Source organism: Sparus aurata, unplaced genomic scaffold (genome assembly GCF_900880675.1).
Source record: "Sparus aurata unplaced genomic scaffold, fSpaAur1.1, whole genome shotgun sequence".
In the NCBI taxonomy this organism is placed as follows: Eukaryota; Metazoa; Chordata; class Actinopteri; order Spariformes; family Sparidae; genus Sparus; species Sparus aurata.
The window spans coordinates 1-66,278 of NW_022045166.1; the positions used below are offsets into that span (position 1 = coordinate 1).

Here is a 66,278-nt window from a genome sequence, read left to right on the forward strand (position 1 = left end):
GCGCGTGTAGATTTGTTTTGGAAACGTCGGAAAGTTTTTAGCAGCTATCTGCAGCGTGCATATGGACGAGGTAATGTGTCTATTTGTATTTCTACTTAATATAATATGCCGCCGGTGAAAAGTAATGCTGCTGTTGCACTGCAATTTCCCAGCTATATATATTACCCACGGTGCTACAGAGCTAGCGTTACAGCAAAGTCAAAGTGATTGTGATGGATGTTTTGTTCTAAGTAAGAAACTGAATCATTTATAATGACAGAGGATATTACCGATGCATCGTTGCAGGTCGGCTGGGCTGATACACACAGCTGAAATGGATGCGTGATCTAAGACGTTTGTCATCGTTTTCACGAGTGTAGTATCTAGAGCTAATCTAGTGGTAACGTTAGCCAGCTTTGTTGTAACAACATAAATTCATGTATTGCTGTAAACTACGTCCTGCATTATATTTCATAAATGAAATAAAATTTACAAACCTGTCTAGGAGGAATCGGGCGAATTCTGGATCCGACTTGAATCCCTTCAAGCCCCGCAACTCTCTCCATCTCTGGAAGGAATCGCCAATGTTTATCCGTGTTTTAGCCCTAGCTCGATCGGATTCCCTCTCGGCCTTTCGTTGGTCTTCGGTTCGAATTCTTTTTCTTTTCTTTGTCTCATTATCAGCCATGACAAAAGTTTTAGCTCGGTTAGCACTGGCTAGCGTAGCAACAAAACAGCTATGCCGTATCCTGAATGTCGTCAGTTCCGGTCTGACTGCCGTAAATCGTTTCGTCAGTGGTCCGACCCGACCAAGGCCCCCCCAACTGTATCCGTCTGCAGCCTGCAAGAGAGGGGCGTAACCTGTAGTGGGCGTAACCTGTAGTTACGTCACAGCTACAGGTTACGCCCACTATGCACGCTTCTTAAAGGGACATGAGGCTAAATAGGTACTACTACAGTTTGACCACGGTCCAGCGGCACAAACGTCAATGTCTACGCAATCTTTGCCCTATAATAGATGTAGTCTTTCTATTGTTTATTTGTTTTAGTGGTAAACGAGTAAAAAGGCACTTAAGACACTGTCAGAGACCAGAATTCATGAGTAAATGGATTAATTGAATAAATATATCAATGTCATTGCTTGTGTGGGTGTGAGGAAGATAGCGAAACATTTATGTGTTAAAAACAACGTGTGAATTAAAATCGTATGTGTTAAGCATGTGTGTACATTTATTTGAACAGTTCCTTATTGCAGAGGGCGACAGCTGATGGTATGACTGACTTTTTAGCCATTCTTCTTGGCCATTTGTATGGCCAGTCTGCAGCAGCTGTAATGCTGAGTGGAGGGGATGAGTGGAATCCTGATAAATCAGGAAAGCCCTTTTTTTATTGGCACCTGTATGAGTCCTGGAGTTTAAGTTGTTTTTGTCCAGTGATCTTGTTGGCCAGGGGACTTATTTAGAAGGCATACGCCACTCTCTTCGCACACCGTGGGATTTATAAAAAGAGAAGTTGACGGGAAAATGTGCGGTCCTCCACGCAAACTCTGACCCATGCGTAGGCACATAACTGGGGTAAGGAGAAACTGCGCCACTGATGGCAGAAGAAAGAAACGGGAGAAACTGTGTGAAACTGATACTGATCGTGTCAAATAAATAGTAATATTACCTCTCATATATGAACAGTTTATTTGCAAGAAATGGTTAAAAAAACCCAAAATCTCCTCACATTCTGCCATTTCGTTTCATCTCCGTTTTCAATGCATAACACATAAAGCACTTTGTATCTGTGTTTTCTTGCTATGTAAATATAAAGACTATAATTATCTTATATTATTAGTCTGAAGGACTGTTAGTCAATCAGGTTAATTCTCACACGTGCCGTGCGCCAGCGTTTGGATGTGATGCGTCGCTTGTGAAAATACAGATATGGAAACAAATACGAAACAATCATTTAATAAATTCCTTCATGGTGGTGTTTAACTCGGAAAAGACATTTTTTATCTCCCGCAGTTCCCTGGAAACATCATTTATTGCAGTGATGGTGTTTCTCTGCATTTGCAGGACTGCATCTGTAAGGACACAGCCGCTGGAGGGCACGAGGGGCATTGGTGTCCCCCTCCACCTCCGTCACCACGTCACTCAGGAGGGATTCCCCAATGATCCCCACCAGTTTTTCATCCAGCGGGGTGAGCTCCGGTGGCCGTTCCCCCGCCCGTGACACAGACGCTCTGCCTGTGTGATGACAGGCGCTTTTTTGCTTCCACTTTTATGTCTGACCACTTTCTTTCACTTCGGCCACACTCCGACTTTCTGATGCAACATTATTTAGATTGTCTGCCACAGTAGCTTAACATCATGGTGATAGGCCCCGGTGCAAATACTTTTTTTGTGCCCCCCATCCTAGACACAAGCCACGCTCGTGATTGCAGGCACGCACACACAGGCTTGGACACACACACAATGCACAAGTGATTTAAATGTTTATAAATCAGCTTTTTATTAGTTCTTTGACTGCCATGACAGAGAGAACATGGTCTGCTGACAAACATCTGCTTGCGAGCATGGTAGTGCCTAGACTTGTGTAAATATAAATGCTTCTCCTGTTAGGAAATACTTGTTAAGTGTTGTGTGATTTGACTTTAACAAAGTGCATCAACAGTTAAATGTCATGTACCTGTACCTGATGAACGGTTGCTTGTACTGGACACTTATAAAGCAGTTAATAACATGGCTGTTCAAATGCAAGGATTAGCTCTTTTTTTCTTTACATCCAAATCAGGCAGTGATGCACACTGTAATGCCTTTCAGCATTTTGTCTCAAGTTTTATGGAGCCAAATGATGCTGATGGAACTATGAAATGAAACAGACCAATTGCATATACATTACAAAACGATTACAATATCCTGTATAAAATTTAAGTTTATACATATGTATGCACACATACTCACATTTGATACATACTCTACAGTTTGTAAGTGTGCACTGCTCTAGTCTAACACACACTGTGTATTACTCCACCGCAGAAAACAGTCCCCAACAAATGCACCATTTACTACAGTTTTGAGTTAAACAGAAGAGAATGGTTAGAGGCCCCCGTAGGGCTGTGACACATTTCCTTGGAGGGGTCAAAAGAAAAAAAACAGTCAATCTGTGAAGATATTACACCTTATAGCTGGCTAAGAAATGCCTCAGAGGGCTCTTCACATTCTATCTTTATAGGCTTGTAGCTTCTCTGTTGCCTCCTCTGATAAATGTTTCATCAAGTCAGCTTGCATCATTTCCAATTCACTGTCAAAAAAAGAACAAACATTAAATGAAAGGTTTCAAGTAGATGTTGCAATATTCTTTATGAGAATGGGTATATTTCATTACACATTGAAATATGTCTATCATCAATTCTTTATATATTAATCTTACCATGGTTCATATTGTGGGCCCCTTCTGAACCTGGCCACAGCCTCTGGCACTGTCAATGTGTACTTTTCAACCAGGGTGTAGACTGTCACCTGGACAGGATTATTGACATTTGTTAAATTAGAAAACAGACAACTGAATGTAGCCTTTAACTATGTTATGTCTAGTTTGATATCACATCCTTATGACGCTCTTAGAGTGCAATAGGCTATGTAAGATTTGACAAAAGTAAAAAAAAGGAATATTCTACAACACAGGTCTGAATGCTCTGAACAATTTTGAGTTTGTCAAGCACCCCACAAGCATTAAAAAATGAGGAAGGTTTTAATATTACACATCTGTATTGTTCCATTTCAAGGTTCTTTCATCTATCATTTATCTATCTATCAAGTGTGAGGTGTGATATGAAAAACCAGTATGTACAATATGAAGCACAGTGCCAATATTAATAAATGTATGTAAACAAAACAATCATGTCATATGTCATAATTAAAGCAACCCAATCTGTCAGCTGTCTCGCCCTTGGCGTTTCCCTTATGACCTAGAACAGGAAGGAGACAACTTGGTCAAGTTGTTCATCCTCAAAATAAAGGGTGGGCCTCTCCTTCCCGTGCTCCCATGCTGACAGAAGATCCCCGGTTATGATAGCTTGAAACCGTGTAGGTTTGTGTTTTACTGTAAATTTGAACAACAACCTCAAACAAACTAATCACGGCACAACACAAATGCTTGTGGTCAAGCTCTCCATAATGCTAATATTGCACATGAATGTCACAGTCGAGCTGGTGATCCTTATCAAAGTTACCGGTTTAATGTCATTACTAATTTTAAATTGCTGCACTAGACCACGCTAAAAGTAATGTTTTTGAATTAGCGGGTTAATATTACAGCGGAGTCACAATTTTCAAGTTATTTCTGGTTATATTACAACAGCCACAATTTCTAGCTTAGATTTATCTACTTGGGTCAACCTTTTAGGATCGTGCAGGATAGAAATACATACATTTACGTTGCATGTCATTTACCAAACGGGCAGGTAAATAAGTTCTCAGCCTGGTATCAATGAAGTAATTCTACTTAAGTAACCCCCTCTGAACCCCCTCCATCTTGCTAACGTTACCTTGTTTGGTTCAGTTTCCACAGCAACGGGCTAGCCTCGTTCTGTCTGCCCAATAATATTTAATACTGTGGATAAAATATATAGCTTACTTGCTTAGTTCATCGCCCCGGGTAATAATATAACTATGTGCAGCAATTGTATACGTGTGTTACATTAACTAAATAAAATATAAGGACACTTACAGTCTGGATACGATCGCCATTTTTCGTTTTTGAGACATCTCTTGTGTATTTCCTTGTTCTGTTCTTGCTTTTGGCGGGTCTCATTCTACATCTCGCGTGGTTCAACGTGATTTACACAACTACACGTTACGCCCACACTACACGTTACGCCCACTACAGGTTACGCCCCTCTCTTGCAGGCTGCAGACAGACCCCTCTCCAACAAGGCCTTTCAGAGGTATAGAATTAGACTACTTAGAAAAAGCGTATCTTCACGCTGATGGGCTCATATGCTGTTGTAGGTAACAGAGACACATCAGCAGAAACCAGAGACTTTTCTATATCCAGTTAAAAACTCCGTACAGGGGCTTTAAGAAACTTCTGCGGCATTTGGTGGAACTATTCTGCCGAGTGAACTTCTGTTCTTTTTCTGTTTGTTTGCCGTAAACCACAACGTAAGGCGTCAAGATGACGCAATGAACTGTCGCAAAAACTGTCGTAAAGTCATGCCGCGAATACGACAGGAGATATCTTTAGTTACATTTGTTTACTCTGAAGGCCTATTTTGATGGGAAGTGAATGAATGCTGAACATAGGTTATGTGTGTAGATGTACACATATATACAGCATATGACCGTGTGGACGTGTGTATGCATAGGCATACATATGATAATGTGTGCGTGTGTGTATGCATGTGTAGTCATTTGTGTGTGTATCTGTGTGGGCTTATATATGCACATTTATTTACTTATTTATTGTTATTATTATTATTATTATTATTAGTATTATCATTATTATTATTATTATTCATTATTTATTTATTTTTTATTAATGTTTTATTTATTTCATGTTGATGGTGAAAATAATAATTATTACTGTTGTTATTATTATTTATTTTGTTATTATTATTTATTTATATTTAATCTATTTTCTTTCGTCATCTCTCCCCTATGAAACACGACCTCTGAATGTTAAACATTAGATAGATACAATATATTATTTCCAATTATTCAGGGGAATTTAAATCTAAATTTAAATTAAACTATGCAATCACACTTTCCCTTGGTACTTGCAGACTGAGCTCCGCCTTGTCTTTATGTTTTTTGTTAAGTTAGTTGTTATGATTTCCATGTGTAACTTTGTGTGTATGTGTGCGTGTGTGCGTATGCGCGTGCATGCGTGTGAGTGTGTATGCTCTGCTCTCCTGCCCCCTATCCCTTACCCCCTGCCCCTCCTTTCTCATATACCCATAACATGATTTGTTGATGCACCTCTGTGAATATTTGGTTTCTCTATTTGTATCTCATGTATAATTAATTCAACTAAAGGTTTACAGGTTATTCATTTAAATATTAGGAGCTTATCTTCGAAAATTGATCACTTAAGAGCCTGGCTTGCTTATAATAAACCTAATATAATTACACTCTCGGAAACATGGTTGAATAGTAATATTTCTGATAATGAAATTAAACTTGAAAACTATGTTCTGTACAGAGCTGATAGGGGTACTAGAGGAGGAGGAGTGGCCACATATGTCTCTTCAAACTTGTCCTCAGAGCTTGTTATACCAAAAGAGAACCCAGTGTATTTTGAATCCCTCTTTGTCAAAATTATTTTCCATGAAAACAAACAATTGACAATTGGTAATATATATAGACCCCCAAATGTTCCTTCAGAATCCACAAAGCATATTTTGTCCACTCTTAATTCCCTAGATCGTCCAAATGAAATGATTATATTGGGCGACTTTAACAGTAACTGGCTAGATCGCTCATCTCTTAAGGATCGAAATTTACTCGGCAGTATAAATCTAACCCAGCTCATAAGTGAGCCTACCAGAGTTGACCACAGGTCTAAGTCTCTGTTGGACTGGATTCTTGTCACCCATCCAGACAGAATTTTAAAATCTGGTGTATTATCTGATTGTCTCAGTGACCATTCCATTATTTTCTGTGTCTGGAAGATTAAAATACCCCGTCTTCCACCAAGATGCATCACGGTAAGACGATGCAAAAACATCAACACAGAACATTTCATACAAGACATAGCCGCCATTAATTGGGACAGGTTTCAGTTAATACCTTCTGTTGAAGATGCATGGCATTTTTTTCTACACTGAGTTTATTACTGTTATAGATAAACATGCGCCTTGGACATCAATTAAGGTTAAGGGTAGACACTTACCATGGATCAATGGTGATCTTATAAGTCTCTTTAAACAGAGAGACAAGGCTTGGGAAAAATACCGGCGTACAAAGGATTCTTTTGATTGGAATGCATATAAACATTTAAGGAACGTATGTACAACCAAAACAAGAAATGCTAAATCTTATTATTATAAAGACTGTTTAGTCAACGATTTTAATAATCCTAAACAATTTTGGAACAGAATCAACAGCATAATCAATAAACCTACTAAAAGTACTACTACTCATATTAGAATTAATGATGAAGTTGTTAGTGAACCTTCTATAATTGCTAATGCCTTCAACCAGCATTTTTCCTCTGTCGGCAGTTTACAAGTGTCTGATTTCTCCTACCTTGATGCTCCACTGAATAACTCTATATGTGGTAGCTCCTTCTCTTTTAGAAGAATTCGCCCAACTGACGTTCTGAAGGTTATTTGTGATTTAAGCTCATGCAGCGGTGCTGGCCCTGATGGCTTGGAGATTAGGTTTATCAAACTTGCTTCTCATGTTCTGGCATATCCTCTGTCTGATTTATTTAATTTGTCCTTTTCTACTTGTGAAATTCCATCAATTTGGAAATGTGCCAGAGTCACCCCTTTGCACAAAGGTGGTGACCCCCTTGATTTAAATAACTTTAGACCTATTTCCATTATTAATAGTATAACTAAGGTGTTCGAAAAATTAATTTTTAATCAATTATCTCAATATATCAATGACTTTGATATTTTATCTCCATACCAATCTGGGTTCAGACCAAATTTTTCCACAACCACTGCTCTCTTAAAACTCACCAATGATGTATCCTCTTCAATGGACAACAATATGCATACAGGTGCAATATTTATAGATCTCACTAAGGCCTTTGACATGGTTGATCACTATTTGCTCCTCGACAAACTCTATGCTATTGGTCTCTCACAACAGTCTTTATTCTGGTTCAACGCATACCTTCACAACAGACGTCAGTGTGTCTCTTATCGGGGCATTCAGCCAGACTTTATGATTATGGAGAAAGGGGTACCTCAAGGTTCATCCTTGGGGCCGTTGCTTTTCTCCATCTTCATCAATGATCTTCCCCAAGTCTGTGCAGATTGCCATATTCAATTATATGCAGACGATACTGTGATTTACTGTTCCAAGCCTGACATTTCACAGACTCAGAACAGTTTACAGGCTGATTTTGATGCTACCCAAAAATGGCTCTCCACTAACAAACTTCTACTGAACAAGAAGAAGTCCTATAGGATGCTGTTTTCTACTAGAGCTAACTTCCTGCATTTGAATAATTGGTCGATTAATTTTCTAGATGGGACACCTCTTGAGAAAGTGGAGGAATTTAAATATTTGGGTATTTGGCTCGACTCTCACCTCTCTTTTAAGACTCATATTGAATCAGTGGTAAAGAAAATGAATTGCAGCCTGAGAATATTATATCGTTCGGTCAACTGTTTTACCCTACAGGTCAGGAAAAGAGTTGCCTCCCAGTTGATATTACCATTATTAGATTATGCTGATGTTGTGTATCAACATACCTCTGAGACAAATCTTCGCCCTCTCACTGTAGCCTACAATAGTCTCTGTAGATTTGTTTTAAGATGTCCTTATAGAACTCATCACTGCTTATTGTATGAGTCACTTAACTGGTTATCACCTAAATCTAGAAGACAGTTTCACTGGTTGCAATTTATCTATAAATGTATTTTCTTTAATTATCCTTCCTACTTAAAACAACTGCTAGTTCCATATAGGTCATCTCATAATCTAAGGCATACCGATCATCCATATTTCCTTGTTCCTAGGATTTTTAAGGAAACTGGGCGACGTGCCTTTAGATTTAAAGCTCCTTCTGATTGGAACAACTTGCCCGGCTCACTTAGATCCATTACCTCATTTCATTTCTTTAAAATATCAGTTTTCACTTATCTTCAAACAACATGTTCTTGCTCCTAATTATAAAGAGTGCAAATGTGTAGATGCATGTTTATATGGGTATATGTAAAATTTATGTAAAATTTTTGTACATTTATATACTTTTGTATATTTACTGTATGTAACTTTGACATTATGGAGGATCAGTAGGTGTTGGATTGGCTAGGCTTAGGAGAGCTGTTGTCTGCGTCTGTGTGAGTGTATTGTGTTATTTGGTTTTATGTACTGTACTTTCTGTATATTTGTGTTAAGGACCCCCTTGAAAACGAGATGATTCATCTCAAGGGGTTTATCCTTCTAATAAACTTCTATGAATTACAACTTGTAAACACTGAACAGTAGTTAGGTAATTTGAATTATAGTTGTATTTGTACCTTTAAAGTTTCAATGCTAACACTACTGGTAGAAAAATGTCATCCGTACATCCAACTATGTGTGAAATTTTAAAATGAATAGTGACTGATGATTTGATGTTGTGATGAACGTGTTTTTATTTATAACAAAAATAATAATGAAGGTGTGCCAAATGCTTTATTGTCTTACAGGAGGGTGCAGACATGGGAATGCAGTCTGATGGTGGAGGGAGGAAGCACTGAGGGGAGTGTTCCTGCTGATGACATCAGTGATGAGGACAAATCACGCCCCCCCCCCCCCCCCCAGAAAAAGGAGATCTGCACTTGCTAACCTCCTTGGACAAACATTCCAGCATGCCAGATCTTCCCCGACCCCATCGTCACCTATCTCCAAGGCTGAAAAGGAGGTCCAGCAATATAAAGATTCTCCACCTCTACGTCTGCGTGATGAACCGTTGGGTTGGTGGAAATCTGAGGCGTGCAAGTACCCACACCTTGCCAAGTTGGCCCAAAGGTACCTGTGTGTCCCTGGGACTAGTGTGCCATCAGAAAGAATCTTTTCTACTGCTGGTGACATCATCTCTGCTCAGAGGTGTGCTCTTACGTCTGAGCATGCTGATCAGTTAGTGTTCCTCAAGAAGAATATGTCTTGATGTGTCCAGGTTAACATAAAGCACTTTAATGTTCCCAGATACTGGTGCACATAATTGGTTGCATATTGTCTGAAATGTGCTCAGGATTTAATTTAAGTTTTAATTTTCTTATTTTGTTTAGAAATGGGCACAAGTTTACATAAAAAGTTACTACTCACGGTTCAGAATCAGAAAGCATTGTCCTGATTTACATATGATATGTTATTAATGTTCATGCACTTTAATGTGTCCAGCTGTACAGTGTTTATTCATTTGTACATTGTACGAAGTTTTGGAATAAATGCATAAGACGTTTTCCTTTTTATGGGTATTTTTTCTTTTTTAGTCACATATCGTGATATATCGTTGATGAAATTTCTTGCAATATATCGAATATTGCAGATATTGTGTATCGTGATATTATCATTATCGTGGGCCAAATATCGTCACATTATCGAATTGTGAGTTACCCGTATCGTCCCACCCCTACTTTCAACATCAAACTTAAGTCAATTGTTCCTGAAGTCATCCAGAGGCTCTCTGCCAAATTTGGTGCAAACTGGCCTATAGGCGTCATTATAACAGATGTAAACCTTTTTTTGCCTTTTAAACTTGTCAGGGTTTCCCGCCACAGCAAAATAAAAGCCACCACACCTTAAAAATTCAGTGTTTCCCATTTATTAACGAGACTGTGGCACCTGTGTGCCACTCCGAAGCAGCCATTAATTAGTTACAAAATGACAAAAATATTGTGTATGACTGACTGTACGGTGAGTTGAAGAGTATCAGAAACATCTTTGTTTGTTATTGTATATTCACAAAAACTCCGATTTCATGTAAAACCGTTGGCATAAATAAATACAGTAATAGAGAAAGGAAATATTTGAGGAGCTCTTTTCCAAAACGCTATAAATCCATTTTCAGGAAAATTACATTTTTTACCTAGACCCACACATTTGGTTAATATTCAATTTATTCTGTTTAAATGGTTTATTGGCTCAGTCTGAACATGTTGAACAATGATTGTTAAATCAAACAGCAATATTGTTTATTATAAATCCAATGTTTATTTTTTTTTTCAAAATGCTATAGATCCATTTGTTTGTCTTCTTTTGTTAAAAAGCACAAGAGAATATATGATATCAGGGACTATAAATGAATATAAATCAAATAAATGCAAATGAATAAAATAAATAAATAACAGCCAAATAAAAAATAGTAACATAAACTAAATAATAAAATACATATTTTGTATTTGTATAACACACATAGAATAGAATAGAATAGAATAGAATAGAATAGAATAGAATTACTTTAATGATCCCAGACTGAGAAATTATTTTGTTACAGCAGTAGTGGGTCCGCAAATAAAACACTTTATACATAACATAAATTGAATCCAATATATACATAGTGTATATATACAGTGCACAGTGTGCTATAAACAATAAACAATAATAATATATACAACAAAACAAAATATGCAAAATATACTATAACAATAATAATATATACAACAAAACAGTAGAGAGACCAGAGTTCTCTGTCAGGCAGAGGTGAGAGAGTTGTTGTATAAAGTGATGGATTGTGGCAGGAAAGATTTCCTGTATCTGTTGCTACGACAGCGAAGCTGAAGCAGCCTTCCGGAGAAGGTGCTCCGCTGTCTGACCAGTGTGAGTTGGAGAGGGTGGAGAGGATTATCCATGATGGATTTGGTAACCCGAAATTCCTAAAGTGGATAAAGGTTATATGGGCGGAAAACAGAAGAGGACTAAAAGCGGCGGTACTTGAAGGTAGGTCACGACTAAAAGATAATTCTTGCTTGCACAGAGATGGAGCAGAGATCGAGCAATGATACTGAGGACCAGGGTTTCCGCTAGAAAAAAATGGCACCGGACAACGTGACCGGTAGGTTTTCAATTTATCTGACAAATGTTTGAAATTCCGGTCAAATACCTATCTGAATTTATTGCGCTTAAAATGATAAATGATGTGCAGGATATATAAGAATGATATCAAAGCATGTCAATTTATAATCCTTTTTTTCTTCAAAAGTATAGCCTGTATAAAATAAAATGTGTGCCGTCAATTAACTCAATAAATATTGCAAAATGCGCTCTTTTAACATGAACAAAAAGAAACTGAAGGCCTGATAAAACAATTTGCAAACAAAAAAAAAAACACATGTAGACTGTCTCATACCATTTTAATAAAGCAGTGTGCAAGTTGAATTTAAAAAAAGACCGTTCGCCATATGCTGAACCCTGACGTGTGGTGTCGGGCTTTTTTGTTTGTTTGTTTGTTTGTTTGTTTGTTTGTTTGTTTTCAGACCTGTGCTGCATGCCTTAATTTCTCAGAGGGCCAGTTGTTCAAAACATTTAATCATAATATTAGGAGACAGAGCCTATCCACTTCTACCATTGCTGATGACTCCTTTCCTTGCAGCAACCACACCAGCGCAGGCACGCTTCGACACTGCTCATTGCAAAACAAGATGTGCAATTGAGCGTTTAAATCTTCTGAAGAGACGCTTTGCATGCCTTAACTACTTATGAGTGGAACCACAGGGAGCATGCTACATAATACTTGCGTGTATTGTCCTGGCCAGTATCGCTACCAGGCACAATGTCCCTCTCCGTGATGATGTTTATGATGCACCTGAGCCTGTTGAAGAACCAGACCACCCTCTGGCAGAATTGGGGACTGACTGGACGTTTAGTAGGGGATGCAATTGCTAGAAATTATTTCAGGTTCAGGTTCATCTCTGATGATTGTTTCTTTGAAATTAATATACAGTGATAAATGACAGAAAAATGTAATATATTATTTTTGTTTGTTATTAAAATCTGTTTGGGGGGATTGTTTTATGGGGACAAGATCATTTTTATTTTTATTTAATTTTTACTTTACTATACTGAAAGGCTTAAGTGGTAGCCTATGTCTACTTTATCTACTTTATCCCTGTAACGGTTAAACAAGTCAAGTGCAAAATATAAGTAAAAGTATATACACTAAATGATAAAAATTTATTTGACCAATTTTAAAGTTTTACTACATTTTCCTCCTGAAATCCATCTTGAAATCCTACCTCCTGTTGGGTCAGTTGTTCAAAGGTAATCCGATCAGATATTGGTTATCGGATTGGATCAAATCTTGAAAATGGGTTGTTCAAAAGGGAAAGAAGGATTCTGAAATCAGGATTAGATCACGGAATCCAATTCTTGTTTGAATCTGGATCAAACCTTCACTTTGTGTTGTTTAAAACGTTTCGGCAGGATTTGGATAACTTTGATCCAAAAAAACAGGATTATCCTGATCTCAACGGGGGTAGGATTTCAAGGTGGATTTAAGGAAGAAAATGTAGTAAAACTGTAAAATTGGTCAAACAATACATTTGTATCATTTAGTGTATATACTTTTATTTATATTTTGCACTTGACTTGTTTAACCGTTACAGTGATAAAGTAAATAAAGTAGATATAGGCTACCAATTAAGTCTTTCAGTATAGTAAAGTCAAAATAAAATAAAAATGATCTTGTGAAAATAATGAAACCGTGAAACAATCCCCCAGATTTCAATAACAAACAAAAATAATATGTAACATTCTTCTGTCATCAGTGTATATAAATTTCAAAGAAACAATCATCAGAGATGAAACCATCAAAAATAATGTCTAACAACTGCATCCTTAACTAGTTGTCCAGTCAGTCCCTCATTCTGACAGAAAGCCAGAGGGTGGTCTGGTTCTTCAACAGGCTCAGGTGCATCATAAACATCATCACGGAGAGGGACATTGTGGATGGTAGCGATGTTGTGCAGGAAAATATACGCATGTATTCTGTTGCATGCTCCCTGTGGTTCAACTCGCAAGTAGTTAAGGCATGCAAAGCATCTCTTCAGAACTCCATTTAAACACTCAATTGCACATCTTGTTTTGCAATGAGCAGTGTTGAAGCGTGCCTGCGCAGGTGTGGTTGCTGCAAGAAAAGGAGTCATCAGCAATGGTAGAAGTGGATAGGCTCTGTCTCCTAATATTATGCCATCCGATCGGTTGGTCTAGAGCACTGATAATCCGGATTTGCTAATCTTGAAAACTGTGTATATGGATCAGGGTGATCCAATCCAATGGTACTTTGAAAAACCGGTATAAAAGTAAGCAGGATTACCTGATCCTAGATAGCAAAAAATGGGATTTCCAAATCTGGATCATTTTGATCCAGATTAAATGTTTTGAACAACTGGCCCCTTTGGAATCAGGATAATCCCTTTTTTTTTTTTTTTTTGGATCAAAGTTATCCAAATCCTACTGAAACATTTTGAACAACAGAAACTGAAGGTTTGATCCATATTCAAACTAGGATTGGATTCTGTGATCTAATCCGATTTCAGAATCCTTCTTTCCCTTTTGAACAAGCCATTTTCAAGATTTGATCCAATCCGCTAACCAAAATCCGATCGGATTACCTTTGAACAACTGGTCCATAACGATCAAAGTTCAGTGTACATGGAACAAGATTTCTCACACTGTACTTCCATAACCAAATTGCTAAATAAAATTAAGCTTCCCGCCCAAACTGATCATTAGGTCATACAGTGAAAGTTATTGCCAAAATGAGTGAAAATGTCCTTCTTTGGATGAAAATGTCCCAAAGGGTACAACAAGGTTAATAAATACATAATGGTGACGCCTTGGGCTGTGTCTCTAGGCTGATGCCTATATACCACTGTTTGCTCCGTTTGAAGGGCAAAAAAAAATAAGGCTGGACGTGGCCTCCGAGATGTAGAATGTGTTATAGAAGACAAACGCAAATCAGCATGTTAAGGCATGTATAGATTTCTAGCTTCATTTTATGTTCAACCACAGTCTTCAATAAAGTGAAATCTGGAATATTTCACTATTGTTACGTTTAACACAGAACATATCTACAGAAAGATGAAGATTCTCCATGTATAGCGATCAGTGGTAGCTATATCCAACAGCAGAATACGACTGTTAATGTTCAATATGTTCAGGTTTGGAAACCCACGGAAGTGGGAAGGACAACACATCTGGCAGGGGCGATGAAGAACAATGCAACATCCAGTCTTCACCCCAGTCAGGTGACCAGGAGATCGACCAGACTAGAGCGGAAGATGAAGAGGTACGAAACAAACTGGATGCCAATGAAACCTACAACACACACCCACATGAAACACTCATTCAGCCCTGTGCCCCTGGTTAAAGACCTAACAGATAAAATGCATTAAATCAATTCAGGCTCACCTAGCTTGGAAATTGAGGCCAGTGGCGTAGCGTATCAGATATAATCTTTTATATAGTATGCTGTTCAGGAGGTGGGGCTGAGCACCGGGCTGGCTTGTCTCCTAACAAAAATGAATTCTGCATTTTCTCCACAGGCATAGGCATATTCTGTGTAAAGAGAGTTATGGCTCCCCTTGACCTATTTATTGGATATTTCAGTCACTGTTATATGTTAGTTTTTGTTTTTAGTGCTTTTACTGCTGTATTATTGATAGTGCCACTTTAATTATACGAGATTATTGTGGATTCCCACAAGTCATTACAACTATTCGTGAGATTCATTAATTTTCATTTTTATTTGCGTGTCGTATACTGTTATACTGTGCAGTTGAAGGACTACCACAAATGTGCACTTTTGTGTGTGTTCGTAAGCAAGGTGTAAACAATTTCATAAGCCCATTTTACATTTTTTAGTGTATCCGTAGTGCTGTATGAGAAGAGTTGATAACTTTTCCTTTACTTTTTTTCATCAGATGTCCTCCAGTACCTCAAGTGTATCATCACAAGGCTCAGCAGAACCACAACAATTCTTCACACACAAGTTGCCCTATAAGCCTTGTTTCTTCTATATTAAACACAATGATTGGGTGAAACTTAAAAGAAAACAAAAAAACAGACAATTCAAATCATTAAACTGGACTAATGTCATTGCAAAAGGAATACGAACTGTGCATCCTTACTGCAGTTTTGGATTTAAAAGGCACACAGTAAAACGTTTAGGATCCAGGAAGAAGTGTCCAGCCTTCACCTGTTCCGGATACTGCCTTTTCGAAGACTGTAGTGTCCGGGTTGATGTGAAAGTGGAGAGCGAATACTCTCTAAAGGCAGATGTCATTTTTCATGGGGACATGGTCAAACACAGGTGGGATCAGCTCAAGAGAAGACCTATAAGATCACACGACAGAACAAAAATTTCCAAGAAACTCAGTTCAAAACTTCCCCGACAATACCATCTGGAAAGCTTTATGAAGTTGGAGGAGGATGTGATGGAATCTGGTTGCAGAGACAGTGTACCCACAGCAGGCGTTTTAAAAAATATAGCATATGCTGAGAGGAAAAAGAATAGGTTGCATGAGAATGAAATGATCAGTCTACAACTCATGTGTGAAAAAGAAGACAATGAGGAAAAGCTCATTCAAAAAATCATACTTCTGCCCAAAGGACTGATGTTGTGGTCCAAAAAGACTATAAGTCTTTTCCATCAGCGGTCAAAGACTGATGTGGTGTATCTGGATGCAACAGGTAGTGTGGTAAAAAAGGACAAAGGACAGAGTGCACCTTTTTACATCTATGAACTTGTGGTAAGACATCCACTGAAAGGTCACTCCCCCGTGCCTGTAGCGACATTTGTGACCGCAGAACACACCACTGCATCTGTGTCTTATTTCTTAGGCTTATTCATCACGGACTGCATAAGAGCACATGGGAGAGACATTAAAAAAAGGCCAGTGATGTACATCTGCGATGGCTCTGCTGTTTTGATGCAGGCCATCTCACAAAATCTGTGTGGCCTGAGCCTCGCAGAGCTTCTTGCCCAGTATTATAAGATAGTTACTGGAAAAGCTATGAAGAATGTAACTGAGCTGCCAATTCTACATAGATGTTTAAGTCACATCATGAAGAATGCAAAGTTCCTCTGCAAGAAACAGTTACGGATGCCTTCTTCTACTAAATATGAATTATTTTCTGTATATTTCAGTATGGTTTTGTATTGGCAATATTTGTATTTACTTAAAACATTCTTTCCCAGTGCTGGCATGCACTACCTCATGTGTATGCATCTGATCGGGCTTATGACTCAGGCTACGACACTACAACAACTTGATGAGGTTGTTGTGAGTGCTTCTGTGGTTCTCTCCAGTCCAGCAAGTGGCGAAAATGTTGAGAAACATTTTCATAACCTGCAGAAAGCACTCACCTCAACTGCGCAGCCAGTCATAAAAGACTCTGATGTCACTGAAGACTTTGAGGTAAGTTATCCTTTTGTAGCAACATTTGGAATTTAAATGTTTAATTTTTCTGTGTTGAATTATGGACTGTAAGTCTTGTGGTCCATGTATGAATTTCAGAGTTTCTGAGAGTTTCTTTGGTCTTGATTATTTCTTTCATTAAATTCAATATTTGTAGTTTGGCTTAGAAATACTGACATAACAAACAATGCAGTCAACATGTATACAATTGCATGTACCACAAAAACAGGATGTTCTAAAAAATAACTGGCACTGTCTTCAAAAAGCACCGAAGATAACAGGTGATGTGACTATAATTGGGCCTCTTACAGGATGAATCGAGCCCAACACCATTTTATGAACACTTTAAAGAGGTCATCCAGCAGGCACCCCTGGACACACGGGGAGAGCCAAATTGGTATTATTGCCCCACCTTCATCCCAAAGCTGCTTCAGTACTTTCTGCCTCAGGCACTTCTGTGGTCAGAATTGTTACTCGGTAAGTCTGTTTACTCCCATACATATGTTAAGTTTTTTCAGATTGTTTTTGTAAATATTAAAGTAAGGTACTTGTATTGCAGGAGACCTTGGACGGCACGGGACAGGTCCTGTTTATGACATGCTCTCAAGAAAATACAGAAGAGCTGCCCAGAAATCGACACAGGTAAATGCAAGTGTTAATGTGAGTTAACAGGTAACCATAGACTGCAATTAGAGAATTATTGTCTTTAGATAAGACCCCAGGTAAATTCAACATATCTTTGATAGAATTACACCAAGGATAACAGGACCCAGGGCATTATGGAAAAGTCTCAGTGGGATCTGAAAAGGATCCATTTTCACCACAAGAGGCTCACCAGATTAGATGATTTTGCGCACACATATAAGAGGATGCATGAAGCTCTTCTAAGAGAGTACAAGGACTCTCTAAAAATCAAGAAAAAGGTATGTTTTCACTGTTTTTCTGGTGAATGCAATTGTCTTTCACAGGTATAAAAAGCCCAAGGATGGTAATAACCACACAACAATATAGAACAATAAAGCTTTTTCATATGAAATAATGCTTGCTATTACAGACCTCAAATGAATAATAGAACCTGACAAAGACTAACTGCTGATTACCAAAAAGAGGTTAATAACAATAGAAATCTCTTTTTATTTGTACAAGACACACAGGGTTGAGATTGAGAAGTGGAAACAGAGGAAGCATTGGAGGAGAGGCATATATGTCTCAAGAATGTCCAAGCCCTTTGATTTTCAGAAACCCCCAAAAAACATGGTAATGAAACAAGATGTTGCACTGTTCACCAAAGTGTATCATATTATGTACCATAACATCCCATATTATATGAAATAAGTATTCACAGCACCGTTGTGAATCAGGTTCAAAGGAATAAGACGTCAAACCAGACCAAAGTAGAGGAGAAGGATCCAGACAATGATGCCACTCAACTTAAACAGGACACACAGCCTCAGGTAATGGTTTCATAAGTTGTATAATCGTATGTTTCGTGTTCTTGGGGTTTGTGGTAAAAGTCTGCTATATATTAAGAGATCTAGAATACAAGCCATTCACTTGATAATAATGTTGATAATGCACATTCGTTATAATTAGGGATATATGCCTTTCATGTAATTATTCAGTCTTGTTCATCACAGCTCCAGTCTGAACATCAGCAGTGCTCCATTTTCAGTGAATCAGATAAAGAGCAGCAGCCCTTGTCAGGACATGGGCCAACAAAGGTTTGTTTTCTACACAAAGTGATGTAGTAGTTGATATGCAGAGTTATACTACATTATTCTATGCATGAACCTAGCCTGACCCATAACATGTGCACTGTACAGTTGGACACCGAACCAACCATCCAAAATGACATTGACACTTTGCTGGAGGAGGCTGGCCCACCACCACCTCTGCTGTCTCAAGAGAAGAGTTTGTCGGTTGAAGTCTCAGAAACCCTGACAGTATGTATGTGGAAGGCAGATCTGACATCCTTTACTGTGGATGCTATTGTTAATGCTGCCAATATGAGTTTGCGTCACACTGGAGGGCTTGCACTGGCTTTGGCTACAGCTGGAGGGTCTCAGATCATTAAGGAGAGTGACAGCCATATTCAGAAGTATGGCAAATTAAAACCCGGAGAGGCTGTGGTGACGAGTGCTGGTGATTTACCATGCAGATATTTAATTCATGCAGTCGGCCCACAAATCAGAAGTAATCCATCCTCAAGAACACTGTCCAAAGCCCAGAAAACTTTAAAAAAAAAAGACAATCGAAAGCATCTTGAATCAAGTCATATAACATCGGATTCAAACAGTTGCTATTCCAGCAATAACTCAGGCATTTTATTCCTGCATATGTTTTGGACTTTAAATTAAAATATGCAGAGTTTGACATTTTTGATTATTATTTGATTCCATTTTTAATTCCATTTAGAATCAAGTGGAGGAGTTCAAGTATATTGGGGTCTTGTTCACGAGTGAGGAAAAAAATGGAGAGTGAGATTGACAGTGCTGAGCCGAAAGGAGAAGCTCTCGATTTACCGGTCAATGTACGCTCCTACCCTGACCTATGGTCATGAACTTTGGGTCATGACTGGTAGAACAAGATCACGGATACAAGCGACTGAAATGAGTTTCCTCCGCAGGGTGGCAGAGCGCTCCCTTAGAGATAGGGTGAGGAGCTCTGTCACCCAGGAGGAGCTCGAAGTAGAGCCACTGCTCCTCCACATCGAGAGGAGTCAGCTGAGGTGGCTCGGACATCTGTATCGGATGCCCCCTAGACGCCTCCCCAGGGAGGTGTTCCAGGTATGTTCCACCGGAAGGAGACCCCGAGGAAGACACAAGACATGCTGGAGTGACTATGTCACCTGGCTGGCCTGGGAACATCTTGGGGTCCTCCCGGAAGAGCTGGAGGAAGTGTCCAGGGAAAGGGGAGTTTGGGTGTCCCTGCTCAGACAGCTGGCCCCGTATGAAGCGGAAGATCGATGATGGATGAATGTTGGTTTTTTTTTTTAGTGTATTTTAATCCGATTGAACATGAATAATTGATATATTATACTCTTTCCCAGCTACAATCACTCTGGAAAAGAAATGACACCGAAGTGGTAGTTGCTGTAATACCATCTGTCAACCGGGCAGGTTGCAGTTTCCTGATACATCACAGTGAACTGTGTTCACTGCGACCTCACGAGTGGCTGACAGGGGAGGTAGTTGATCATTTAAATGTTACCAACAATACAAGCATATATGACGTTATATTATATGACATATTTTATTTTTCGTTTTAAAACAAGGAACTTTCATTACACTTGCATAGTCCTTTTGTGTTTCAATTGTTATTTGATCAGCTGTATATCCTGTCTTCTTCTATATTAGGTTATGGAGGGTCTATTTCATGTTTACGCCAAACGGTTCAACCTTGGAAGGTCTGTTTTAATCCTGAACCATTACACAGCTGGTGTGATACTTTTTGGAACACCAGACAAAGTCAGACAGCACAGCTTGCGAAGGGTAATGCTTGTTTTTATTGCTCCATCCTGTCCAGACCAGAATATGAAGTTTCATTAAAGAGAAAAGTCATTTCATTGAAAATTACTTGACGTGATGTGGTGTTTTTGTTGCTATTACAGACAGATTTCAGCAACTATGGGGCCGTACTGTCTTTTGTAAATGTTGGAGGAGTTCACTGGAAGTTACTGGTCAGTGGTTGTTACTTCATCTGAAATGTTTTTGTGTTGTTTTGACATAACGCTCCTAGATTCTTTTTAGTTTGTACTTCCTGCCATGAAGGCTGTGTTCTTGCTGGACCCGATGGCTAATAATTCTGAGCAAGCTGAGTCTGCAGATGCTGCAAAAAGAATACGGTAGGTCATCTTTATTTTCCTCAAACGACAGCCCTCTCATGAATTTGAAGGCAGACCTTGCAATTGATGCAGGTAACCCTATAAAAGCTTAGCTATGTGATTTCCGAGGTGGCCGACAAGGGCAAACGCGCAGCAACGGCAAAACGTTGCAAATACATAAACGATGCAGAACCAAAGACACGCAAAACACATGTAACAACAAAATGCTGCAAACAACAAAATGCTGCAAAGAAACGATGCAGAACAAAAACGACACAAACCGTAATATATTGTATCTAGTTTAAACAGATTATCTATTTTTTATTCTTTTTGCATAAGCAAAATGCTTCTTGTTAACACTAGAAGGGCCTGAACTCCAACTCTACTAGAACGGCCATAAGCGGTCATTGTGACCGCTAGATGTTAAACTCTATAATCTCTCATGTAAATACCCAACTGAGTGACGAATGCATTCATTGTGTCATGATATTTTTTTTAAAAACGAAATAACACCAATATGTACATTTTAACACGCTTAATCATACATTTATCAATATTCATATCATGCACATAGTAAACCGTAATTATTGCATATATTTACACAAGATTTTAATAGAGAAAACTCAGAACAAGAAAATTAACTATTAAAAATAACTTGATTGGTTATAAAACATGTTATTTTAACACTTGAATTAATAATGATAATAATAGTCAAAGCTTGAAAGGAGCTGATCTAACAAACAAAGAGCCGTTGTGATCACTGGTCACAGATTACCTCCGCTCTCCTCCCAGTCACCACACACGGGCTTGTGGCATTTCAAGTGTCCTGCGTTTGGTTCCGTTTGCAGCTCTTCCGGACCGGCACTGCCTCCGTCTCCATGTCTGCTGCTGCTGCTGCGCTGCTGCGGTGGTTGCTTCCGCTGCTGCCCACCTTGTGCTGACTGCTGCGACCGCTTTCCCCTCCATGTATTCTGCCCCCAGCTCCTCTGCCAGCTGCTGCAGGAGTTTCCTCCGGGCTCTCCTGCTGCTGGTGCTCCTTGAATAAGATGCAGGCATTGATGCCAGGTCGAGGGTGTTATAGAAGACCGCTACTTCCGTAACGCCTTTGACGGAGTACTCCCTCGCATCTGGTCCGGGACGTCCACGCAGTATTGGTGGTGTTGTAGTACATCACAGACTCTGGTTTTGCCATCGCCCCACTAAAGGTGCCCACACCTGTGTTCCACGGTGCTCAGGATGCAGACATTCTTCCTCAGCTTTCCCTGTTACACAGTCAGAGTCTCATCACTTCAGCACCGAACAGCTCCGCTCGCTGTTTCACGGTGGGGGAACTCCCGTTTATGTTTGCGCATGGTGTAAACTATAGATCAACTTGCAAGTAAATTCGCAAAGAAGCACAATAAATGCGAAGTCTCGTTGTTAATGAGACCCTGCAAAATGATGCACGGTCAATACGACCGCTTATGGCCAAAATAGGTCAAATCTATATTTTCTTTGGTGCAATTTATTTATTGTATTTGTGTGTATGTGTGTTATTCAGATAGATAGATAGATAGATAGATAGATATTATATATCACACACTACTCACAATAAGTTAGGGATATTGTTATTTACATTTTTCATAGGGATTACATGCGGTTCAGAATGATCACCCTTGGCAAAAATGACTGGGGGAGACTCAGATGGAGAGGATTAACGATGGACCATCCAGTACAACAAGACAAGTGTAGCTGTGGGGTCATCGTTACGAAGGTAATGTCCATGTGTGTCTGTGTCTTGCTTTATGTGTCAGACTTTTGGTGCTCAACTGAAAAATTCAATATATAAAATGTGCATACAGTGTAGTTTTTAATCAGCATGTTTTGGTCATGCATTACTTTTGACTAATCAAATCATGTTTGGCTTTCTACTGCGCTATCCTTCACTAATAATTTTTCAAAGGTGAAAAGCTTAATTCTGTATAATTTATTACTTATGGGTGCAGATGGCAAAGGCAGTAATGGAGGCATTTCCGGCGTTACCTGCCATGTCCTTTGGCACCTCCATGAAGGAGATGGCGTCGGAAAGGACAAATTTTGCCCTGGCATTACTCAGTGACTCAGGTTAATAAATCATTCTTCTCTTTTCTTTATATTAAACATTCCATCTTGTTGAAAGATAAAAAAAAATAGAAGACATCAAAAATAATCTACATCCAATAACAATTCAATCAGGACAGACTATTTACGACAAGAGAGCCAGGTTTGAAGATGAAGATGAAATTACATTTATTGTGTGCAAAATAAACTTAGGTAAGGAAGCTTGAGGTCGCCCGATCTGTTGTGGGTACTACTTCTCGGTTGAAGATCCAGATTAAGACGGTCTGTATCTTGATGGCGGTGGCGCTGGGTTGGAGGTGGGCTGAGAGTTTTGCTGAAATGATGCTGGATGACAGCAGAGAAAGTACTTTTAAATTTCACGCTAATGACTGATTGGTAGAGGAGAAAGAGGATGGCAGACTGTGATCAGTTGAATTGTGAGAATAGAATTTGAGCGAGAGGATAGCGGGAAAATGGGGAAAGGGTTTTGAGGCGTGCTTAAAGAGATAGTCTTCCTGTCTGAATTTTTGCTTGGCATTGCAAACCTCTATACGGTCAAATTCAACTGACAAAAAAGCTATATCATAAAGATATACAAAATTATTTTTCTTCACTAAGGAATTATAATGGTGACAGTTTTCTTTGACACACTCGAAACCTCTATCAGCATTCCTGTCATCATTATAAATGATCTAGCTAACAAGCCACATTGATAGCTACACAGCTGTCATTCAAGTGTGTAATGAGTTTACATGCCAACAATAACAATAAATACTTTTATTTCAGTGTTGGACCTGGATCATCACTGTGTGATGTGCTGTGCTTCAAAGCCCCCTGTATCAGGACCTCCAGTGACTCGTTGGGTGAGTTTTTTTCCACTGTTTATTACTAATCATTTATGATTTAGGGTTTACTGTATACCTGTAGAGTGTTTCTAAGCGAAGCAGGAATTCTCTACAAACAATGTCAAGGGATAAAAACAGTAAATGAAAAAGACAGTGAAGGCTGAGATGGTTGAATTTGCCAGAACTTAGGTCACGCTCCTCTACACAGATAGAGACCCTAGCTTTTAACTCTTTATTAGAATAATGCTGTATTCTAGTGCAGAGGAAATCCAATGGTGCCACATATTCTATCAGCGACTTCAAGATTCTGGCATTTAAAATGCCATGAACATGACCGCTTCTAAATCCATCTCTAAGCTGTACACAGCTCTTTCCTATGCCAACAATAATAACACTCTATACATAAAAGATAAAAGGGAAAGGGATTCAGGGATTGAGATTTCTGAAGAGGCTTGGGGCAACATCTGGTCCTTCCAGTGGACAACAGCCAGCTCAATGGACTGGAGAGAGCATTGCCCTAAGAATATTATTAGACATTAAGATACTAAATACTAAATTAAAAGTGTTCTGTAGGGATATTTATTAGAGGGACTGTTCTACTTTCCATTAAGTTGCATCAGAATTCTATTGAACTTGTGAGCCTCATCTGGCTCAGGACTCAAAACAAACAATAACTGGAATGTTATTTGCTTTGGTCTTTACTAATGCTACAATGTGAACATATTCTTCTGTACGTTCAAAGTAAAGATCTAATTTAAATAAATAAAAAGATGGTGGCACTTAGCTATCTATTTATAACAGATTTGTTATGAACCGATGACTAACTCTGTGATCTTTAAAGGAACTCATACACTAAACCAGGGGTCCCCAAACTACGGCCTGCGGGCCATATCCGGCCCGCCTAAACAACTTGAGTGGCCCACTTAAAGATCCCAATCTCTCTAAAGTGCCTATTTTTGGAAATTGCCTTTCATATAGAACTTGGCAAGGTGCGCAGGGTCGGCGTCATCCTCGTTGCAAGAAGGCAGAGAGAGCGAGCGAGAGCGAGAGAGAGAGGCGCAACTGTGAGGGATTCATTCCAGTCAGATCCGATCCAATTAATCTTAATGGTCTATATCTTGGTTAAGGCATAACAGTGCGCTTTACACGACCAAAGTGTCAGCTGGACTTCAGAAGGCTTGAAATCCACAACTACTTGAACAGCCGTAAGCTGTCATTTGGACCGCTAGATTTTAAACTCTATAACCTCTCATGTAAATACCCGATTGAGTTATGAATGCATTCATTATGTCATGATATATTTTTCTTTAACGAAATTACAAAAAACTGTACATTTTAACAAGTTTAATTAGGCCTATACATTTATTAATAGTAAACCGTTAGTTTTGCATATTTACACAATAATTTAATAGAGAAAAGTTAGAACAATTAAAAGTAGGCTAACTTATTTGATTATGAATGATTTTATTATAATATATAAGTTAAAAAAAAATATATAATAATCGAAAAAGCTGGAAACGAGCTGATCTCAAACAAAGAAAGAGCTGTTGTGATCACTGGTCACAGTCTACTCAGATTACCTCCGCTCTCCTCACAGTTACCACACAGGGGCTTGTGGCATTTCAAGTGTCCGAGGTTCGGTTCCGTTTGCAGCTCTTTCGGACCGGCACTGCCTCCGTGTCTGCTGCTGCTGCGCTGCTGGGGTGGTTGGTTCAGCTGCTGCTTCTTGAATAAGATGCGGGCATTGATCCCAGCCAGGTCGAGGGTGTTATAGAAGACCGACACTGGCCATCTTTGACGGAGTACGGCCTCGCCATCTGGTCCGGGACGTCCACGCCGTACTTGGTGTTGTACATCACAGACTCTGGTTTTGCCTACGCCCCACTAAAGGTGCCCACACCTGTGCAGGTGCTCAGGATGCAGACATCATTTCAGTACCGAACAGCTCCGCTCGCTCGAGGAGGAACTCCCGTTTTTGTTTGTCCATGGTGCCAACCAGGCTATAATACAACTAGCGATATAATTATTAACTCACAAGTAAATTCACAAAGAGGCCCAGCTGGAGACGAGAGACGAAGCAGCAAACTGCGCGAAAAATGGAACAATGAAACCCCGCGAAGTGATGTGTGGTCAGTTTGACCGCTTATGGCCGAAACAGGTTAACATGTCATATTTTGTTTAATTTATATAAAAACTATTCCATGCTAAAATACAGACACTTTTAGGAAAAATCATGAAACAGCAGTACTGCATGTTTTGATTCATTGTTATAAGCAGACCTGTCGCCAGACCTCATTCTTAAGGGGGGCATTTGAAATGCATGGAAGGACACGATTATTATAAATCTACAGTACCTATATTTTTATTAATTTTCTCTATTGACGCAACACGTAATCATCACGTTAAACATAACCAACCGCAATATGACCGCGTATAGCCAAGACATCAGTCCTCCTAATTTAAAGCAATAGATTAGAGGCAATTATGAATATCCATTAAACACTATACAACATATTAGATGTAACACCAGAAGCATCTCTCAAACATTGCATTTTAAAGCAGTCAAAGAGGGATATGCATCCTTCCACTCGGACTTAAACTTGTGAGTGGGGTACTTTTCAAAAGCATGCTGGGATCAAAGCAGCCTCTGCGCCAATGAGCTACTACGCTCTCCAAAACCCGCATCCATCTCTCCGTGCACAGCATCTATAACACTGTAAAAGAATCTCTTTAACTCAGTTGGTCAGCCACAAAGTGACATAGCCGAAAAGACTGTTTCTTTGACGGCAAATCCGCAGAGGTTCATGTTAATTGTTAATTGTGCGTCTTCTCTTGCTTAGATCGGGGCGGTCACTGGCACAGCCTCGGTGGCCGTGGATGGAGGAGCGCAGAAATCCCACAGTGCGATACACAGAAGCGCTGTTCACAAGTGTCATCGCAGTGAACAAGTCCATATCCTCGGATTGTAGACTGTTAGGCAGCTCGAAAAGTGAAAATAGTTTCATAATAAGGTGCGCTATGAAAAGAAAACTGCGCTGCGTAATGGCACGAAGCAGCCCCGTAGCCCAGAGATTAAATAGTAAGCCGACGAAAACTCATCCATACATTCGACGTAACTTTCTTTTCAGTAAGGCCATGATAAGCTGTTGCAGTGTAGATTCTCATCAATCAAATAAACTCACACCATTGTTTCTTTATATTTTTAATGTTTTAATGATAAAGAATGTAATTTATCATATCATGTATCTCTCAACATAAAATTAGCTACTATGATAACATACATTAATTATTACAGTTTTGTTTTTTTTTAAGAGATGGGGGGCACAAGCATTTTGTGTTTCTCTTTCATAAGTAAAAATAGAATGCATAAAAAAGGAGGAGGTGTTAGTATTTTGTTTAATGAGTTACTCAAATGCAAGCAGATGTTTTATGGAAGTTTTACTTCTTTTGAATATGTTGCTCTTCAGGTAAACTCATCTTCTCGAGCTTTATTTCTAAACATCTACAGACCACCTAAATACTGTACGTATTTCTTTGATGACCTTGTTGAATTACTATCTCTTATCTGCACTGACTTTGATTGTGTGTTAATTGTTGGTGACTTTAACATCCATGTCGACAAGCCTGAGGACAGATGGACTAAAGAACTGTGCTGTGTCCTTGATAACTTTGGACTCACTCAGCATGTGACACAACCCACACACAACAGGGGCCACATCCTGGACTTAGTTATCTCAAAGGGTCTGAACATTTCTAAGGTTCTGGTATCTGATGTCGCTCTCTCCGACCATTACTGTGTTTTCTTTGAGAGTGATATATCAGTGCACACAAATGTTCAAACTCAGGTTGTCTCAAAGCGATACATCACTGAAAACACTGGTGACATATTCATTGATGCTTTCTCTTCCACACCACCCCTCTCTAGGTTCTCTGTCAATGACCTTGTACTTCATTTCAATTCCAAAATTACAAATGTCATGAATGCCATTGCACCCACTAAAGTGAAGGTGGTCTCTGGTAAGAAAAAATCTCCTTGGAGAAACGCCACGCTTGTCAAGATGGAAAAAAGGGAATGTCGAAAAGCTGAGCGCAGGTGGCGAAAAACAAATCTCCAGGTTCATTTTGACATTTATAAAGAGAGACTTTACATTTTTAATTTAGAATTAAAAAAGTCAAGGCAGTCCTTCTTCTCAGACATTATCACCAAGAACAAAAATAATGCTCGTGCCTTGTTTGCTACTGTCGACAGGCTAACAAACCCTCCTGTGCGAGTAGCATCTGAACATCTGTCTACCAGGGCCTGTAATGAATTTGCATCATTCTTCACTGCCAAAATTCAGAACATTAGACAAGCGGTCAGTGCCACTCTACCAGGTACTGGAGGTGTGTCGTCGTTTTGTCCACCTAAACCCAACTCTAATACCCTGACACAATTTGATCCAATTAATGACAAAAACCTTCAAGACATTATACAGCATTTGAAGTCTTCCTCCTGCAGCCTGGATATTTTACCAGCAGGGTTCTTCAAAAAAGTTTCAGACTGCATGATTCCAGACCTGCTACAGATTGTTAACACATCACTTCTCTCAGGTGTCTTACCCCAAGCCATTAAGACAGCAGTCATTAAACCACTCCTGAAGAAGAGAACTCTAGACACATTAGTAATGAATAACTATAGGCCCATTTCAAACCTCCCAATTTTAAGTAAAATAATTGAAAAAGCTGTCTTTCAACAGCTGAACAATTACTTAATAATAAATGGCTGTTTTGATGCTTTCCAATCAGGATTTCGACCACATCACAGCACTGAGACGGCCCTCGTTAAGGTCTTCAACGACATTCATTCAAACACAGACAGCGGAAAAATCTCAGTCTTAGTATTACTGGATCTCAGTGCTGCGTTTGACACAGTCGACCATAATATACTACTGGACCGACTGGAAAACTGGGTTGGACTCTCTGGTACAACACTAAAGTGGTTTAAATCTTATCTAAATGAGAGAGACTACTTTGTGTCTATTGGTGACTACACATCTGAACGGATGAAAATGACAAGCGGAGTACCCCAGGGCTCCATTCTGGGGCCTCTACTATTCAACATTTACATGCTCCCTCTAGCTCAAATAATGGAAAACAATGAAATTTGCTACCATAGTTATGCAGATGACACACAAATTTACATAACCATATCACCAGGGGACTATAATCCCATACATACCCTGAGTAGATGCATTGAACAAATCAATGATTAGATGTGTCAGAGTTTTCTTCAGTTAAACAAAGATAAGACTGAAATAATTGTTTTTGGATCCAAGGAAGAACGACTTAAAGTCTCTGCTCAGCTTCAGTCTGTAATGTTGAAAACTACAGACCAAGTCAGAAACCTTGGTGTGACTGTGGACTCAGACATGAATTTCAGCAGCCATATTAAGACAGTCACAAAGTCAGCCTACTATCACCTTAAGAATATATCCAGGATAAGAGGGCTTATGTCTCGGCAGGATTTGGAGAAACTTGTTCACGCATTTATCTTCAGCAGACTCGACTACTGTAATGGCGTCCTTACAGGACTCCCTAAAAACTCCATCAGACAGCTGCAGCTGATTCAGAACGCAGCTGCTCGAGTCCTAACAAGAACCAAAAAAGTAGATCACATCACTCCAGTTCTTAGATCTTTACACTGGCTTCCTGTCTATCAAAGAATAGATTTCAAAGTCCTGTTGTTGGTTTATAAAGCATTGAATGGTTTCGGGCCAAAATACATTTCTGATCTGCTGCCGCGTTATGAACCATCCAGACCTCTGAGATCGTCAGGTACTGGTCTGCTTTCAGTCCCCAGAGTCAGAAGTAAACATGGAGAAGCAGCTTTCAATTACTATGCGCCACATATTTGGAACAAACTCCCTGAAAATTGCAGGTCTGCTCCAACACTCACCTCTTTTAAATCAAGACTTAAAACATTTCTTTTTGCCACTGCTTTTAACTGAAGTCTTTGAACTGCATTATTACTCTGAGTTTTTTTTTTTTTTTTTTTTTTTTTTTAATGCAATTTTTAATGTCTTTTAAATGAAATGTTTGTCTTTTAATGTAATTTGTGTGTGCCTGTAAAGCACTTTGAGTTGCCTTGTGTCTGAATTGTGCTATAAAAATAAACTTGCCTTGCCTTGCCTTGCCTTATATTTTGTTGTATATATTGTTGATGTATATATATTGTTGATGTTTTCCTCAATTCCTAATATATAGACCTTTTATGAGCTTTAAAGCTCATAAAAGGTCTTTATCACCTCCTTAGACCCTTTATATTTTGGAGGGAGGGTGTGGGGGATTATATTCATCATACAGATCATCAAAAAACTAATATTACACTACATTTATCACACAATGCACACAGTACATTGTACGCAGTCTCACATTTCAAAGTGGCAAGCTACAAAGTTTAAGCATGATAAATGAATCAAAAATCTTTTTTCTGGACAGTGGAAGATTACTTGTTGTTTCTCATCACAAACCCTGTAACCAAAGAGTTGAATTAAACATGGCATAGTATGGCCGAGAGTGAGTTTGGACTTTCATGGAGTGTAAAGGGCTACGCTAGATTTTTAAGCAGACAAAACTAGAGCATTGCTGAAAAATGAAAAGCAGTGCAACAATAATTTGTACTTGGATGACACAATGGGGACACTGCAACTATGATGGAATTGCTGAGAGGATGGTACTGATATTGTCTTTGCTTGCTTAATTTTACAGATACAGTGTGACACCTGCGAAAGGTGGTATCACGAGGAATGCCTGGATTTGGAGGAAGAGATACTCAAAAAAGCAAGGGCAGGCAACTGGAACTGCGACCTTTGCAAATAAAAAAAAAAAAGTGATAAGCCCTGAGTTTACACTGGACATGCTCCTTTTTTCATCAAAATTCACATTTTGTTGTTTTTCCATTTTTGGTTCTCCAAATGTGCTCTGAGTTGTTCATTGCTGGTTTACAAAGAAAACAAGGCCCAGAGGCCTGGCTGTGTGTTGATTTATTTAATGAAAAAAATTTATTCACGTGACATTTATTGTATGTATTTATTCAGTTAGTGTTAATTTCTGATAAATTATGTCATTTAACCTCAATAGCTTCCCTTTGCCTCAGAATCAGTGTAGGACAGTAGATCTAAGCCTGCTATATGAGGCACACCTTTTTTTATTGTATTTGAACACATTTACCGTTAATATTTTTTATGAATTTGTAATCCCTGTGAGAATGTAAATATGAGCATCAGAGCTCAATAACTCCCCGGTCATGTGACCTAGTGGCTCAGAATCAGTGTAGGACAGTTGATTTGGGCTTTCTGGATGATGCGCACCTGCTTTATTGCATTTAACTTGCCATCATAATTCTTATTAATTTTTATTGTAGTTCTCATATTTTACACAACAAAATCTCAATACATTCAACACAAAGGTTTTATTTTGTGAACCGGAAGTTCCCACACGGTCTCGTAAGTTAGCGCTGACTTTCCCACTTGCTTCTGTTTCCCGTTTGCCATAAAGTTCGTAATAAGGGCGCACTTAAAATGTTGGAGCGGCTGGCTTGACTACGTGAAAACAAGAGACGGCTGGCGTGACCGCAGGCACCAAATCCTTGTTGGAAAAAAAATAAAACACAGCATCCAGCGATGCACACTGAAGGTGAACACAAAATAGGTAAAACCAAGCTTCACATTCCTCAAAAATTCGCTTCTTTACACTTATTTTTTCCTCTCTCCTCACTCGGTCTGCTACTCCTCCGGTCGCTTGTCTGTAGCGATCTCAGGCTTTTTTCTCTCTATTTCTCCTCTCTCTCCAGTGTGTGGCGCTGCAGCTACCCGATTGGCTGTTACAGCTGCACGCATTAAAGGAAAAGTACGCAAAGTGAAATAGCAGAACTGAACTATAAACTGCTTTTTAATGAATGTAAATTGTAAATAAACTTTATTTGTATTTGTAATTTGTATTTAATAATCATGTAACCTGTCACTTATTTGTTGGTTTAAGGATATATTAAAGCCCCTGTACAGACTTTTCATTTAGTGTTGATTTTGGCGGCCCCGCTGGACGAAAGCGGTAGTGTTTTGCCGGAATGAAGACTGCATTTCCCACGAGCTCTAGCGCCCACTGTCGTGAAGACGTTTGTCTGGCCGGCGCGTGTAGATTTGTTTTGGAAACGTCGGAAAGTTTTTAGCAGCTATCTGCAGCGTGCATATGGACGAGGTAATGTGTCTATTTGTATTTCTACTTAATATAATATGCCGCCGGTGAAAAGTAATGCTGCTGTTGCACTGCAATTTCCCAGCTACATATATTACCCACGGTGCTACAGAGCTAGCGTTACAGCAAAGTCACACTGATTGTGATGGATGTTTTGTTCTAAGTAAGAAACTGAATCATTTATAATGACAGAGGATATTACCGATGCATCGTTGCAGGTTGGCTGGGCTGATACACACAGCTGAAATGGATGCGTGATCTAAGACATTTGTCATCGTTTTCACGAGTGTAGTATCTAGAGCTAATCTAGTGGTAACGTTAGCCAGCTTTGTTGTAACAACATAAATTCATGTATTGCTGTAAACTACGTCCTGCATTATATTTCATAAATGAAATAAAATTTACAAACCTGTCTAGGAGGAATCGGGCGAATTCTGGATCCGACTTGAATCCCTTCAAGCTCCGCAACTCTCTCCATCTCTGGAAGGAATCGCCAATGTTTATCCGTGTTTTAGCCCTAGCTCGATCGGATTCCCTCTCGGCCTTTCGTTGGTCTTCGGTTCGAATTCTTTTTCTTTTCTTTGTCTCATTATCAGCCATGACAAAAGTTTTTGCTCGGTTAGCACTGGCTAGCGTAGCAACAAAACAGCTATGCCGTATCCTGAATGTCGTCAGTTCCGGTCTGACTGCCGTAAATCGTTTCGTCAGTGGTCCGACCCGACCAAGGCCTTTCAGAGGTATAGAATTAGACTACTTAGAAAAAGCGTATCTTCACGCTGATGGGCTCATTTGCTGTTGTAGGTAACAGAGACACATCAGCAGAAACCAGAGACTTTTCTATATCCAGTTAAAAACTCCGTACAGGGGCTTTAACCCTGGTTACACCCTCCCCCCTTAACTCTATGCATGTCCCTATGCATAGTACTAATAGGTTACACTATCTCAGGTTCAGATCTGTATCAGAGGTGTAAACCTAGATTCTACAAGGGAGTCAGTGATGGCTGTGCTCAAGCTTTGAAATAAAGATTGGACAATAGTCACTAAGGGGTTCCCCAACTCGGGATATGTCAGTCTTCTTGACTTTTCTCTTAGTCTTGACGATCTTCTCACTGTTTGTGTTTCATTGTCACCTGTGTCAGTTGTTGTTGCACTTTCAGCATTTGCTGTTACATCAACTCCTGCTTCATTTTGATGTGTGACTTCATCGTTTTCTGCAGGTCCAGATTCACTGCAACTCATTGTACTCCTCTCAACCAGCAATGCAGGTGCATTTTGAGCATTGGCTGTAACTGTCTCAGGTTGTGTTTCCTCCATAGGTCTGTCTGATGTTTGTTCAGTGAGATTTTCCTTTTCAGGTTCGTTACTTGTGGATATTATTTCCACTTCAGGTGAGTAGTCATTTTCCAGTATTGTCGCAGGTTCAGGCAAGGTTTCAGCAGAGTTTTCTGGAGAATTGTTAGAAACTGATACATTATCTGAACAGGTTTGCTCAACAGAAATTTGAGACTGCTCCCTTGGAGGCATTGTCATGTCATATTCTTGAGTGAACCTTGTGGGTTTCAAGAGTGAATCTTGAAAGGGATGTGATACACAGTCATCCTCTTCTTCAGAGTTGAACTCTGGCTCTGGCTCATCGGGAGTACGGTCTGGATGCTGACGTGTGTTCGGCCTTCGAGGTTTGTTTAACACAGCAGGAGGGTCCTCTTCAAGAGCTGGTAAGAATCCACATGGTAATAAGAGATCCCTGTGCAAGGTTCTGAGGGAACCATCTTTGTTTTCTGGCTTTACTGTGTAAACTGGAAGGTCACCTTTCCTATTAACAACAACATACACAGTTGCCTCCCACTTATCAGCCAGCTTGTGTTTTCCTCTTAGGCGTACATTTCTTACTAGCACACGATCACCAATATCCAAAGTGGATTCAATGACATGCCTGTCAAAGTTGATTTTGTTCCTTTGGGCAGATTTAGCAGTATTTCTAGTAGCCAGTTGGTAACTCTCTTGAAGATGAGTTTTCAGAGTTTGGACATACTGGGAGTGTGATCTTTGATAGCTACGATTCAATGGCACATTAAAGGCAAGATCAATAGGAAGCCGAGGTTGCCTCCCAAACATCAACTCATATGGAGTAAAACCTGTTGTTTCGTGTTTTGTGCAGTTATATGCATGTACCAACGGTTTCACAAAATCACGCCAGTGGGTTTTGTCTTCATTATTGAGTGTACCAAGCATACTGAGCAGTGTCCTATTAAACCTTTCCACAGGGTTTCCCCTTGGATGGTATGGTGTGGTTCTGACTTTATGGATCCCTGCAAAATCACAGAGCTCTTTGATCGTCTTAGACTCAAAATCTGGCCCTTGATCACTGTGCAGTTTTTCGGGGATACCATAGTGAACTATGAAATGTTCCCAGAGGGACTTGGCTACTGTTCTAGCCTTCTGATTAGGAGTCGGAATTGCTACTGCATACTTGGTAAAGAAGTCAGTTATCACAAGGACATCTTTTGTATTGCTTCGATCAGGCTCAATTGATAGAAAGTCTATACAGACCAACTCAAGAGGTCTAGTAACCTGAATGTTTACTAGTGGTGCTGCCTTTTCTGGCAGTGTTTTCCGACAGACACAACGGCTGCAACTTTTAATCCTTTTCTCAATATCATTAGCCATTCTGGGCCAAAAGAATCTGGCTCGTGCCAGGTCAAGAGTTCGGTCAATACCCAAATGACCCATGTCGTCATGAAGGCTTCGCATGACCATGTCTCTCAATTCCTCTGGCAGAACAAGCTGATAGTGAGCTTCCTCACCAACCTGCCTCTTCCTGTAGAGAACTTCATTCTGCAGCTCAAGTTTCTTTAGCTCTCGCAGAAAGATAGAAAGCTCTGGCAGTTCTTTCCTTACAGCTGGAGGAGTGGTTTCCCCAGATTCCAACTGACGGATGACTTCACAGATAGCAGGATCAGCTCTCTGCTTTTGTTTCAATTCCTCCTCAGATATGCTGGGAATGACAGGAAACCCGTCATATTGCTCAAAGCTGTCTGGAATAGCTTTGGCTGACATAGCGAGAGATGTTACAAGAGGGATGGAATCATGTTCATTGATGTTCAAATGTGGGCAAATCAGGTGTTTCTCACAGACTGCGCTAACAGTGTTATGTGAGACATGAATGAAATCTTTAGACTCGGGTAGATGGTGTTGAATTAATTTGTGGATTCGCTCCTCCTCTTTCTGAGTAACCAGATCGTTAACTGGTTCAGAATGGGGTCGTCGTGAAAGGCCGTCTGCATCGAGGTTGCAACTCCCTGCTCGGTACTGAAGTTGGAATGTAAAGGTGGAGAGGTCAGACAACCAGCGATAGCTTGTTGCATCTAACTTAGCTGTGGTTAGTATGTAAGTTAGTGGGTTGCTATCTGTGACTGCTGTAAAGGAGCCTCCATACAAATAGTCACAGAACTTCTCGGTTACTGCCCACTTGAGTGCCAAAAACTCAAGTTTGTGAGCCAGATAGCAAGATTCGCTCTTTGACAATCCACGGCTGGCGAATGCAATAACACGCGTCTTCCCTTCCTGCTCTTTATAGAGTGCAGCTCCCAGACCAGTTGTACTTGCATCAGTATGCAATACATATGGGAGCTTTGGGTTAGCGAAACCTAACACTGGGGCTGTAGTGAGCCGGTCAATAATCGTTTCAAAAGCTCTTTGAGAGCTGTCTGTCCACCTACTTCCAAAAGGCTCTTTTGGCTGGAAGTACTGACCACTGTTCTCTTTAGATCCACTACTCTTTCTTAGTGGTGGGTAACCCGCAGTAAGGTCGTTCAGTGGCTTCACTATCTTGGAGTAATCTTGGATGAATCGCCGGTAATAACCAGCAAACCCCAAGAATGAACGCAGCTCTTTGAGGTTTCGTGGACTTGGCCAGGTTTTTAGGGCCTCAACTTTCTGTGGGTCTGTTTCAACACCATGCTGGGACACTATGTGTCCTAGATACTTAACCGATGTTTGAAAAAATTTACATTTTTCCAAGGACAGTTTCAATCCGTACGCTTTGAGACGGCTGAGGACATGAAGAAGGCGGGTTTCGTGTTCTTCAAGAGTTTCTGAAAACACTATAAGATCATCTAAAAACACCAGTACTTCTTTTAGGTTGATATCACCCATGCACTTCTCCATTAGCCTTTGGAATGTACTGGGAGCGTTAGTTATGCCTTGGGGCATCCTATTAAACTCCCAGAACCCCAACGGACACACAAAGGCAGTTTTGTGTTTATCAGCCTCATCTACCTCGATCTGGTAGTATCCGGACTTGAGGTCCAAGACAGTGAACCATTTTGAACCTGTAAGCGCAGAGAAAGTTTCCTCCAGATTAGGGAGAGCATATGCGTCTTTGATAGTCTGTAGGTTCAATTTTCGGTAATCAACACAGAGTCTTACATCTCCATTCTTTTTCCTTACCACCACTATGGGTGAAGAAAAGGAAGACTCAGACTCACGAATTACACCTGCTTCGTGAAGTTCTTGCAAATGTCTCCGCACAGCATCAATATCCTGTGGCCGCAAGGGTCGTGGTCTATGCTTAAAGGGAGTTTCGTCATTTAACTTGATTTGGTGCTTAACTTTGTCTGTTCGACCAAAGTCAGAGTCATGTTGTGCAAACACCTCTGGCATAGCACTCAACTTTAGCTCTAATCTCTTCCTCCATTCAGCTGGAAGTGGAGAGTCATCAAAATTAAAGTTTAACTCTGAATTGTCAGTGGATTTTTGGGTGTTATCGGAGTCTGTTACATCTGTAGGGGTTTGTTTTTTTGAAACTACTTCTTGCAAGGCATGGATTTCAGCTATAACACTCTTAGCTGGGATGATAACGTCATGCTTGCTCTCGTTGCGCAGCACTACCGGCAACTTTTGTGATGAACTTTCAGGGCGGCTAAGCAAACATCTCGTAACTAACATTCCTCCTGGTAAGGAAGATGATGAAGGCGATTCAACTACAATCCACCTATCTGAGATTTGGTTGTTGACATGAACTGACCCTTCTAAGACACAGCTTTGACCTGCAGGGACAACTTCTGTGTTTTTTCCGGATAGTCTCACTAGCCCTATGCTGCTGTTTTCTTTTTGCTTATTTCTTTGCTGCATTATGTTCAGGACAACCCTGTAACCATAAGGAAGGGCTTCAGGATCTGTGTTTGTCATGGCATAAGTCTCATACACTAGATCCAAGGTGTTAGTGCCTATCAACAGTTTGGACTGTGCATTAGATCGTGTGTCTGGGACAACTAATGCAAAGGTGGACACAGTGATTTCGGAACCAAAACAGTCTTTGGGAAAGGTAACATCTACCTCTATAAAGCCCGAATAAGGTACAGTTTGACCATTAGCAGCCTCTACTTCTAACAGCTCATTCAGGGGGTGAATGTTCAAGTTGGAGAGGTTGTTCTCATGAATGACTGCGATACTGTGGTTACTTGCGATCCTGTATCAAGAAGGCAATTGCATGTCTGTCCATTAATGAGTACATGAGCAGTGTACTTAGCTCCAATCAAACCTTTGGGTATCTGCACAAAGGTGGATTTTTTGCGAGAAAATCTTTTCTTGGGTTTGTGCCCAGTATCAGGGGTGGGACTGTTACTGTGTTTAGCTCTCATTTGTCCCGCAATGAAGGCTGAATCTAGTTTAAAGGCTGTGTATGAACTGAACTGTTTTGACTGTCCCACAGGGACTGTTTCTCTTTAAGTTGCTTTCTCTTAGCAGCTACTAAAGTTGGGTTTCGATCATTAGGACATGAGGGTACAATATGGCCATCTTCACCACACTGAAAGCAGTACCATAGCTTTGGTCTGCTACTGGGTCTTTGGTCTGCAGCTGCGTTGTGCTTAGTTGGACGCTCTGCGTTCATTTTAGTCACATTGGCCTTTGTTTTAGGATGATTTTGTGCCTTTATGCTTGTGAGCTGGCTCTGAAGATCAGTAACCTGTCTTTTTAATTCAGCAACAACATTGTCTTGAGAAGGCACGATTGACTCTGCTTTCTTTGTCTTCAGGTGGGTGAGTTGACTTTGCAGCTCAGTTACTTGTTTCTTCATTTCAGTGATGTCACTCTGTAATGATGTATCATTCTCAAGGGAGTTTGCAGTTAAGAGATGTGCACTGACTTTTTGCTTCGACACACCAAGGTGTTTTCTCATTCGGGTTTCCTTTGAAATGTCTCTGTCCTCCTCCACGCGCAACTGTAACAGTAACTCAGAGAATGGAGGTGGGTTGTCTCTTTTACGTTCAAGCTGAAGATCTGCTATCAGCACATTATCCCAACACCCTCGACAGAACTGGCGCAGAAGATGTCGGTCAGCTTCACTGGCAGACACACCGCCTCTCTTCAGTGCTTTGGAAAGAACTGTCTGTAGTCTGTGTAAGTAATGGGATGGCTTCTCCCCAGCATCTTGAAGTGTATTAAGAAACTTGGCGAAAAGCTCATCACCATCCTCCACGGTTCCGAAAGCTGAGTCTAGTAGGTCGAGGTAAGCTGTAGGTAAGGCTTGTGGACCTAAAGGTTTCACGACATCAGCTGCTGGTGATACTAGACTATCTAGGATTTTTCTTGTGCGTTGCAGATCTGACAGAGCTACATCCTGCAGAAGGAGCTCAACACTATTTCGCCATGTATCGAAGTCAACCTCATGATTAGGGCAGGGAGTTTTTCCAGAAAAACCTCTGAGTCTGAATGACACATTTGTCTGTGAAACAGATGCTTCACTTCTAACTATGTGTTCTACAACCATTCGTTGCACCTCTGGAGGGTTGACATAACTCATGGCAACCCCAGGGGTTTCATCCCCCTGTGTCTGGGTGACCGACCTTGACTCAGTGGCATCCAAAAAAAATTTGTTCATCTCCACTTTCCTAGCTGGAAAAGTCTGGTAAGTTACCTGTGGTCCAGTAACTGAGACTTGTGGTTCACTCTCAACTTCTGCAGTGGATGGCTTGTCTGCAGGCTCACTAATGGTCTCTGTGTCCTCTGCAACTGATTTACTGCAGCTAGACAGCTGTTCTTTCAAGATATCTTCGAAGGATCTGCCACTCAATTTGGCAATTTTTTGTAGTTCACTCAAAAAGCACTTGGTGGCGCTATCAGTCACAATCGGTAAGTATTCGCTTGACAAGGCTCTGATTTTGTATGTGACTTGATTGGGGCTCTCATAGCTATGCGGAAGCATAGGCTCAAGGGCATTTACCGCAGATCCCCTTTCATACTCTACAATAGCATTTTTGTGGAATGGAGATTGGGGGTTATCTATCCTGACTGTTCTTGCAATGTGTCCATACTTGTTCAAGAAATTGGTTAAATCATCATCCAACTCTGTCTCAGTGAGTCCACTGACAATAACTGAGTTAGGTACTTTGATATTCTCTCTATCCACTACTTCCATTTTTTCTTCAGACTGAACTATTTTAGGTCTCAGTGGTCTGAAAAACAGTTGATTTTAGCTAGTAACTGCTCCTGGCTAGCTCGCCATGTTTGTAACACTGCAGATATTAGCGGATAGCTAGGACTAGTTGATAGGCTCGGAAAAGCAGTTTTAAGACTAGCACTCAAGAATAACAGATCACAGACCATGAAATAAGTTGGAACTGCCAGCAAATTTATATTATCCTCAAAAATAGCAGTAGACAGTACACACATAGAATATGGTACCAGACAACATATATGTGGACAGAGGAATCTTGTACTCAAATCCCTTAAACAACAAAATAAAATCTAACCTCAGGAAAATATTGTTTCTCCTTATTTTGTCCCCTTTTAAATTTATATCAACCCTATTTGAGTTGATAAATCAAGTTCAAGTGGGATCCTTTAAGTTGTTATCTTAATTCTAGTTTCTCGTTTCTTTGAGTCGACTCAGCTATAGGTTCTCATGTTATTTCGGTTAGGCCTATTTTAGTCTTTCTACCCCTCAGTAGTTGATTTCAGCAAATACCTCAAGCTTTACAGCAACACAACAGTTTGCATTACCAATTTAGCACAAAATAAATGAAAACAGAAAATGAAACTTAACAAGACTAAACTGAACTTTCACAGATTGACATCAATCAATAAACTCAAATTTCCACAACTCTGTGCGTATGCTCAGTCCTTTGATAGGTCCTTTAATAGAAAATAAAAAATCCAAAAGAATCCACTGCCTCTTGCAGCACTCAAGTGAGGGTTTAGTCCTACCAAGAGTCAGATGTATGAATCAGTGTCTTTATCCCTCCAGTGTCGGTTGGTTCACAGGCAGACTCTCATCTGCTGGGTTTCTCCATTGGGTAGCTTGCCATTTTCTTTTCCACACTGCCGGTGGGCAAACACCAAGCGATCCTCTCAGCTGGACATAAAAACCTGGCCTGTTGTACAGCCGCACAACAGGGCAACATACATAAACATGTTTAGCCTTGCATATTTCTTAATAAAAAGGTACACTTGAGCTGAACAGCATGTAAATAAATCTTAATTATCAACTCTGTCCGGACCCGAAACAACATGGCGGCGGCCGTGCTCCGCACTTTACTACAGAGGCTAACTTGAACATGCGTCTGCATGTAGCTTCTTAACTCGCTCTATACAAATAAAAACCCATAAAACACTAAACAAAGTCATTCACGCTTATCTTAGCTTAGCTATTGGCATTTTCCATTGCACATTTAGCTTGACAACATGAGAGGTAATATACTAATTAACACAGAAAAGATCGTTTTTTAACTCACCAAATCCTTGTTGGAAAAAAAATAAAACACAGCATCCAGCGATGCACACTGAAGGTGAACACAAAATAGGTAAAACCAAGCTTCACATTCCTCAAAAATTCGCTTCTTTACACTTATTTTTTCCTCTCTCCTCACTCGGTCTGCTACTCCTCCGGTCGCTTGTCTGTAGAGATCTCAGGCTTTTTTCTCTCTATTTCTCCTCTCTCTCCAGTGTGTGGCGCTGCAGCTACCCGATTGGCTGTTACAGCTGCACGCATTAAAGGAAAAGTACGCAAAGTGAAATAGCAGTACTGAACTATAAACTGCTTTTTAATGAATGTAAATTGTAAATAAACTTTATTTGTATTTGTAATTTGTATTTAATAATCATGTAACCTGTCACTTATTTATTGGTTTAAGGATATATTAACCCTGGTTACATGTGACCAGGTCTTAGCGAGTTAGGAGTCCTCTCTACTTCTAAGGTCTCCCAGACTTAGCTGCTACTTTTAGGCTTAAAATGTTTTGTGAATAACTCTAATTTTCAAAAATTAGGAGTCCTAAAGTTACGACTGACACGCCCATTATTTTTAGGAGTTGCTCCTAAATTTGCCTGTTAGGAGCTACTTTTAGCCTGAAGATTCTTTGTGAATACGGGCCCTGAGTTAAAGTAAAGCAGTATTCTAACAAACATTAACGCAGGCACCATCTGTTTTACCAAATTTATCAGACAGGTTTAAACAATAAGTTATTCAGATGTTTGTCCCAAAACAGTCAGAATACTCATGAGGAAATTTAAATGACACTGTTTGTAATTATCAGACTAAAAATGCTAAAGTACCTTTGAAAGTGCCCTCTAGTGACCACAGCTAGACAGCAGAGACAAAAGATGTTAAAAGAAACAAAAGTTAGCAGAACCACTGATGTTCAGAACGTCTGTTTCTGGCTCAGGTTGTTGGTTTCGGGGCGGAGGAGAACAACTCACCAGATCAGAGCGACGCCTGCAGCCCCGCCACCCCCGACAACCCTCCCTCCTCGGCCTACGGGGAAGTGAGCGAGCTGACCTTCCTGCCGACCTCCTCGCCGTCGCTCCAGGACGCCACGCTCATCACCGACATCAGAGCCTTCACCTCCTCCCTCAACCTCCACCCCTACCACAAAATCCTCAGCTAGCTCGCCCTCGCTGCAGACCGACAGGACGGGAACTCGTCTACAGACGGCCTCGCTGTCGGAGATAACACAGTAACCATGGAAACGGCGAGCATTGATGTTTGATGGAAGAGGACGTTGTTAGGACGGACAGAAACCGAGGAACATTTTACTTGTTAGAAGACACTGAAGCCATGCAACTCGTATTATTCATTGGACTAAATAGTTGGTTGACAAAGAACTGCAGCTGTGTGTCTTGTTGTTGCACTGTGTTCATAAAGCTCAAAGTTTACCACATTTACAGCTGCAATAACCCTACATACACACCCAGCAGGAGAATGTATGGACTAACAGATAAGATCAGTTCCGTGTCAAAGCCAGGTTTGATAATTAACTACTCGTACGTGGTTTTCTGCTTTAGTCATAAGATCAGAACTGATTGCACGTCTGTTTGTCTTTCGTTTTTCGTCGTCTTTCGTCGTAATTATGCTTTTAAACAAAAGTTTGGCTCTGGTACATCCACAAAAAGACCCTAAGTTGCATCTTGGCGAGAGTTTTACTTGAACCAACCAGCCGACCATCAAATCTATCAAACAAACCAGCAAACCAACAAAAAACACTTTTTGCAAACACACAAATAAAAAAAAAACCAAACCCACCAACATGGGTGAAATCGTTACCTCCTTGGTGGAGGCAGCAATATCTTCCTGACATCACACATTGATATGTATGAGACAGTGACCCAAGAACCACTAACAAGCCTTATAAATGTGACATTTTCTCCAAACTGCACCAGGTTTCAGGATCCTCTGTCAACTGTCAACAGTCAATAGTACTATCACTATCATTACTTTAGTTATGTTCTACTACAACATTATATTGTAGATACATTACACATTACATTTTAAAGGCTTATCTTATCTTCCCCAGTTCTTTTCCCACTAATACCAGGGTCAGATACTGGGGAGAAAGCTAAAGTCCAATGTATACCTGCCACATGAACAAAGTTTCACTTACTTACTTACTGGAAACAGGCAGCAGCAGCTGTGGGTGTATTACCCTGTTGTTTTTATTTTATGGCCTGGCAGTTGAAGATGCTCAACAGTAAATCTGAGGACAATGATATTAATTCATCTTTAAACCAAATACTGATGTTGTTTGTGCAGAAATCCACCAGCGCATGCACTTTTATCTGAAGCTGGTAAGTTTTAACATTGACATGCTTTATTGAATCTGTTGTAACCCTGTTTTATTTGCTGGTTTGGGTCACTTGAAGGACAGGAACACTTTAGAAGGTATTGGTAAAAGGGCAGAAAATGACCTCTCGCAATTGTACAAAGTCAGCGTCACAAGAAAAGGACCAGTCAATCAATCTTTGCTGCTTTATTCTCTCCATTTTCAGTGATTTCAGATTTTTTCTATCTAGTCGATGCAGGACAAAGAGATTTAAGAACTCGTCGGTCCCTGCTGCTCTTACGGTTAATTTACATTTGGTGATCCTGTGTTTCTTAATGTGAATTGTTTGTGTGCTGATTGGTGTACTGATGGTTTTACTGCTGACTGTGCAACAAACTCCCCCTCTGGGATAATAATGATTACACTGAACTAGGGCTGTCAAGATATCAGATTTCAAGAAGACAATTACCATGACCAAACAAAATCATGACAGGCAGATTTGATGGGGTGGGCTTGAGCTTGAGTTTTCATTGAACAGCATGGCTGTTTCTCAACAGCAGGCAGATAATTTATTGGACTAATATGTGATATTGGTAACCCCCAATTAGGATTACTTAAAAAGACAGGCCAATCAGAGTCTGAATAAAAACGCAAATACATTAGATTCAAATTTCTTAATTGAGGCAAATTTGAACAGCTGAATAGGATTTAACCACAATGTACAGCACAGAACTAACTCACTCCCCATCTTGGTTTCTCTTTCCATTTCTGACTTGATAGCACAGTCATAAATCAATGTGTACAGAATCATATAAAGCCACCATATAAAGAGGTGTAGCGCCAGAAAGACTTTCACTGCTGCAGCATCCACTCTTCTCTCCTAACCCCAAACATGGCCAGCAAACACTACAACCGTGGTGAGTTATGATACAGTTATTTTATATTCATGTCTATGTGGTGCTTTGACTTTAAATTCTGTTCATTATGTTTAATCACTTCCGACCCAAGACATCTCCTAGCTATATGTGCACTAACTTACAGTGATCAGCACTGAGATATATTCAGTCTAAATGAACTATGAATATTTATCCACACACTGGCATACACAAGCTGGTTACCAGGTAACACAGCTTTTGTATTTCCACCTAACCACTCATGAAAACACTGCACACCAGATATTTACACATGCTGTTTTTATTTCATTTTATTTTAATGAATCTGATAACCAAAAGTAGGATCGCCTTTCTTCTATTTATCAATTTTACAGCTTCTTTATTATATTTTTAGTTCCTGCAGTATATTAAAACACTATTAATGGTTCATACTGACAGGAGATTAACCTGTCATGTGAAAAGGATCTCAACAAGCAAACTATTTAGACTTCATCTCTCTTCGGTGTTACATTTGATTCGATTTTTCTGATAACCTTTAATTAGTTCATGGTTTACCTCCCAGTTATATCACTGAATCGTTGCTCTTCTATGAGCAGAGCCTCAGATCCTCAGGCTGTTCCAAGTCTTGGTTCAGGACTAAAGGAGACCTTCTTTAATGTCCTGGACCGCTCAGCTCCATAACTCCCTGCCGAAAGATCTGGGACTTCAGAATCAGTAACATCTTTTAAATCACTTCAGAAAAACTTTAAAAGTTTTTGCAACGCTTACAGATCTGGAAATGTATCTGGTAGGTGGCCATTTCCAGGAAACTTAAATTACTTAAATGAATTGCTGTATGATTAAATGTAATTTGTCATTTAAAATGACCCAAATTAACACAATAACATTTCTTAATAATGGTCCCAATCTTGTTTAAAAAAAATACTCCAACTCCAACAAGCAGTTAATAAATAGGCGGTGATTTCTTTATTACATTTCGAGGACACTTCCAACTGGTTCTGCTGATTGTTGTCATTTTTTTTTTCCACAGTATGTTTTTATTGTCATTTTTCTTAGAACAACCCAACAATAAACATAACAGTAATATTAACAATACAATTTAATTTAGGACTACACATACTCACACACCCTCATCCCCTTGCACCTATCTAAAGTAAAATATAAATAAAATAAAATAAATGTTTTCTGATTATTGTAATTTTAATTTTGAACAAGATTCTATCCAAATTCGCAGGTCAGTATTTATTTTTCTCTGTCACACAGTTTTTATACACAGGCACTTACATAATCATTGATAAACTACATTTTCCTGGTATTGATTTATTTGCTAATGCATTACCTCAAAATATAAAGACTGACATTCAACACAAGTGGTGTGAAGACATTAAGTCTAATAAGGCAATTAAAGAATTACACTTTTTAAATGGGAAATTAGTAACTTGATGTTTTGTCTGTAATAAGCAATTTATGGTGGCTAACTATAAAACGATTACATTTAGGAAAAGTGTTTCAAAATCGGACTGATCTGCTGAAATGACAGAAAATTGTGAAAATGCAAATGATAAATGTACTTCAATTTACTGACCTGTAGAAATTAAACAATCAAATTGGAAGTTTCCTTGAAAAGTACTAAAGTAGCTAGAAACATTTGCATTTCCTGCAATAACACAGTGTGAATCCTGACAGTGATTTAGGAGAAATCGCTAAATATACCGGAAAAAATTTGCCTGAAATGCATGAAACTATAATGCATTGCACCACACTGCTGAAGCAGTAGGAGAACCAGAGTTGAACAGTTCCATGAGAATGAATGGGCAAGATTTTGCTGAAAAAGCTGAATTACTTTTTACTTTATTTCTGTGGAGTTAAAAATGAGGGCGGTAGAGCGAGAGACAAATCAGGTACCGTCTGCTCTCCTCCAGAAATTTAGGCTCAAAATTAACATTGCAGCTTATGGGGGAGTTGCTGGAGTGCTTGTAGCTCTGGGGCTTACACATCCCAAACTGGAAGTCCTACATCTGAAACGAGATATTGTATATGTGAAGTAAAAGATGTGGGATCCAAATCAAGCTGAAGAGAATTTTTTTTTCCAGTTCCTCCAGCTGCTGTACACTAGCGATGATGTATGACGTAGTCTAGCTCATGCAATACACTCCCATTATAAAATCAGACAACGGGCTAAAAATCCTTAAAACTGAAACTGTGATGATCTCAAAACCCAACAACTTTTAAAAAGCTGAATACATGCCCATTGGTTCAAGGTCTTCTGACTCTTTAAAAGTTGGAATGGTGTCTGTAGCTCAAAGTTTGAGGGACAAGCAGAGGTTGAATGTTGATGAGTTTTGAAGAGGATTTAAAGATTTCCCCATTTACTTCCATTGTAATAATTTTCTGAAGCTGAAAAGGCAGAAAGCTGAAAGGTACACGGCTGGAAGCGCTTAACAAGCTGAACATTTTGATAGTTGAATGGTTCCTGTAGCTCATAATTTGTAGGAGGAGAAGTGAACCGAAAAACATACGGAAACCTGATTAACTTTAATACACTTCAGAAGAACAACAGTGTGTTTGCCCACAGCACATGTACACAAGCTATCATTAACATCTTGTTGGAAAATAACAGAATATTATCTTTAACTCATGTTGAGGTAGCCTAAATATTGTGGTAATTTGGGGCTAATTTCACTGAAATGTCAAATACGTTACTTGGTAACTTCTACCTGCCTACTGTTAAGTTTGCTACAAGAGGTGTTGCCAATCTCCTGAAACAAAATACAGACTGTTTAAAAAATCACAACAGTCAAACAAATATTCCAACACTGATGCTTGTTTCTGATATAAATGTACTCAATCCTAAAAGTACTTAAAGGTTAAATATGAGATTAAGAACATTAATATAGCAACAAAAAGCTGTTTGCTATGTAAATATAATAAAGTACTGGTATCCTGAGCAGAGAATGAAGTCGCATTCCCTCCGTCAGTGTTTTGTGATCAAAGCGTTTCTGCACATGCATATGAGTGTGTCCATGTTCATAGAGAGACTAAAAGCAGTTTCTCACCAGCAGTGTTGGGTATAGTTACTTTGGAAAGTAGTTAATTAGCTTACAACGTTACCATACCAGCGTTACCTATGAATAAAAGTAACGCGTTAGAGTACTCATGCGTTACCAACAATTAAAAGCCGTTTGCAGCGCCTCGCACATGCTGCAACTTAACTGACACACACACAGCCTCCTTTAAATGCACCGAGAAGTCGTGACAATGATGAATAACGTCAGTCATCTAGCCTTTTTTTTTAATTTTTATTTTAAGTGGAATTTTTTGCGGTCGACAGAAGCTTTTTACCAACGCAGAGTGTGCATTTTACCGTTATGTTGTTCTTGTCCTTTTCGCTGGCGAAGTGAAAATAATGTGCGTACTTCCACGATGCAAAAACTGTCCTCTCTGCCATCTTGCCGGGGGTTCGAAAACACTCACACACACACACACACACACACACACACACTCACACACACACACACACACACACACACAGGTAACGTAGGTCAGCAGCAGGGCACAGACGCTGACACATCTGCAGGTGGCACAGTGTCTGACAAAAAGCAGGCTGCAGTCGGGATTTTCCTTTCCTTATCCGGAGAAATTCTTATAATAACGGATTACTTTAAAAAAACCCAAAAAAAACGAAGTTACTGATTGCTTGACGCACGAAACTAACGCGTTACATTACACGAAAAAAATAATTAGAGTACCACAACACTGCTCACCAGTGGGATACGGTGCGGTAATAGGGAACCTTTGACATGCCATTGTTCCTCAAGACAACTAAGCACACTGGGTCCAATGTGATTGATCTGCATTTTTGTTCCCCATTGTGGTGTGAAAAGGATTAAACAGTGCAGGTGAACTGGACACAACCAATTTATGTGAACTCAAGTTTGTCCCCTCCCACTAGTTGTTTTTGGCACTGGTCAAAATGTCTAATAATAAATATTCCCCCTTTTGTGACTTCAGGGTCTCCACAGAAAACAGCCGTCAGAGCCAGAATAGGAGTTTTAGTTGTAGGAGATTGCTGGAATTGAATGATTAACCAATAACAAGACTAACCATCTCAGCAGTGAATGTTGGATAGAGTAACTTTAAGCATGTAAATTCTTATTTCATATTTTCATCTTTCCTTACAGAAGCTCATCAACAGAATGATGAGGAGCTGAGGATTGTGATGGTAGGGAAGACTGGAATTGGGAAGAGCGCCACAGGAAACACCATTCTGGGGCGCCAATGCTTTGATTCAAAGTTCTGTGCTACATCAATCACAGATGAGTGTTCCAAGGACACAACTACAGTGGATGGAGAAAAAGTTGCTGTTATTGACACCCCAGGTCTGTTTGACACCAGGTACGGCCAGGATAAAACAAAAAATGCCATCAGCCAGTGCATCGCCTTTTGTTCTCCTGGACCACATGTCTTCCTTGTAGTAGTCCGGCTGGGTAGATTCACAGAAGAAGAAAAACTAACAGTGCAGAAGATCCAAGAAATGTTTGGGCAGGCTGCAGACAGATACAGCATGGTTCTCTTTACTCATGGTGACCTTCTTGGTAATACAACTGTTGAGGAGTTCATGAAAGAAAGCGAAGGTATGAAGGAACTTGTGGCCAGATGTAACGGGCTGTACCACGTCTTCAATAATAAGCTGACAGATCGCTCTCAGGTCACCGAGCTGCTGCAGAAGATCAGAGATTTAGTCAGAAAGAACGGAGGAAGCCACTACACCAGTGAGATGTTCCAAGAGGCAGAAAGGGCAATCAAAGAGGAGAAACAACGGATCCTGAAGGAGAAAGAGGAGCAAATACGCAAAGAGAAAGAGGAACTGGAGATGAAACTACGAGCAGAATATGAAGAAAAGCTCAGACTTTTTACTGAGAAACTTCAGGCTGAACTAGAGGAGGAGAGAAAAGAGAGAGAGAAGGAAAAACAAGAACAAGTAAAAGAATTCACAAAATTAAATACAGATATGAGTCACTTGAGAATGGAGTCAGAGAAGAGTCAGAATGACTTTCATGAGATGAAGATGAAGTGGACAAGAGAAAGACTGGCAATGGAGACTAAGAGAAAAGAGGAGATAAAAAGAGACAAAGAAGAGAGAGAGAAGGAGTGGAAGAAGAGGGAAGAAGAGATAAAAAGAGAGAGGGACGAGCAAGAGAGGTTGTGGAGTGATAGGGAAGACAGAACAAGAAAAATAGAGAGGGAAGAGAGAGAGGCAGAGTGGAGGAAGAGAGAAGAGGGGATAAAAAAAGAGAAGGAAAAGACAGAGGCAGAGTGGAGGAAGACATTAGAAAAGTTAAATGAAGAGATGGAAGAGAGAGGGGAAGAGTGGAGGAAAGAAAAGCAGTGCATCAAAGACAGGGAGTTAGAGTTAAAGAAAGAGTTTGAAGAAAAGCTCAGGAAAGAAATTAAAGCGGTAGATGAAAAGCACCAACAACAGGCCAGAAAAGAAGCTGAGAAAAAAAAGGGAAAATGCACTATTCTATAGATAACAAAGACGTTAGCAAAGCAACACAATAACTAAAATAAGCACAGCATAAACATCAGAGACGTCTATGACTACATGTCTTTAAACATTATAACTGCAGCTGAAAATAACGACACAATTAAACAAGTTTGGCGATTTCTCCACAACTCCACAGTGCAATTCAACTGCCAGTTTTCTACCTGGAAGTGACTGTTGTTGCTCTCAACATTATTATTATTATTATTATTACTACTATTATTATTAGCAGTAGTAGTATGTCTGCTGTTCTTAATATACCAAAACACTCTCTGGAGTCTGACACAGTCTGAATTGAGAGGGGAGGGGAAAATATCCACACAGAAGGGGGAGACTGCATAAAAAAAAAAAATAAATGTGTAAAATAAAAAGTAAAACTTTTCTTTTTTGTAATCACATACTTCACTAACATTTCTATTTGTGTTTCACCAAAAGAAAGGGAAGTTGTTTTCATTCTAAGATTACATAATTTCTACTTAAGTAACAGTAACTGAAGCTGCAACAGTAAGGCACTGTTAAGAATAAAATAAAATGCTGCAACAGAGACGAATAATTTACAGTGTAGCCATAAGATTAATGTCTGAAGTTGATTCTTATCACTGTCCTTTGGTCCTTCTATCAGCATCTTATCAAACATTTAAACCTTTATGGTTTCTCATAATTTATGATTATGATTTAATAGGCCACTAGTTCGTTAGTTAGTTAGTTTAGATGTACAATCTAATCTAGTAAGCCAAATTAGCAGTGATTGCATCTTTAACAAAGGCAATGATTCTATACATTTAAAATTTAGTTTACTGCTATATACTATTACCACCTCTGCAACTCCCTCTTGGCAGGACTCTCAGCCTCTGTGACTAAACCACCGCAGCATATCCAGAATGCTGCAGTGCCTTGTTTATAATCTACCCAAATTCTCCTCCGTGACCCCCACTGGCTTCCTGTTGTGGCCTGCAACCGATACAACACGATGATGCTGGCCTTCAAGTCCGTCAACGGAACTGCACCAATCAACTTCCAAACACTGGTCAGCCCACACGCCCCAGCATTAGCACTTCGCTCTTCTACATCAGCTGACCAGCTGGTACTGCCAAAAAAAAAGAAAGAAAAGAAAACGTATATGCACTTGTTTGTTCTTACCCTTAGCACTTAAGTCAAGGCACTTTGGTACTTTTTATGGTATTATTGCTAAATAGCAGCTATGATGCTCAGATGGGGGCTTGAAAATTGTTTCCATTTCTTTTTTACTTTATCAGTGGTGATTTGTTGTGGTTTCTTTCTTGTGACAAATGTACTTATTGTAAATCGCTTTGGACAAAAGTGTATGCTGAATGCCCTAAATGTTGCTATATAATAATCGCCACAGATAATATTATTACTTGTACTTGGTGTAAAATCTTTGTGAAAATCACTGGGTTGAAATGTTGTCATAATTCCATTTCTCTGGAATGAACACACACTAAATACATTTTCAAAACAAATTAAAAATACAATTGATTCTGCTTTTAGATAAATCATGTCTCACTGTGCCTTATTTACTCATGGTGATAACTTTGATGTTAATATTAGGGCCGGGACTCGATTAAAAAAATTAATCGAATTAATCAGAGGCTTTGTAATTAATTAATCGAAATTAATCGCATTTTAATCGCATATAAATATTTGACCTGAGAACAGTGAGAAGCAATTTTTTCACATGGATTTTAGTATACCATTGAATAATGACTGAATACAGAAGCTTAAGCAACAAAACATTGTTTGGTTTTTTTTTTCAAGACCAACAGACCAGTGCAATTTTTGCCATAAAGTGTAGTAATAGCTTATTTAGGAATACATTTCAGAGATTCAGGTAGCCTATAGGTAGGTAGACCTTCTGTAAACTATAACACTTTGTTTTTTAAGTAAAACACAATACTTTCAAGTACATTCAGAACATTGGAAACCCTGACTATTAGAAAACATCTATCTTCAGAGGCCATAACAGACTTTACCAACAGCTGATCTAAACAAATCAATTTCAGTCCAACTCTCTGTAAATAACCTTGGCCAAAACAATAAACAGTTCAACATAAAGTGCCAGTTGCAACAACAACATAATAAATAGTTGCTTAGCATTTAGGTGATATCTGAGGCTTAATATGCTGCGGTGATACACGAACTCCTCTTGCATAATTTGCACACAACCGTGCTCTTATCTACGCTGCCATCCGTCCGCTTTTGAAAACAAAATTTCCCATCCACGGGGCCAACCAGAGCGGTCTCATCTGCTTCTTCGTTCATTGTTGTTGTCTGAAGTCATGAACGCAGTGTTGGGCAAGCTACTCGAAAAAAGTAGTGAGCTAAGCTACAAGTTACTCTACATTAAATTAAGCTTCACTACACCAAAGCTATTCCCCAGAGAAATGTAGCAAGCTAAGCTACAGCAAAATGGCAAAAGTAGCTTAACTACATCAAAGCTATTTCTTTTTATATTGGAACAACTTCATTCCAAGTCAAAGCTATCTCAGTGATCAATAAAATTATCAATCAGACAGATAAGCAGGCAAAAATGTTACGTTCAATTGTTTATTAAACAATAATTTGTGCTTTCACTATTTTGTATATTTTATTATTCAACTATCAATGCACACTTAATTCTAACATCCATGGACAGACATTCACCTGCTACCACAGCAATATCCACCTGACTTACACTAATGGACAGTGTCCTACACTGTAGCATATTAACATAATTAAACAGCAAATAGTATATTATAGTTGTAGTTTTCGTTAAGGTTCTCTTGTCTTCTAGTTTCAGCTTTATAAATTATATTTGATATTTGAGTTAGTCTATTTAGTTATTGTATATAATTCAGCCTTTAATTGTATTGTTTCTTTTACCTACCTCATTGTTTTTGGATTTTGGTTTATGTCAAGTGGCTGTAACACTTTAATTTCCCTTTGAGATTAATAAAGTACTCTATCCATCAACCAGTGTCTCATATAACTGGCAGTTTCAAAAGTGGTATTTTTATTAGGCCCACTCTGTAGTAGTAGCTATATCTACATACATTTTAAGCTAATCATTTTGACTAATCACCATACTTTGGTTTTGTAGAAATTGCATTTTTGCTGTATCCTGTGCTGGTTAAAAATTACAAAAGTAACAATTCAGAGTAATGTTTCTCTGTTACTGTATTTGTTTATTATTCAAGTTTGTCTTTTGCATTCCTCGGGATCAACTCGTCTCCGTCCTCCTCACCCTCTGCCATCTTTCCATCAAGTAACGTAACTCACTGAAGCTAACCTGTCTGTATTCCCGTGCAGCAGAGACGTTGTATGCAAGGATTAGTCCGTGGTGTCACCGTCATACGGAAGTGCTTCTGTCGGCTCCACATACACGGCCATGTGTGGCGGTGGCATCACCGACTTATCCTTTCATTTCAGACCGCGACAGAAAGCTCCGCTGCGCTGAACTTCAGAGGTGTTCATAAAAATGTAGCTTGTGTGGACGCTACCGCGCTACTTGGTCAATAAAAGAGCTAAGCTACTGAAAAGCTATTTCATTCAGAAAGTAGCGACGCTACCACCACGCTACTGAGAAATGTAATGAAACTAGTAACGCCGCTACTTGTAGCGACGTTACTGCCCAACACTGCATGAACGCTATGCATGAACGTTTGTTGGTGCTCCAGTATAATCGGTACCCCTGAAACTCATCCAGTGAGAAACGTTCCACGGTGCAAAAATTAGTGCGATTAAAATGCGTTAATTTTTTTAACGCGTTATTTTTTGTGTAATTAATTAATCGTAATTAACGCGTTAAAGTCCCGGCCCTAGTTAATACATTACATTTTTTTTTAACTAACTGTTGGATAGTCAGCTGTTCTGTTGGCAGCATCTGGTATGCTGACCAGTTCTTTTACACATTGGGTCAACCAGTCAACCTTCACCTTGCCTTGTTAATATTAGCCAATGCTATGTAGGCAATGGAGCTTAGGCAAAATGTTAAACTCAAGACATAATAGACTTCAATTCATACTTTAAGGTCACACTAATTAGTAGGGATGTCCTGATCAGGCTTTTTCTGCCCCGATCCCGATCCGAGTCCTTTCTGCTGATACCAAGTCCTGATCCGATACTCGGCCTTACCTAATATTTTCCTGGATAATACAGCTGCATTAAGAAAAAAAGTACCTGCATCCAAACTGTTCCTTAATAGTTTTTTTTTTTTTTTTGTTGAAACAAAGTATATACTTTTATATGGTTCTTTCTTATTCTGCTATTCCAACATTACCTCCACCTTCCTTGTGTTAGCAGGTGAGTGTGTGACACTGCGCTGTGACAGCAGACCCTCGTGTTCAGCCAGCAGAAGTGTGTGAGACGCAGCCCACGCTTGGTGCCTCCATATCATCCACTGCTTTTTACATATTCCTTGTGTTTTCACGTAAAATGACGTGGACGCGTTGCTCGTCTATTTCACAGCTTCAGCATCTCCTCGATTGCCTGTTTTACATGTTCTGCTGTATGAGACCCACGAGACTGGTGCACATACCGGCACGATGTAACTCGAAAGTGGAGTCAGTGTGATGTAATGAGATGGTATGGCACATCAGGGATTCAAAAACTCCAGGCTACGAAGAAGGCCCTGATCCTCTACCATGGAGATGAGCTGGTTATCCAGAGCGATGAATTAAATGACCTTCTCTGTAATATTTTATCATACCAAATGAGTAGCTCTTTTGTTACCCCCTCATCAAACGGTCATATTGCAGATGTTATAAGTTGTAGGTGCTATATGTGGTGACGTTGATGTTTATGATTGTGCTGACATCAGCTGTTAGTTTGACACGTTTTACGCATGTCACGTGGGTGTGGGCAGGGAGTAGTGATTGAGTGATTGAATGCATGACTACATATTCACCTGTTGTCTGCGGCGGCGGCATGGAGAGGGGGTGAGTAGGGAGAGTGTATTTTTTGTTGACCGCTCAAACCAGCGACAAACTGAGTATCACGAACATCTGCCGTGCCTTGCCTTGTCTTGTCTGCTATGTTGTTTGGACAATAAATACGACGCAATCGCCAATACGGAAACGGCTTCCTCGTTTGTCTTGCGAGTCATCAGTGCAATGCTCCCTAACTTAGCCTCTCAGTGACTTCATCTTTTGTTTGGAGTCGCTATATATTTGTCAACAAAAAAAAACTACATCCAAGCGGAATATGTGAACGTAAGGATCACGCCACACGGTGCGTAATTGCAACGCCAGAGACTGATTGCAACGCGGACTTCAGACCGGTAGGCCCGTATCATCGGAATTCATTCATGCTGCGTATTGTGGATTGGACTCAGTTTGATTGACAGCGCATCTATTGGGGAGCGCTGCATGTGTGTGAAAGTCCGCTGAGACACGCTGTCCTGCTCGTTGAGAGTCATGATCTGTGGTGTTGTCCTGAGTTTTGGATTGATTGATGGATGTGAAATAAGCGATATGTGAAGAAAATGAAAACTATGCTTGTGTATTGTTGATTCATTGCGCAAATCACTGAGTTGCTGAGCTTCAAAAGGCAAGATGAGTGAAATAAATGAAAGGTTGGAAAACAATGGATCTGAAGCAATGGCTGCTAAACGAAATGTCAAGCTTACTGCAAAAGCCTTGGCAAATAAACTTGAAAGCCTGCAAAAGGAACGTAAAACACATGTGAATAAACTAAAAGGCTTAATACCCGCAATGAAAGAGCTCATGAAACGAAATGAAAATGCACAAGAGTTGAATTCTCAGTTGCAAACTCTCACTCAGCTCCTTGACACCGCTGTTCACCTGCATCAAACAATAATTCCACTGTTACCTGAGGATGAAAAGGTGAGACAAAATGAATGGTTTTCAAGTATTGAAAATTACAGCAGTGCATTCAAGGATGATGTGATATATTGGTTGGATGAGGATGCACAGGTTCCCAATCCTGTCCAAAAGAACTTGGCTGCAGTAACAGAGGATGTGTGTCACTTGCAAATGGATGATGCCTCACAGGCAGCAACACAGGACATCACATTTCATGAAGGTTCACAGGATGATGTGAAACCAAGTGATAGCATATCAAACGCGCAAAGCAAACGATCTGCACAAAGTGCTGCAAGTGGAAAAAGCTCTGGAAGTGGAAAACGGTCCTCTGCATCAAGCACCTCCTCTGCTCGGATTAAGGCCGAAGCTGATTTAGCTGCATTGATGGCAAGACAAAGGCTTTTACAGGACAAACATGCACTGGAGGAGGAAGAGCAGCAAATACGGAAAAGGAAGGAAAAGCTCAAGTTGGACGAAGAAATCGCCGCACACTTGGCTAAAGTGAATGTGTTGAGGGCTGCTAGCACATGTGGTTCTAAAGGCACTGGAACAGACCAGTCCAATGCAATGAATTCTTATCTTAAAAGGGAACAAGGCAGAACAACGAAGTTAAATATCGATGCTGCTTCTTTCGATCCTCAGAGGCTGGAAATGTCAAAACAGCAACCAAACTTCAGAGTCAGTGCGCTGGTCACAAGGCCTAAAGCAGATAGGCCGACCCACGCTGCTCACTTTCAGCCTCCTACTTTAAAGCACCATCTATCTGAGCTCATTCCTCAGTCCAGCTCTCATAATAATCAGATGTCACATGGAACCGTTCTCAACACCGAAGGTTCGTCAGGCAATGGGGGCCAGAACAATGTTCTTGACATCATGAAGAGGCAAAATGAAATAACAACACTACTGGTACAACAGCAGCAACGATCATCCTTGCCCAGAAGAGATATTCAGGTCTTTGATGGTGACCCACTGCAGTACCACACATTCATGAGAGCATTTGAAAATGGTGTGGAAAACAAATCTGACAGTTATAGTGATTGCCTGTACTTCCTTGAGCAGTTCACTAGAGGTCGCCCAAGGGATCTCGTACGAAGCTGCCAGCATATGGACCCAGAGGGGGGCTATGCTCAAGCTAAACTCCTACTAGAGAGACATTTTGGAGACGAACAAAGGATTGCAGCTGCTTATATGGATAAGGCATTCTCATGGGCCCCAATTAAATCTGAGGATGTCAAGGCGCTCCAGGATTACAGCTTGTTTCTCCGAGGCTGTTCAAATGCAATGAATGAAGTGCAGTATATGTTTGAAATGGATATGCCTGCTAATATGCTGACAATTGTAAAAAAGCTGCCTTCTAAGCTGAGGGATCGATGGCGGACAACTGCTTGCGAAATACAAGAAAGGCGTAACCAAAGAACTACATTCAGTGATATTGTTCATTTCATTGAAAGGCAAGTAAGGATCCTAACAGACCCAGTGTTCGGAGACATTCAAGATGCAACACCAGCATTAAGCAGATCATGTATAAATCGAACCAACTTGAAACCCAGATCTAAACCCAAAGGGAGTTTTGCCACAACTGCGACAACTGTAGAGAACTATAACATGACAACAAAGGCAAGGAAACCAGACATGATCTCACCAGTCAATAAAGTCTGTCTGTTTTGTGAGGGTGGACACACTTTGGAGTTTTGCCCTCAATTGGAAAAAAGGGCTCACACTGAAAAGATCACCTTTTTAAGGGAAAAGGGAGTGTGCTTTGGCTGTTTGTGTATAGGGCACATCAGCAAGGATTGTCGGAAGCGGCTCTCATGTAAAGTGTGCAGTTTGAAACACCCCACAATGCTTCACATCTACTCCAAGGAAAAGGAGCCAGTGACAGAAGGCGAACCAGGTGCTGCAGTGGGCTGCGCTATGGTATCCAGTGGGCTTACTGGGGCTGGTGATCATTGCAAACTTCCTATAGTTCCAGTACAGATAAAATCAAAGAAAAGTAATTACACGGTGGTTACGTATGCCTTTTTGGATCAGGGAAGCACAGCTGTTTTCTGCACAGTTAACCTCATGAACAAGTTCAACCTCACAGGACTCGAGGTGGCTGGCTTAGACAGGGAGGTGTACTGTGACTTGCCCAACGCTTACACCCAGGAGTGCATGCCAGTGCACAAGGGCAATATCCCATGTCAAAAGGATCTTCGGAAGTGGCCTCATTTGAAAGATGTTCACTTACCTCAGATTCACTCAGAAGTTGAGCTGCTGATCGGAACAAATGTACCAAAGGCGTTAGAACCATTACAAGTCATCCGTAGTGTGGACGATGGACCCTACGCCATTCAGACAATTCTGGGTTGGATTGTTAATGGACCACTGGGAGGAGACAGTGGTGGTGGGATGGATGTTGTGAGCATGAACAGAATCTCAGTCCTGAACTTGGAGGAGCTTTGGCTGCAGCAATTTAAAACTGACTTCCCAGAATGCAGTTATGATGAACAACCTGGTCAGTCGAGAGAGGACCAAAGGTTCATGAAGCTGGTCCAGGATTCAGCCAGGCTTGTAGATGGCCATTACCAAGTTGCATTGCCTCTGAGGAAAAGTTGTGTGAACATGCCAAACAACAGGAAGGTTGCAGAGCAGCGTGCCCTAAACCTAAGACGGCGGTTCAAAAGAGACTCAACATTTCAAGAGCAATACACACATTTTATGAATGACATGGTCACCAAAGGATACGCAGAGCAAGTACCTTCAGATGAGCTGGCACGTAGTGATGGGAGACTGTGGTATATCCCACACCATGGCGTTTACCACCCTCATAAAAAACGAATCTGTGTGGTTTTTGACTGCACAGCCACTTTCCAGTCAACATCTCTTAATGCACAACTACTACAAGGACCAGATCTCGCTAACTCACTGATTGGTGTCCTGGCCAGATTCAGGAAGGAACCAGTTGTCATCATGGCAGATATAGAGTCTATGTTTCACCAAGTCAGGGTCCCGAGAGAAGACGCTGACTTGTTGAGGTTTCTCTGGTGGCCAAATGGTGATCTCACCCAAGACTTGGCCGACTTCAGAATGTTGGTGCATCTTTTTGGGGCAACTTCCTCGCCAAGTTGTGCTAATTTTGCACTGAGGAAATGTGCGGAGGACAATAAAGAACAGTTCTGACAAAAGACCATTGAGAAGCTTCTGCACTGCTTTTATGTGGATGATTGTCTGGTATCGACAGCCAGTGAAGAAGAAGCATTGGTGCTTTACCATGAGCTGGTTTCCATTTGTTCAAAGGGAGGCTTTAAATTAACAAAATGGATCAGCAACAGGCGTGCAGTGATGGCAGCAATCCCAGAAGATCGAAGAGCAAAAGACATAAAGGATTTAGATCTGGAACACGATCCACTCTCTGTGGAGGGAGTGCTTGGGGTGCAATGGTGCATTCGGTCCGATGCCTTCAAGTTCAAAATCATGGTGCAGGACTGGCCTCTGACAAGAAGAGGGATTCTCTCTGTTATCAGTTCGATCTACGATCCTCTAGGAATCTTGAGTCCCATTGTCCTCTCTGCTAAGATCATCTTGCAGGAGCTGTGCAGGCAGCAACTCAGCTGGGATGATCCCATACCACCAACAGCTGCACAGGAATGGACAAACTGGTTAAAGGAGCTCCATCAGTTAGAGCACTTCCAGGTTGCTCGGTGCCTAAGGCCCCCAGATTTTGGAGAAGTCACTGCAGCGCAATGGCATCACTTTACAGACGCAAGTGAAAATGGTTATGGTGTAGTGACCTATCTACTCCTGCGAAATGGACAATCACAGGTGCATAGAAGCTTTGTCATGGGAAAATCCAGGGTGTCTCCTCTGAAGTCGGTTTCAATACTTTGGATGGAGCTTACAGCTGCTACCATGGCAAGCCGCTTGGATACCTTCTGGAAAAGGGAATTGCACATGTCATTGAAGGAGTCGATGTTTTGGACAGACAGTACCTCTGTACTAAATGACATCAAGAACGAGACTTCAAGGTTTCGTACCTTTGTTGCAAACAGAGTCTCAGAAATACTGAAAGTATCACAGCCATCTCAGTGGAGGTATGTAAACACCCTAACCAATCCTGCAGATATGGCCTCCAGAGGACTGAAAATTGAAGTGTTTCTGAGGACGGAGATCTGGTTGTCAGGACCTGCCTATCTTCTCCATCCTGAACAGGATTGGCCTGCGAGTCCAGATTGTTTGGGCGAACTCCTGCCAGGTGATCCAGAAGTCAAAGTAAGCGTTGCAGTGAATGCATTACAGAGTTCAGAGGACATGGATGCGACCACTCGTCTGACCCATCATTTTTCCTCTTGGACCCATCTAAGGAGGGCTGTGGCTTGGTTTATCAGGTTAAAGAACTTGCTGCGGTATCTCAGTCAGAGGAGGAAATGGTCAGATACAGCCCCCACCCAGGCTGACTCAAGGGAACAACAAAGACCTCTCTTAGAGCGTGAATATGGAGATGTCAAAAATCGGCATTGAGAGGTTTGCTCACAGTAGATGAGTTGCTAAAAGCAGAAAAGGAAATCATCAGATTTTGTCAGAGGATGAGTTATCCGGACGAACTCTCTAGTCTACAATGTGGCAGAAGTGTGAAAAGGAATAGCCACATCTTCAAACTCTCTCCTGTGCTGGAGGATGGTATTCTGAGGGTTGGTGGACGATTAAGTAGGGCAGCTCTACCTGAAGAAGCGAAGCACCCTGCTATACTGGCCAAAGAGCACCACATCTCAGACATTCTCCTTAGGCACATACATCAACAAGTTGGTCATGGAGGACGAAACCACATGTTGTCTAAATTGCGTCAAAAGTACTGGATTCCAGGCGTTGGCACAGCCATGAGGAGGATTTTGTCAAAGTGTGTCGTCTGCCGTAGGCTGCAAGCTGCTCTGGGGTGCCAGCTGATGGCAGATCTGCCTGTTGACAGGGTCTGTCCAGATGAAGCTCCATTCACCGGAGTCGGAGTGGACTACTTTGGACCTTTCGAGGTCAGGAGTCGGAGGAGCCTAGTAAAAAGATATGGAGTGATAATCACCTGTCTGACAATACGAGCTATACACATCGAAGTGGCTTCTTCTTTGGATACGGATTCCTTTATCAATGCTCTGCGCAGATTCGTGGCAAGGCGTGGCCAAGTTCGGGAAATACGATCAGATAATGGAACGAACTTCGTTGGAGGAGAACGTGAGCTGAGAGATGCCATCAGCGGTTGGAATCAAACACAGATAAATGGTGTTCTTCTCCAGAAGGAGATAAAGTGGATTTTCAACCCTCCAGCTGGTTCGCACCACGGCGGTGCTTGGGAAAGGTTGATCAGGTCCGTACGAAAGGTCTTGAATTCCATCTTTAAGGTGCAAACCCTTGATGAGGAGGGACTTCATACTGTCCTCTGTGAGGCAGAAGCCATCATTAATGGTCGTCCGATCACCAAGGCCTCCACCGATCCTAATGACCTTGAAGCTTTAACACCCAATCATCTCTTGCTGTTGAAAACGTCCCCTTCCCTGCCACCAGGGGAGTTTCAAAGAAATGACATCTATGCTCGTCGACGCTGGAAGCAGGTTCAGTACATGTCTGACCTTTTTTGGAAGCGATGGACCAAGGAATATCTACCACAGTTGCAGGAACGTCAGAAGTGGACCGGCATCAAACGCAACTTTGTGGTCGGAGATATTGTGCTTATTGTGGATGAAACGGCACCGCGGAACTCATGGATTATGGGAAAAGTCATCCAAACATTCCCAGATGGAAGAGGATTTGTGCGACGGCTGCTGATCAAGACCAAGACTAGCTCCTTGGAAAGGCCCATAACCAAAGTCTGTCTTCTGCAGGAAGCGGAAGTGTGACCCTTGAGTTTTGAAAGGACAGCTTGCTTGGACAGTTTGACTGACTTTATCATTTGACAGTGTGACATGGTCAAGATTATTCCATGAAGCTATGCGTGTTTGAACTTCTTGACTAGACTTGACTTGTATTCCCGGGAGAAGAACATCCTGATGAACTATACTGATGGACAATTTTGGATTTCATGGCTTCATGTTTCTTATTTGTTATGATGTAATTATTACAGTGATAATAATTAGGGGCTGGGTTGTAGGTGCTATATGTGGTGATGTTGATGTTTATGATTGTGCTGACATCAGCTGTTAGTTTGACACGTTTTACCCATGTCATGCGGGTGTGGGCGGGGAGTAGTGATTGAGTGATTGAATGAATGACTACATATTCACCTGTTGTCTGCGGCGGTGGCATGGAGAGGGGGTGAGTAGGGAGAGTGTACTTTTTTGTTGACCGCTCAAACCAACGACAAACTGAGTATCACGAACATCTGCCGTGCCTTGCCTTGTCTTGTCTGCTCTGTTGTTTGGACAATAAATACGACGCAATCGCCAATACGGAAACGGCTTCCTCGTTTGTCTTGCGAGTCATCAGTGCAATGCTCCCTAACTTAGCCTCTCAGTGACTTCATCTTTTGTTTGGAGTTGCTATATATAAGTTATTTCCACACTGCAGACAGTTTATCGACAGGTTTGCCAGAGTAACGTTATGTGCGCGTCTGAGTTATGCCACAAATTGTGCTCTGACGTGAAAAAAATAAAAAATCGACCTCGGGACCACGTTCAAAATTGCCAATCCCGATCAGTGGAAAAATGCAAATATCGGCCCTGATCCCAATCCTGCAGATTGGATCGGGACATCCCTACTAATTAGTATTTTTCCCATCTGTAATGGTAGGCAAAGAGAAAGAATTAAAAGAAAGGGGCAGGTACAGGTCTAATGCCAGGGACACACTGCCTGTACATGCACATACTAGTGTTGTCATGATACCAAAATTATGACTTCGGTACGATACCTGCCTAAATATCTTGATACCGATACTGAAACGATACCACAGCGGAAAACTAAAACATCATCAAAAGTAATGGAATAAAAATATTAGATGACAGAATGTGGAACGTAAAATGATTTATTTCTTTTTAGGTGGCCAAGCCCGAGGGGCTGAGGGAACGCGTATGCAGGCAGATGCTTTTCCTAGGACCAGCGGTGCTAGGAACCCTATTGTAATTGTAAAGATTTTTTTTCTCCCGCTAAAAGTGGTGCTGCGGGCTAAACCGTGCAAGGGAGGGCAGTGCAATTTGGAGGGTTGGTCCAGACACCTGCACGTACCTAAGACACAAAAAACTACACATATCCGCCTGCAGGGGGCGCTATAACCTAGGCCAGCGTGTTTTTGCCTATAACTCCCACACCGTATGTCACACGTTCAAAAACCTTGTATCCCCAGATTCCCTGAATGGAGCTGAATCCCTTTGCAATTTGCCACGCCCACTTCCGGCTCCAAAGTTTTTTCGCAATATCGCAAAAACTGGAAAACTTACTTTTTTTAACTCCTCCTTGGGATTTTGTCCGATCTGCGTAAAACTTGCCACGTACACTCTTCAGCTGGGTCTGATCTAAAGTTATCAAAAGAATTTTGCTCTGTCAAAAAATTTGCAAATTATTGACGGACAAATTTCTGGAGCTAGCTATAAAAATGTAAACTGTTTGATATCTCGGTCAAACTAAATGCTATTAACGCCAAATTTGAGATCCTTAGTTGCCATGACACTGGGAAGGGATGAGCCGAATTTGGCGAATTTTGGTCACTAAGTTTATATCTCTTTAACGGCTACACCGATTTTTACGAAATTTGCTAGTTATAACCAAACAATCTTTTTTGCTAGCTAAAAAACACATTGTTTCATATTTCGGTGAAACTAAATGCTTTCAACTAGAGGTGGGGAAAAAAAATCGATATTGCAATATATTGTTGTGCTCTCTGTCGCAATAAATAATCGATACACTGATATATCAAATATCGATATTTTATTATAATACACATTATGATTTACCCCGTTGTCACCGTCAGTACTTAATCTCTCCTGTCCTGTTTGTGGGGGCGCTAATCCCATAAATGATGGTAAAGTAGGCGTAAGCAGCGGTCGGTGAAGAAGACGAGTTAACAACAACGACGAAAAGATGCAAGAATGGCGGAAACTAGGAACAACGGAAAACAAATCAAAGACCCACCAGCAAGTTTCCACTCAAAAGTGTGGACCCACTTTGTTTTTTACGAGAGAGATGACAGGAGAACACTGGATAAAGAATATGCAATATGCAAGAACTGTTTTGCGAAGGTAAAATATAACAGCAACACTATGAATCTGCAAAGCCACCTTGTTCGCTTTCACGGTGAACTACTCTCAGGTGATAAAAAAGGCAAACCAAGTCAGCCGACAATCACTACTGCTTTTAAAGCAAAGTTTCCCTTTGGGTCGCCGAGGGCACAGAGTAACACCAAGTCCATCGCTGAATTTATTTGCAAGGACCTTCGCCCTTACAGTGTGGTCGAAAATGATGGTTTTCGCCGAATGCTCGCTACACTGGAACCGAGATATGAGGTACCGAGTTGTCGGCACTTCGCAGAAAAAGTCATCCCAGCATTGTATGTGGAGACCAGGGCAAAAGTTGAGGATGGACTTCAGTCTGCTAAATGAGTCGCACTAACCTGCGACGGCTGGACTTCAAGGGCCACCGAGTCCTTTGTAACTATTACTGCCCACTTCATAGACGAAAACTGGGATGCACAAACATACGTCCTTCAAACTCGGGTTATGAATGACTGTCATACTGGCGCTCACATGGCAGAAGTGCTGAGGAAGGCTACAGACGAGTGGAAGCTCACTGACAAAGAGCCAGCAGTGGTTACTGACAACGCAGCGAATATGTCCGTAGCTGTTGAGATTATCGGATATCTGCACATTCGCTGTTTTGCTCATGTGTTGAATCTCGCAGTCCAGTGTGCCCTGAAACTGCCAAATGTCGCTCGACTGCTCGGGAGGATTAGGAGAATTTGTACGTTCTTCCACAGGAGCAGCCCAGCAGCTGAGGCCCTGAAGAGGAACCAGAAGATGTTGGGCCTTCCACGCCACAAGCTGATAACTGATGTTGTTGTCCGCTGGAACAGTGCCTATGAGATGATCAGCCGGTTTCTTGAGCAACAGCTTGCTGTTACTGCTGCCCTCTTATCTCCAGAGGTAATGTGTTTATTCTATCTTGTTACTGAATTGTATGGATTTGTAGTGTGTGATGTGTTTCAACATTTATGAATGATATACAACTTAAAAAATAGTTTTACTTATATACAATCTATATTATTGTTAACATGATAGTTATGATATATAATAATTTTAATGATATATTAATTTGTTAACAAAATATATATTAAATTGGTTTTAATTAACCTTCATTCTGTTCTTTTCTTTCTTTCTTTAAAGGTCAGAAAGAATACCACTGACATCTCTACCCTGACTGATGGAGACATCAGGAATGCAGGAGAGGTTGTGAAAGCCCTCCATCCAATGCTAGTAGCAACAAAGAGCATGTGCGAGGAGAAAAGCCCAACTGTTTCCATCATCGCTCCTCTTCACGCCCAACTTCTGAGTGACACACTCAGCACAATTGAGGATGCCCCTCTTATCAAAGACATAAAGCGTGCCATCCATGAAGACCTATCAAAGCGCTACATGTCTGCAGAGGAGAAAAACTTCCTCTATGTTGCATCCGCCTTAGACCCCAGGTTTAAGTCGATGCTCTTCTTGTCACCCTCTGAAGTGCAGTAGACGTATGCCATGGTGGTGTCCAAGGCTGCTGCCCTGATGGTAATTAGGCCGCGACAGCGTTGGCGTGAGTGTCTGCTTGAGCCACAGTCTGCATTTTTAATTAGTCCTACTTGGCCTAGAAGACCTTTTCCTCCTGCTTTTTCATCTCTGATTGTTATCCAATTCCGATCAGCGTTTTACAGACCCAAATCCCTACATCAAAGGGGTGCTTTTTGCCTTCATTTGTGAGATTGTCATGTCCTATGTCAATGAAGGAGCACCGGTCTCTAATCAGACCATCTGGACGCTATACAGCAAATGAAATCCGATATGCTCTCTCATTTCGACTCAAAAATGGATCATATTCAAACAAGTTTAAATACTATACATGGATCGCTGTCAACACTTGGAGATCAAATTTCAGAGCTTGAACAAAGAGTCGGCTCTAATGAGGACAATATATCTGACCTGGAAAAACGTGTCAAAACCCTGGAGAAAGAAAACTCCTACCTGAAGGACAAGGTGGAAGATGCCGAGAATCGAAGTCGGTCCTCAAATCTTCGCTTCTTACATATTCCTGAACGAGCTGAGGGACGGGACATTCTGGGATTCATGAACCAGCTGATCCCACGTCTCCTCGGTAAGGATAACTTTCCAACTCCACCAAACATTGAGCGAGTTCATCGTTCTCCTACAGCACGCCGGCAAGACTTCGGAGCTGGTCCAAGGCCAATCCTGGTGAAATTCCTGAATTTTCAGGATAAATTGAAGATCCTTCGTCTTGCTCAGGTGAAAAAGGAACTGACGTTCAATGGAGCGCGAGTACACATTTACCCGGACTTCAGTGCTGGGCTACTACAGAGACGTCGGCAGTTTGATCCCATCAAAAAAAAGCTCCGTGATCTGGATATCAAATACTCTCTTCTGTATCCTGCCACGTTGAGAGTTATTATCGACGGTAAACCCTCACTGTTTGCTAGTCCTGATGATGCTGATGCATTCTTGCGTGACATCCTTATGAATTCTCCGTAAGTCCACTTGGGATAGATTCTCCTCATTTCGCTTCTTCTTAGAACTGTTTCTTTTGCTCCTGTCACCAATGTGTATTGATGGTGCTTATTGAGTCACAAGGACTAATAACTGACTTTGTTTAAAGCCCCTGTACAGACTTTTCATTTGGTGTTGATTTTGGCGGCCCCGCTGGACGAAAGCGGTAGTGTTTTGCCGGAATGAAGACTGCATTTCCCACGAGCTCTAGCGCCCACTGTCGTGAAGACGTTTGTTCTGGCCG

The 66,278-nt window shown here is 40.6% G+C and overlaps 2 protein-coding genes across 2 annotated transcripts; both read left to right on the forward strand.

Annotated features, from left to right (window-relative positions):
* Positions 1 to 17,922: 17,922 nt before the first annotated feature.
* Positions 17,923 to 41,919, forward strand: LOC115578113 (uncharacterized). The gene is made up of 14 exons (XM_030410949.1): positions 17,923 to 17,976; positions 18,415 to 18,507; positions 18,676 to 18,774; positions 18,877 to 18,996; positions 20,103 to 20,240; positions 20,410 to 20,544; positions 20,664 to 20,732; positions 20,803 to 20,897; positions 22,503 to 22,629; positions 22,862 to 22,979; positions 23,742 to 23,818; positions 26,641 to 26,701; positions 40,979 to 41,034; positions 41,698 to 41,919. The coding sequence occupies exons 1-14, from the start codon at positions 17,923 to 17,925 to the stop codon at positions 41,917 to 41,919; spliced, it is 1,464 nt and encodes a 487-aa protein (XP_030266809.1).
* Positions 41,920 to 43,940: 2,021 nt separating this feature from the next.
* On the forward strand, positions 43,941 to 49,083 carry LOC115578114 (GTPase IMAP family member 9-like; the record flags this gene model as incomplete). The annotated part of the gene is made up of 2 exons (XM_030410950.1): positions 43,941 to 43,988; positions 48,146 to 49,083. Coding segments are annotated over exons 1-2 (963 nt in total), but the record flags the coding sequence as incomplete, so codon positions are not given.
* Between the last annotated feature and the right edge of the window lie 17,195 nt (positions 49,084 to 66,278).

What these genes read in the sequence shown, in the direction of transcription:
- LOC115578113 (XM_030410949.1), top strand. Translation starts at nt 17,923, where the DNA reads ATGCATGAAGCTCTTCTAAGAGAGTACAAGGACTCTCTAAAAATCAAG. An exon ending in GACAGCACAGCTTGCGAAGG is followed by an intron (nt 20,545 to 20,663) that starts GTAATGCTTGTT and finishes TTGCTATTACAG; the next exon opens with ACAGATTTCAGCAACTATGG. An exon ending in GATGCTGCAAAAAGAATACG is followed by an intron (nt 20,898 to 22,502) that starts GTAGGTCATCTT and finishes CATTTTTCATAG; the next exon opens with GGATTACATGCGGTTCAGAA.